This window comes from Silene latifolia, chromosome 6 (genome assembly GCF_048544455.1).
Source record: "Silene latifolia isolate original U9 population chromosome 6, ASM4854445v1, whole genome shotgun sequence".
In the NCBI taxonomy this organism is placed as follows: Eukaryota; Viridiplantae; Streptophyta; class Magnoliopsida; order Caryophyllales; family Caryophyllaceae; genus Silene; species Silene latifolia.
In genome coordinates, this window is record NC_133531.1 from 3,226,964 (window position 1) to 3,298,525 (window position 71,562).

Consider the following 71,562-nt stretch of genomic DNA (forward strand, 5'->3'; position numbering starts at 1 on the left):
ATATGAATGATAGCATTATGAACCTCAATGTTGAGAAGTTGACTCCTCCACCTTGGTAGAATTGTTAAGGTGTAAATCCATGTCCCACATTGGTAGAATAAAGATGGAAGATCATCTTTATAAGTGTCTACAAAATATAATAGTACGAGGCCTTTTGGGAAGGAGCCCAATAGTAAATCCGTGAGGGTTTGGCCCAAAGCGGATAATATCGTACTATTATGGGTTGTGGACACAAATGCAGCAGAGGCCCAACACGGGATATTCACGCTTCCGCACAACAGGAGTTTTATTGATAAACTATTCTCATTTGTATATAGTTTGTATTAAAATGGCACAAACTAATTAATATAATAAACATAATCTAAAAATTACTTTGGTAACAATGGACGTTGAAATACGTTTACAGTAAATAAATACAATAACTTTTTGTAAATGGGTTTCAAATGTAAAATAAATAATTCATAGGTGATGTCACTATTAAATCATCTATATAATGACATGACTTCATTAGGATTGAGTAACTGTTTTTGTATTAATAGAATGAAGATATTAATTAGGTTGAGCAAGTTTAGGTCCGGAGCGGAAAAATGGACCAGACTCGAACATTTTGTCTATCTGGACCAAATTCATTTAGGTATGGTCCATGATACGTGCATTTTATATAGTCTTTATAAGCCTCTTATGCACGTATTTATCTTGATATTATGAGGAGTATGTTTTTGGTTGAGTGAGTTGTTATGCCGATTCAAGGGCATTTTGTTCAAATTTTGAGATGGTTTAGAAGCGGATGCAGTTTTATTTGGTTGTGTTAGGTTACTAGTTTGGCTCATTACCTCCACATTCCCAAAACATTTTGCCCCTTCTTACTCATTACCTCACTTTCCCATATTTTTGTAAGCCCTCAGCTATGATAGACCTTGATTGGTTGGAATGTATGTGTACGGTAGTTAGAATTGTCTATTATATTAGCTGCATGCATGTTTATGTGGGTCGTAGTTTAGGTGAGCGACTATTTTTTTCTTCCTCTCTTACAATTAACTGCTTACCCTTCTCTTCGTGATAGAAGAGTGACCCGTGAGAGTCCATTATCAAAGGTCTTGCAAGGTCGACGGTTCATCTTTATTATAGGCATCTTACAACTCGTTTGCATTTGACAATTTCTGCTATAAGTATTAGTGTGCTTGCATTAGTTTAAGTGGGCATTTGTAGCCAGCTCTGAGCTTTCTTTTCCGTTCCATTAGTTTGCATATAGTTTGCTTGGGGACAAGCAAAGATTTAGTTTGTGGAGATTTAATACGTGCATTTTATATAGTCTTTATAAGCCTCTTATGCACGTATTTCTATGCGATTCTCGTAGTTTTAGGCTACGAAATGCCCCGAATATTCTACTTTGGTTCGTTTGGCTTTATTTGCAGGAATGGACCTGAAAGAAGCAGAATTGAGCTTGGAACTGTCCCTTTAGCTTGCATTTAGGAGATGAGTGAATTTGGAGCGGAAATGTTGCTGCCTTGGGATGCGTGAAGTCGTCTCGGAAGCAATCCAACGTTCAAATGAGTGGCTAAGCTGGAAGATGATCGAAGACTTTTTTGCGACCTAGTCTATTCGATCGAGCAGTTTGGCTATTAAGAAGACCTCGATTTAATGCTTCTTATGTTCGATCGAGAGGTGCTATTTTGGAATTCCTCGATCGAGTACTTTTGTCCCTCGATCGAGAGGTTTTTGCAGGAAGTTGCTCTATCGAGTGGTTCTAATATGCTCGATCGAGTAATTACTTGTTAGACGTGAGTTTTTAATATCTTAGGTTGAATAAAATATCTCTCCTATAAATAGGAGAGACGTGATTAGTGTGGACAGCGGGCCGCCCACGGGGGCGCTTGGTGAGAAGCGAAACAAGCGTTTGCATTTTGTATGGAGTCGCCACCAATTTTTATGGGAAATTGGAACCGTTCGAATACCTCATGTCATGTCAAGACATAAAGTAGTGACATGAACACTAAGCAATCGTTACCCTTAGCATTCTATGTCTAGAATGACTCTCGTGGATGTCAATGAACACGGGTGCTCACAGATATCTGGAGTAAGGGGTGAGGGTACGTATTAGGAAGCTCTTTTGATCGAACACCTAATCCCGCCCGCCTCGATAGCGGCCTCTACTAATGATTAGGGAAGTTATTCGTACTTGATATATCGTCGGCTATATGCATGCAATGCAACATCCAAGTTTTAATCCTAACATGTGAAAATTAGACTAAGTCGGTGAACAATTAATTTAGCATGCAATTAATGTCAAAGTAGGAATTTAATGCTCATTACATGTGAAAACATACAAGAAATAGGATAAATACAATAAAAGAAAATTACAATAATGAAAATTACAATGATTACATTTGATTAGGCGATTTATGTCGAAAATACCTTTAAAACGGATAATTTGAGAAAAAGAAATAAAAGAATAAAAATAAATAAACGAAAAGGAATTATCGTGATAATACGGATAATAGTTAGTTAATTACGTAAGCTAATTAAACTACGTCAAGGCAGAAACAGAGTTCAGAGACAGAACTCAGCCAGGAACAGGCGCAGCAGAGCTGCGTCCTTTGGAATAGGCGCAGCAGACGCTGCGTCTGTTCCGTGGCTCAGTTCTGGCTGTGAAGCCGTATTTGCAAGCCGTTAATGTTAATTGGTGATTTTAGAGATTGATTAAATTATTTACTCGGATAAAAGTGATGAATGTCATTTACATGTGATTAAGGGTCATGAAAGCAATGAAATATGAATGAGACGGATGCAAACGAATTAATTACAGGAGTGAACAATATTAACAAACTACACAAATTGATTGGATGAAACTAAACATGATGAATGAACATATCAATGACGAACATGTGAATAAACGGATGAAAAATATATCAAAAACGAATTCCAGAAACTCAATATTGAACAAATCGAATCTCTACAACCCGGAATTGAATTTAATGACGAAAACCCGCAAATATTGGATTACTTGGGATCTAAGTCGGATTATGACGAATTAAACATGCGAATGAATGATGAATAATATACATATGAATTATTGATGATGATTATGTGAATGAATTAAAGAGAAACATACGAAAACAAATAAGAAAGACGAATTACAGAGGACGAGGGAAGAAGAAAAGAAGCAGGAACTGCGGCAGTCTCACGAAGAGGCGCAGCAGGAACTGCGCTCCTTCGAAGAGGCGCAGCAGTTGCTGCGTCTTTTCTCGACTGTCAGTCTTCTGAAAATCCGTAAAAAGAGGTTTTAAAGACGGTTTTAGAAATCGGTTTTAATCGGTATTTTCGACGTAAATCTTACAATAATGATACGATAAGTAAAATACAATAAATAAATAAGGATTATACACCCTCAGACTTACATGTTGACGAAACGAGAAGAACTAAGATATCGATTAGTGATGCTCGACGCGAATGCAAAGAAAGTGCCCTCGTAAGAGGAAAACGATTGATTAATTAAGTTGATTATTGGTGTAGTTGGTCAAATTGGTCGGTCATGCAACGGAGAGGCTGGTACCCGGAAGGATCCGAGCTTACGTGGTCGAATGTTCAAGCACGTAGGCGCCAATTAGTAAGAACGAAGTCTAGAATGCAAAGGGAGAAGAGAAGGGCGGACACTCGCGTGAGAAATATGAGGAGCGAAGGCTCCTATTTATACTAATCACGTGACGGAATTAGGGTTTCAGAGACTCTTTGGAAGTGAATCTCGGAAAGATATGAAAAAGATACGTGAAACACGCAGAGAAGGGCCTAGGAAGAGGCGCAGCAGCCACTGCGTCTCTTGGAAGAGGCGCAGCACCTGCTGCGTCTATTCCCAGGAGGTTTCCTCCTGCTGAAGAAAGATTTCCGCGTTTGAGTTATGGTAGGACGGAAATAATCCGATCTTCCTTAATATTTAATATGAATATTACGGGATATTATTTGCCAAAAGATAAAACTTGTGAAATATGGAATAGAAATATCCGGAACATTCCAGAACATTCCGACTCGGGATTTAACAGTTATCAGAAAATGGAGACGGTTTTTGACCCGGACTCCGAATGTACTCTAATTACTGCCAAAACGACCGTATCAGGACGTAGATGACAACTGTGAGGTCGACATTAATATTTGAGCAATCACTTGACGATAATCTTACGAACTGTCGCAAATCGTTCCGCGTACCAAACATGCGGCCCAATCATCACTGGGTGGTTTGCGGGAGGTGCAGAAACGAGGTATCTACAATTAGGTTTAGAAAATCAATTCTTTTCACCAGAAAACTCTTCCCTGTTCAACGTTACTTTGTTCCTCTATTTTCTCCGGATCTCGTTTTTATGTAATCTTTCTCTTACTCACCTTCTATTTAATCTATTTCTCTTTTGCACATCTCTTTCTATTATGTTTGTTCTTGCTATATCCTTTGTTATTGTTTTATTAGTTATTATGCGTAACTAATCCCTTAATGCTAGGATTAGGGGAGCCATGGTAGTATAGCGATGATGCTCTAATTGGTTTAGGAGGTTTTATTGTAAGAATTGTTTGATAGCAATATAACTTTAATTGTTAGGTCGAATGCATGCAACTGAATCAATTAATCCGGTTAAATTCAGACCTAGATGACGATGTCGAACTACCAAGTGCATCATTGTACAAACACGTGTTTAGAGTTTGGATGCGAACTTTCGTCCTACTAAGTCAAAGTCTTTCTCCAAGTACTGAACTCTAGCGAATTTGCATCACTTAAATGACGATGTCGTAGCTTTCACGTTGGTCATACAGTCTTATCGCGGGACCAGCAAAATTGTTAAATCACCCCGCGTGTTCGGGTACCGTGTATAGGAAGTTGTATAGATCAAATAAACGGCTAGTATTGCTATAGACGGATATATTCGTCTATAGCTAAAGACGGGTCAATTAGTTTGAAAGTGGTGACATTTTTTGCCCCCACTACCCCACTTGTTACTTGTCCTATTAGGAATGTGGTATTATATTTGGCCGGTCTTTAGTTATAGACGGATATGTGTCGTCTATAATGAGATTTTGTGTCAAATAAATGACAGTGTCGAGCAATTTAGACAATCGTTATTAGAGTTACAAAAATATAGTACAGAGGGGGGAGTTGACGACTTTATGTGGCACATGAGTAATGTTGTGACATGGGCTAGTACCGCGCTCACTGACCAAACTGAATGTGCTTCGGCATTTTCAGGTAGTGGGCGCGGGAAAAGCCTAAGAAATGTGATTAAAGCGAAGGTGAATGATGTTTCTCATGTTACTAGTAACGCTTTGGCTTTGATTAATCGATTTGTTACTAGGCGTCGGTTCGCGCATAGATCCATACACAAGCCTTAAGATGAAGATCAAGAAGGTGTATGAATGTCTTGAAAATTAATCAATCTTGTTTTTTTTTTTTTTTGTTTAGGTCTATATGTTGTTTGTTCATGAAGTGTTGATCTAAACATTTATGTAGTATATTAGTAGCATAATTAGTGAAATTTTGTTGTATTGAAGCAATATTAATGTGTACCCATATGGCCATATGCAGATGTACAAAACAAAAATGTTTAAATATGTAAATTGATCGATATTACAAAATGGTCGCTCTTTAATTGTTCTACTCCATGTTAAGAATTTTTTGAATAATCAGGGTTATTTAGCAATTAATTAGGAATTTAGGGTTCATTTCAAAATTATTTGGGGTCAATGGGTCCACGTCATCACTTTCATTTTTTTTTTTCCAATTTTTGGGTAAAGCCGTTAAGGTCTCTAGCGGCTTATATCTGTAACATTTTCAAGTTGGTGCAATGCGTATTTGCAACTTTTTGGTACTGAAATAGTAAAGTCGATAAGGTCTCTAACGGCTTATCCTTTTACTGAGCTTAAATTATCATTTCTTTAATTGGTGTAATGTCAAAGCATGCAAATTGCTAAGAATATAGGCGGCTTCATGCATTCTTTTTTTTTTTTTTTTAAACTTAACAGTAGCATTTGGAAAGTGGTACCCATATGGCCATATGATATATGCAGATGTAAAAAACAAAAATGTTTACATATTACAAATTGATAGATAGTACAACTGATGAAAATTATTTGAATGGAAGAGTACGAATTATTCAAAATCGGGTACTTGAAGTATTGTCAAACGTAGCCTTAAACAATTTATAGACTATACATCTGAGTTAGTACCTCTTATTGTTTATTTTATGAGTTTTATTTTAAAGTTTTTGAGTTCTGTTTTAGTATAAAGTTTTTGAGCACATTTACTAAAACATTACACTAAAAAAATATAATATTGTTCAAAAACTATATTTATAAATGGTAATACGCTCAGAAAAAATGTGTATATGCTCAAAAATTACAAGATCTGAAGTACTATCTCATATCCGTAATCTTTTTTCTCAGCCTTAAACTATACTCAATTGAAAATGTGAATTCGATTTCCAAATCTAACTTGGAAGTCAAATTCAATGCTGGCCAAGCCAAAAATATTTGGATTTTAAATAGGCCCAATCCAAATTAGTTTTCAACAAACTAGTTTTAAACCCGTGAAATTTATGAGTCTGCTTTTAAAAGTCTAGATCAAAATAGTTAATCATAACATAATTAAGATGTAATTTTTAATTTATTTCAAATTATTAACCATATATACGGATTAGTGATCATTCTTAAGTCTTAACCATTAAGAAGGTCTTACCCTTACAAATGATAACAAAACTATACGTTCAACTCTTACACATATAATAGGTACTACCTCCCCTCATTCATCATATTCTTTACATTTGTTTTTGGTGGAATTTTTTAGGACTTTACATGCATGTGACTTTTAAAGAGTACTTTTGTTGTTTTAAACATTAATTTAGGCCCCAAAAAAAGCGTAAAGAAATTTGTTAGATATATCAAAAAAAGAAAAATGTAGAAAATCTGGTGAATAGGAGGGACAAAAGTTAACCTAAAACACTTGACTTTTAACCCGATCTCGAGCAGAAAAACTTGCAAGCGACATCTTTCACTATATTATTGAAAACCATACTTTCGTACCCTTTTATGCGTTTTATATCCTTTAAATTATTTTTGATCATGACTTACCTAACTTGCAAGACCATCTATTAGAAGACTTTACTCACTACAAAAATGGGTTTAAAATTTAAAATTCATTTTTTTACTAAAGATTTGCGTACGTCAAAAATATATAACGGAATATATAAGATATGCTCCCCATGATGTAACAGTTGAAATTCAATCTTCCCTAATATTATAGTTTCAATTTCACTTTTATTGTTTTATTTTTATTTTGGAAAGAATTTAAGAAATAAAGGTAAATTACTATTGTACCATTAATTAAAGAAAATGGGAGTAATATCATCATGATGGAAGGAGTATTAACAAATCTAATAGATAACAATAAAAAAGAAAATAAATTAAGAAAGACGAACGTGCAATAAAAACTAAAAGACACTACACACATTGATGTAAATCCAAAAACAAAACCAAGAAAAAAAAAACTAATGTAACAAACTTAGCCATAATTTTCATGATTTTAGCATTTCAGCATGTAACACTGTAAATGTTGGAAAAAAATCTCAATAATCCCCTATATACTAAATGAATAGGCGAATTCTATTATTTTCCCGCCCAAAAGCATATTCTTAAAAAAGGAAACTAATGATATAATTATATTCATTCACTAAATAAGGAAACTAACAATGACAATTTAATTAATCTATTATATTTTCATTAAAATTAATATTTTCATCAAATTATATTATTTTCATTAAACTCTAAACTATATTATTTTAATTAAAAAAAAAATTGATATAAAAGTATAAATTGCTAAATCTTTTATTATTCCTATTATTAGATGATGAATTGACCCATATTCTGTATAAAACGATCGCTGTTATTACTTTCGTGACAAAGAAAATTGAAAAAAAAATATAAATTGAAACTCATTAGTTTTATGCTATACAAATATTTTTATTAGAATATATTTTAACTCATAACTCAATTCTCTCAATTAATTTTCAGTTCTAACTTTTATTTATCCAAGCAAAATATAATGATGACAAATGTAAACAATTATAAAGTATCAATATTATATAAATAATTTTATAAAAATATTAAAACTTTAAATATCGTGCATATAATGCACGGGGTCTAAACTAGTTCATAATCAAATCAAATTTCAAAAAGCGCAATTTTCCTGGGAAAAAAACGATCTTATCTTATTCATTCGGTTGCAATTGTCAATATACAACTAGTATTGGTGCCCGGCTTCGCCCGGGCTACCTCTACTTACCATTAAATTTTCTTTTCATTAAATAAAATTACTTAAAGTTGCATAACCCATAAATTTATCATTAATATATTTTTGTATGACATATCCTAAAATTACGATTAAATAAATTTTGAGACAAATTCACTACTCCCGCTATTAATATTTTACTCTTATTAATGGAACAATAGTAATAACATTTCACTACTTGCCCGTAATCATTGTTACTTTCACTACTCCCGCCGTAAATTATTGTTGTCTCTACCTCGCCGCATTAATATTGATAATTTCACTACTCCCGACTTTCACTATCACGGATTAATATTGATTATTTCACAATTCCCGTTGTTGTTTCTACCACTTTCACTAATCTCGCTGATAAAATTGTTAATTTTACTATTCAAATGAGTGATTACTATCATATAATTATGTCCAATGTTACTACAATTCTTTTCTTTACTGACGAAATTACTTTTACTACTTAGGCATGCAATTTTAAGAGAATTATATATTTATATAAATATATTACATATATGCATTCAATCAAATCGAAAGAATTATGCAATAATATATTTTTGTATGTTAAATAATTAACATTTCTATACATATAATAAACTATAAAATTTAATAAAATTGCATAGATTTTAAATTTAATATATAATTTTATGATGATAATAATTAATACCATAAGTGTACATGCTTATACTAATTAATTATTTTATTTTTAGGAAATTGACCATCTTCTAGTTTTATAAATATTTAGGAAAGTTACCAAGCATCTTTTTTCTTTCCTTGAAATCGACCATCTTAATTAATTATTTTATTTTAAGGAATATGACTATGATTTAGTCTCTTACAAATGTTTAGGAAAATTACCAAGCTTCTATATAATTTAGTTTTAACCCAAACTATATAATATTTGCATTGAGATCCCTTAATCGGGTCCATCACACGGTGCTAGTGATTTAAAACTATATAGTATAATTAATTTGTATAACTTTCTTTAATTACATTGAAGTCCCTTGGTTTCTGGAATTAATATATAGTATTGATATGAAAATGGAATATTCTACATCTTTCTTCCGTTTTTTCCTCAAATAGATTATTCTATTTCTTATTTTAAATAGGCCCAATCCAAAGTAGTTTTCAACAAATAGTAGTCCATACAAGCCTAATCCCACCCATAAGCATATATCGTTTCCAAATTAATTTCACCGTCTATTTTAATTCTCCTCACACTCTGATTAAAAACGAGTTGTTCTTGTGTAAAACGGTTTTACACTATTAAATTAGTGTAAGACAAATTACACAATCTATCAAAGACTAATATACCCTTCTCAAAACATGGGTAGTTAATAAGAGAATCATGGGAGGGTGTTTAGGTAAAATTGTAAGGTGGTTTTACACTAATTTAGACATTGTTATTTTCGGCTTAATTTCAGTTCTCAATCAGCTCAACTCAGCTTATTTCAGCAAATTTCAGTTACATCCGTTCCTTTCAACTCATTTAAGTTTAGTTCAACCCAACTCACTTTAGTTCAAGCCAGTTTCATTTAACCCAAACGAACAGGACCTCCGTAAATCCGTTTACACTATTTGGTAATTAGGGCAGAGCAAAAAATCCGATTATCCGAATCGATCCTAGATCGATCTCGAATCGATCCGAATGTTTGGATATCGATCCGAAAGTTAAGTTTGGTTTGGATATCTGATCCGAAATCTTTGGTTTTGGTTTGGATATGGATATTAGAATTAAAACATTTGGATATCCGATCCGATTCGAAACTATAGTTTTCTAGTATAATTTCAAGAAAATAAAATTTTATTTGATACAACAACTTAATTAATATTTAAAATATTAGAGAAATATCTAGGTGGTACTTAAGTTTTATGTCGAGAACATTGGAATAATAATACTAAAGAAAATCATCATGTAAGACTATGAATAAAATCGTGTTTCAAACGTAATTTTAAAGTAAATTCTAAAGTATGGATATCCGATGGATATCCGCATCCGATCCGATTATTTTGGATACCCGAACATTGGATATCCGAAACATTTGGTTTGGATATTGGATATCTAACTTCAAAATTTTTAATATGGATATCCGATCCGAACTAGCACTTTGGATTAAATACCTGATCCGTACTCTGCCCTAGAAGTAGTAGCACAAAGAAGCACTAAAAGTGGAGAAGAAGAGCAGTTAATCATTCAGATTATTTTCAGATATCATAGTTAGGCATTGTTGACAAAGTGAGAGTAATGGTTATGCGTTTGACCTATTTAATTCTAAACAAACAATCTGCTTTCATTTGAGTGGGCTTTAAGTGTTAATAGATCCATCTTATACTATAAGACGATCTGATGGGGCATATTCTGCACCCACTGACTTGGTCAACATATTGAACGAGGTCAAAGATATCCACAGCAAGCCAATGACTTAGGCATCCCAGCCGATGCATCCTTTCGGCCTGCCAGCCTGGGTATCGGCATGGCAACCTGCCAGCCGGGGCACATACCCGCGTACTCATATCCAAGAACCCTCGGCATGGAGTCAACCAGGCTCGCCGGCCTGCCATAGGTCCCTCGGCCGAGGGTAGATCGGTCTTTCCACCTGCTACGCCACTTGGCCCACTTGGCCACTACGTGACAAAAGGTGAAAGTCTATAAATACTCCTCAATCCTCATTGAGGAAGGGATCCAGAATCTAACCTAAGAACCACTTAAATTGGTATTATCTCTCTCATCTCTCTACAATACACGTCATCAAGCAACATTCTACTTAACCACAATAGGTTCACTGACTTGAGCGTCGGAGTGAGTACGCTTGGCACAAAGCCAAGCCCTCAGTTTGTCCATTGTTGCAGGAGAGGCCGAGGAGAGCAGTCAAGGCTAGAAGAGGCATTATTCGACAAAGCTAGCGTGGTAAACAAACTTACTTCGGAATTCATACCCGGAACAATTGGCGCCGTCTGTGGGGATACAGATACTAGAAGCTAGTCATTCCCAAACAAAAAAAAAAAAAAGAAACCCACCCAAAAAAGCTAAGAAGATGTCAAAAGAACAAGAGGTGTTCGTAACCGAAGAGCCCCTCCACCCAGAGGATACCGTCCACAATTCTGGAGTTGTGCAGCCCTCCACCAGCCGGATAATTCAACCGGAGTTCGGGATGCCGATAATGCCGATACGCCACGCCCGCCGACTGTGTCACTATCATGGGGCGTGTGGTTGATGCAAAGAAAGCCGGGCGCCTCCCGGACCGATTGTCGCCGTGCCGGCTCACACTGTCACACCGACAAGAGCGGCGGGACCCGTCCAGGAAGCTAGGGCCCAAAAGGTGACTCCGAGAAACCTGAACGAAGCACTAGGAGAGGCTGAGCCTACCAAGACGCGGGGAGCCAGAGTGTCGTGGTAGAACTAAGCCCTTCCCGCACTCGCGGAAGGACGATGTCGCCGCGACGCCCAGGCGAGGCAGCCCCGACGAGCGAAAGGAGTCCGACTCACCGAGTCGGAGAAGGAGTCCGACTCACCGAGTCGAAGAAGGAGTCCGACTCACCGCAGTCGAAGAAGGAGTCCGACTCACCGAGTCGGAGAAGAAGCCCTTCCCGCCCGGGGAGAGGGGCCGGACTAGGGATGCGAGGAGCCGATCGCCGCGTGTCATTAGACACGTGGTCGACTGACCCCTCGGTGCCTACGTCCTAGAGACCTGTGTGCCGCCAAAGCTAAAGCTACCGTCTATATCATACAAAGGAGAGGGCGACCCAACCGATCATGCCGAGGCTTTCGAGTCTCACATGTCGGTGTGGGAGCAACCTGACGAGGTCTGGTGCCGAGTTTTCCCAACGACCTTGGTTGGAATGGCGCAAAGCTGGTACAAGGGGCTACCCGATGGGTCGGTATACTCCTATTCCGACCTAAGAGACGCGTTTTTGGCCCAGTACTCTACCAATAAAAGGAGAGCCGTCGAGACGTCGGATCTCCTGACCATCAGGCAGGAGGGAGGCGAGTCACTCCGAAGCTATGTGAAAAGGTTCGATGCCGTGGTTCGCAGATTAGGAGCCGAACAACGAGCTAGCGGCCTTCGACCGATGAAAGGCCTCCCCGGAGGACTTGAAAACGAGCTCATCAAGTGCGGTGGCCCGAGCCTTGAGTCCGCCAGAAATTGGCGACGACTGTGCCATTAAGGTCGAAGACTATCACAAAATATGGATAGGCCACGCGCTAAGCCGGCACTCGTAAAGAAAGAGCCACCGGGAGGACAAGCCGGATGAAGGGCGCCGTGACAATAATAGGTCGCGGACCGACAGCCCGCCAGAAGCGAGAACCCAGCGGACGCCGGGGAGTTCAGTCCGTACTACCATAAGAAGTACAAAGATCACACCCCCCGGGTCGTATCGGCCGCCGAGGTCTTCTCCCCGAGCGTAAACGAGGGGCGAAGTGGGAAAGGCCCCCAAACCTAGGGGGACGGTGACACGAGCCCGCATCGCGTGAGTACCACGGCCACACCGGTCACTTAACCAACGATCACGCATTTGAAGAATGCCATTCAAGAGCCGATCGAAAAGGAGCCTCGGCAAGTATATTGCCGGAGGCCAAAAGACTAACACCGGTGGCTCAGATAAAAAATCCGTCTTTCAACGGATAGGAACAATTCATGTTGTCATCGGGGGAAACGAGAACGGCGGATCCGCTCACGGGCACAAAAGGCACATGAACGAATCAGATCAAAGCCGTCAACTTCGTGCCCACTACGGCGCCCGCGCTTCCAACATCCCGAACATAACTATTGGGAAGAAGGACTACGAAGGAGTCATCGCCCCACATAGCGACCCACTCGTAGTCCACTTAGACATAGCTAACCACCTGGTCATGAGATGCCTGATTGACACGGGTGCTTACACGAACATCATGTTCGGGAGTGCTTTCGGGGCTCGGCACGAAAATTGCGGACCTTAGCCCATGCACCAACCCATTGTACAGCCTTCTCCGGCAGGCTTGGTCCCCCGGGGACTATCAAGTTACCAAAGTGATGTTCGACCGGTCCGACGCGGCCAAGAATGTGATGTCCGAGTTCGTGGTCATCGACGACTCATCCGCATACAACGTCCTCATCGGCCGTGTCACCCGAGTGAGGTCGATCTTTGTAATGTCCATCCGGGCCCCGACACCGATGTATGTCTCGGATCGCGGGAGGTTCATAAACTCGTCTCAAAGAACGAAAAAGACGAGGTGGTCAACGTCCAAATAGCGGCCAGAGGATGCAACATGCAATCCTTCAAAGTGGCAAAGAAAGAGGAAAAAGGGAAGAACCCATCCTTAAGACAGGAGGACGAACCGATGAGCACCAACCACGTCGCCATGGTCGAAGGGGCGGAGACCGAACAGAGATAGAGATTGATCCAGACGCACCGTGATCGCTTTCGGTGTCGCCCGGAACCAAAATTCAGGGCCGATCTCCTAGACCGCCGAGAAGGAACAAAGATGTCTTTGCATACTCGGCCGCCGAGATGCCAGGTGTAAGCCGGGAGGTCATCGTCCACAAGCTGAACGTACTCCCCCCGCCGCTCCCCGTGAAGAGAGGGTGAGAAACTCCTCGGCCGAAAAGGAAGATGCCATCAAGGCCGAGGTCGATAAGTTGTTAGATGCAGGCTTTATCATCCCTTGTACATACCCCGAATGGCTAGCTAATGTTGTAATGGTTAAAAAGTCATCAGGGGGGTGGAGGATGTGTGTTGATTTTACGCAACTTAATAAAGCATGCCCGAAAGATTGCTACCCCTTGCCTCGGATAGATAGCTTAATAGACGCAACGGCAGGCTACACAATGCTGAGCCTGCTCGACGCCTTTTCAGGATACCATCAGGTATTCATGGCAGAGGAAGACATGCCTAAATGCGCATTCATCACCATACACGGCACCTACATGTACAAGATGATGCCGTTTGGTTTGAAAAAAACGCCTGCGCGACTTACACAAGACTCGGTGGACAAAGTGTTCCAAAATCAAAAGGGCGAAACATTGAGGCTTACGTCGACGATGCTATTGTCAAGAGCAAGTCCGACGGCGAGCACCTAGCCGATTTACAAGAGACATTTTGTTCACTAAGGAAATACAAGATGAAGCTTAACCCTACAAAGTGCAACTTCGGTGAACCGGCGGAAATTCCTCGGCGTGCTTGTTAGCGCCAGGGGAATTGATGCCAATCCAGAGAAAGTGCGAGCAATTCTAGACCTGCCGGAGCCGAGGAATCGCAAAGAGGTCATGATACTGACCGGGAGGATGGCGGCCCTTGCCCGTTTTATCTCTCGGTCAGCCGACAAGAGCACCCCATTCTTCAAAGTGCTAAAGGGGAATAAGGACTTCTGCTGGGGGGAGGAACAGAGCACGGCTTTCAAACAACTGAAGGCCCATCTGCAAACTCTCCCGACCCCGCCTGCATCGACGGGGGAAACGCTATATCTATATCTAGCAAGAACCTCGGCCACGGTCGCCGTCGTAATCGTCGTGAGAAGAAAACAAGCAAAGAAGACCCAATCTACTTTATCAGCCATACACTGTTGCCTGCCGAGAGAAACTACCCGCTGATTGAAAAAGCAGCCTTTGCCGTGGTTGTTGCCGCAAGGAAGTTGAAACCCTACTTCGACGCACATCCCATGACGGTCTTAACCGACCAGCCGTTGGAAAAAGCATTGAAAAATTGAACAATCAGCGAGACTTATCAAATGGGCGAGAGCTATCCGGCTTCGCATTCAATACAAACCGAGGCCTTCGATAAAGGGGCAAAGCGCGGCAGACTTCTTGGCCGAATGCACGTATCGGGAAGAATCGTGTCCCGGCATGTGGGAGGTATATACCGATGGATCCTCCACAACGAACGGCTCGGGAGCCGGCATCCTTATCATCCCCAAACGGGACGAGTTCGAGTACGCTTTGAAGTTTACCTTCTCAACCTCAAACAACGAATCCGAATATGAGGCAGTGATAACCGGAGTTGAGTTAGCCTTGAGCCACGGCGTAACACATCATTTTGAAAACAGACTCTCTCTTGGTGACTAACCAATACGAAGGAGAGTACGAAGCTCGGGACGATGGGATGGTAAGATACCTGGAAAAGGTAAAAGCCGAGACCTCAAAATTGAAGTCATTCAAAATGCGACACATCCCTGTGTCCGAGAACAACCGGCCGACGCTCTCTCAAAGCTGGCAGTTCAACCATAAAGAATATCACCAACCGTGCTAGTGGACATCGTGAACGCTAAAAGCATTGACGAAACAATCGGCATGGTGTGCGACGTGGAAGCCGAGACGACATGGATGATCGCGATAAAAAGGTATAAACCGTCAAATGAATTACTGGGGACCGCAACCTCTCACAAAAGATAAAGAGGATCGCAAAGAAGGTACTTGGTATTCGAAGGAGAGTTATACAGAGGTCCGTGACAAGGCCACTCCTAAAATGTGTCGGTCCGGCCCACCGATGCAGAGCTAATCTTGTAAATACACGAAGGCATCTGTGGACATCACATGGGGGCAAGAACACTAGCCCACAAAGCTCTCCGAGCCGGCTACTTCTGGCCCACCATGCTTGAAGATTCCAGAAACAAAACCAGAAAATGCAACAACTGTCAGATGCACGCTCCGGTGATACACGCACCTTCCGAGACCCGCAACAGTGCTTAATCCCCTTCCCTTTGCACAGTGGGGAATGGATCTACTAGGGCCATTTCCAACGGCATCCGGAGGAAGAAAGTTCCTAATCGTCGCCGTCGACTACTTCACCAAACGGGTTGAGGCGTGGCGTGCTGGCAAAACCGCGCGGCCGTAAGAAAGGTGATCCGGGAAAATGTCATAACTCGTTTTGGGTTACCCCAAGTCATGGTGTTCGACCATGGCCGAGAATTTTGGAGTGACACAATAATGAGCTGGTTGGAAGAACTCGGCATCAAATTTGTATACTCCTCCGTCCGCCACCCCGCAGCAACGGACAAAGTGAGGCACCAATAAAACAATCCTCAACGGCTTGAAGAAGACAGTTGAAGACCTCAAGGGAAGATGGGCCGATGAGCTACCCGGCGTTCTGTGGTCCCTCCGGACCACGGAGAAAGAAGCAACGGGGTACAGTCCTTTTCACCTAGTCTAAGGGTCCGGCGATCCCGCCGAGATTGAAGCAACGGTGCCAACATTCGTAACGGCCACTTTTAACCGGATGAAAACGAGGAAGGCCTAAGAACCTCCCCGGACCTGGTCGAAGAAAGCCGAGATATGGCACGCCTCAACTTAGCAAAGATATCGAGCCGAATGAAAAGGGCCTACAACCGAAGAGTCCACAAAAGGGACTTAAAAGTAGGAGATCTGGTCCTAAGGAAGTCAGCCGCCACCAACAAAGGAAACATCCATGGCAAGTTGACGCCAATCGGGAGGGTCCCTACAAGGTAGTTGAAGAAATGAGGCCGGGTACATACCGGCCGACGGACATGGGAGATGTACCTTTGATGAGCCATTGGAACACCGACAACCTCAGAAAATACTTTGTATAACAGCGGAGTTGCCCAAAACAATTGTTGGCACCCCAATGCATATTCATATCTAATGAGGAGTCATCCAAGTTTTTCATCAAAGTGTTAATCCACCCCAATCAGAAGGCATACTAACATATGTACACAGCAGACAGAGCCAAAACCTCGTCTCATCCCGGCCTTTAACGGAGTGACGGGGACGAGCCGATATGCTAACATATGTTCAACGGCGTGTCAAAACGCAAACTCCGTTGCCCGTGAATCGGCCGGGAAGAGACGAGTGAAACGCGATCGCCTTTGCAAATTAAGACCGAGCTTAAAGACGTTAAACACGGTTGAGATACGCATTCTAACCGCTCGCCAAGCCGAAGGTAAAACGAAAAAGCGCTCAATTAATTAACGCAATCGCCTCGGCAAATTAAGACCGAGCTTAAAGACGTTAAACACCGTTGAGATACGCATTCTAACCGCTCGCCAAGCCGAAAGTAAAAACGAAAAAGCGCTCAATTAATTAACGAATCGCCTCTCGGCAAATTAAGACCGAGCTTAAAGACGTTAAACACAGTTGAGATACGCATCCTAAATCGCTCGGCTAAAGCCGAAGGTAGAAACGAAAAAGCGCTCAATTAATTAACGCAAGAAGACAAGTGAAGGAATAAATCAAAGGCCTCGGCCAAGCCAGAGGCAAAACAAGCGAGTTCTCATTAAAGAAAAAGATAACAAAGTTACAAGAAGGAGAAATACAGACGACGGCCGTCCCCTTTGGGATAAGCCAAGACTCTACCTACCAAGGTTTTACAAAATACAAGGAAAAGTAAAGCAAAAGGTTACGGACTGGTTCTTTGAAGCGCCAAAAGGATGGCGGGGAGAAAAAGCTTAATAGTTGGCCCCGAATAGCTGGCTATCCGAGACGCCGGTGAGCCCGGTGACGACCGCCCGTCTCCCTATGCCCGTTCTTTCGCTTGCCCTTACCGCCATCGCAGCGTTACCCTCGGTGAGCGTCTTAGATGCGCTCCGGGCGCCTTAGCATCCTCGGCTTTCTTAGCGACCTTAGCATCCTCAGTGCCTTTCGCCCAGCGAGACTCCTCCCGGCCGCCCTCGTCTTCTCTCGCAAGGGCCGCCTTTGCGGCGGCCGCCTCCTCCTCCTTCTTGGCCCTCGCATCCTCGGCAGCCTTATCCGCCGCAGCCTTCTCTTTAGCCTCGAGCCTATCGTCGAACAGCTCGTCAAATTTCGTCCATAGAAAGGAGCCATCCGGATAGACCTCATCTACCACCTCTCTGAAAACTTCTTCGGTCAGGTCCCTATACTGAGCACACATGCGAGGGAGAATCGTGCTTTGAAGTGTCTCAATATCCTTCTCCCTTTGGGCAAGGATAGCACTAGTCTCCCTATGCGACTCACTTGAGCCGATACGCCCTTTTCGACTCCTCCCTTTGGGCGACAACAACGTCGTAGCCGCCCTTGTACCGGTCCCGTTCCTCCTTCAACTTGGCGGCGGCAGAATCGCAGCCTCTACCTTGGCCTTCTCGGCCGACAAGCAGCTTCTCAATTTCCTCGACCCGCGCAGGCAGCAAGGAGGTCAAGCTTAGCCTTCCCGGCCACCCCATGCGGCAACAACATCGAGCCTCATTTGCTTCTATCAACGGCCCCGATCGGCCAAGGCCTTTTCTTGCTCCCTAATACGAGAGCCGACCAGATCGGACCAAATCCCAACCTTCTTGCTCAGCTTTGTACCCTCCGCTATGAGCCGGTCGTTGGATATCGACGCGAGTACGGAGTCGGCATTTTTTCCCGCCGTCCCGCATAGGCCTCTTCTCAACTCGCCGCTCGCAATTGGGGACAGATCGCGCCGGTTGATCTACAAAAATTCAACCAAAGAGTCCACGTCAACGTTCATGGACATACCAGAGAGCGGTCATCGTATATCTAATGAGCCGCAACCGAGCCGCAAGTTAGACTGCACGGAGGGCTTGCTCTTCTTGGCCGATTGATCCGTTTCTCGGCTACCGGCATTAACATGAGCGACGGAAGCGAAGCATCGGTGGCCGGGTAGATCTTTTCCTCTTACGCCTAAGCGGAGATCCCAAAGATCGGAATCCTCTCCATCGACAATGTCAACGACCTCCACCACGGTGGAGGCGAACAGGTTGACACCGTCGCCGCCGTAGACTTGGCTTTTCGGACCCGGCGAGGAATGGCAAGCAGACTACCTTGGCCTCGGGCCGCCGTATCGTCCAAGCCCTTCAGAGGTCGAGGCGACGGACGGCGGTCATGCACATCGACCTTCGGATTCTTCTCCTTAACGTTTCCGTCTTTGTCCAGCCCCATCTTCTCGAGGAGTTGCTCGACGATTCGGGACCAAAGTGCTCGTAAAAGAAACAAAGCAAAACTTAGACAAAGGGACATGTCAAGAAACAAACAACGAAAAACATTAAAGCAGAAATGGGCCTCACACCGACCCCACTCACCCCGTGCTAGGGCCGGTATGAGGCCGACGTGGCAAAGCGGCTCATCCATCTGGATGACTTGCGTCGGGGGCAACCAAACCTTCGGCGCCCCATCATCATCGACCTCGAAAAGCTTCAGTGCCTGCTTCTCGTCCTCATTAAGATAGACATTCCCGGCGTCCATCTTATTCTTGCCCTTGGGGATCATCTTCTCACGCTCCCCTTTGCTCTCGCACCGCAAGTTAACATGGTGCTCAAAAGACCGAGGCAACGGATAATCATCTGGGACCTCGACATACACCCACCGTTCCTTCCAGCCCTTGCAAGAGGTGAGCTTAGGCACGGTGAGATAGCCGGCTCACCGGGACGCTATACCACCCCGGCCACCTTGAACATTCATTCGAAGAAAATGAATTCGGCGGAATAAGTTTACCGTTGGGATCACCCCCGACGCACACACGACCCACACGAAGCCGACTATAGTCCTAACGGCCAAAGGGTGAAGCCGCGCCGCCGCAACGTTCATCGCCCGAATTATAGAAGAGACGTACATATTGAGAGGAAACCGGAGACCATACTCCAGGTGCCTCATATATACGCCGATGTGACCCGGGGGAGGGCAACAGACGGCCTGACCCTCCCCAGGGATGACAATGTTGTACCCCTTGCCAAAAAAGAAGTGCTCTTGAAAATTCAGAGCGAGCAAGCGGACCAACTTATCGATAAAACCACGATCGGCGCGGTAGTACGGGCATCGTAATGATGCAAGACTGTCGCCCTCTCCGCCCGGAAGGATTCCTTTCCTCATCATCATCACCGTCATCCACATCGTCATCATCTTCCCACTCCTCCGTAACTCTGCGGTCAACTTAGGGAAGGAGACCTAGGGCCCTCGACCTTAACGGAATTGCGGCTACCACCTCCTCCTCATCAAAACGCGACGGGGAACCCCGGCGCACGGCATCTTGGGACCGGCATCGAGAAGACATGGTTCACAACAATTACTTAAAACAAAACAAAAAGTTGAAAAGGTTTTTCGGTTTACCTTGAAGAAAAGTGCTACGCCGACGTAAAAATTCAAGATCGGAAAAGAGGGAAAGACTTGGAATTTTGGAAAGAAGAAATTTTTTAGAATGAATGAAATTGTTAACCAATTTCACTTCGTAAAACTGGTATTTATAGCAAAAGCCCATAAAGGAGGACCAATCAAAAACGCCCATGAAGCGTCGCCCAATCAACGAAGAGACACATGTCGCATGCGTACACGGAATGTCAATCGACGCAACAGTTGAATGTCAATCAAAGCAACAAGAACAAGCGTCTTCAACACGCCCTTCATATCCCTTCGCCTTTTCATCTTCCTCAAGAAAATCCTAAAGTATCTGTTCCCCGCCGGCAACATGACTAACCAAGCTAGGTAGCACCGTACGGGGCAATCAAAAGTACACCGCACTCTCAACCTGGGTCCGCCGCCAAGAAGATCTTCTCTTCCACATTTGATGTCCATTACCCATCCATGTGGAGGGGGATATGGTACTACTGTATGTAAGTAAGCCGAGGGAGAAGAAGCGGGCGAGCGTAAAATTTTCACTTGCGCAGAATATACGATCAACATACATCGGAGCCCATACCACACGGCAGACTACGCTGGGGGCAAATTGATGGGGCATATTCTCGCACCCACCGACTTGGTCAACATATTGAACGAGGTCAAAGATATCCACAAAGAAGTTCAATGACTTAGGCATCCCACCGATGCATCCTTTCGGCTGCCCGCCACTGGGGTATCGGCATGGCAACTCGCCAAATGGGCACATACCGCGTACTCATATCCAAGAACCCTCGGCATGGAGTCAACCAGGCTCGCCGGCCTGCCATAGGTCCCTCGGCCGAGGGTAGATCGGTCTTTCCACCTGCTACGCCACTTGGCCCACTTGGCCACTACGTGACAAAAGGTGAAAGTCTATAAATACTCCTCAATCCTCATTGAGGAAGGGATCCAGAATCTAACCTAAGAACCACTTAAATTGGTATTATCTCTCTCATCTCTCTACAATACACGTCATCAAGCAACATTCTACTTAACCACAATAGGTTCACTGACTTGAGCGTCGGAGTGAGTACGCTTGGCACAAAGCCAAGCCCTCAGTTTGTCCATTGTTGCAGGAGAGGCCGAGGAGAGCAGTCAAGGCTAGAAGAGGCATTATTCGACAAAGCTAGCGTGGTAAACAAACTTACTTCGGAATTCATACCCGGAACACGATCCCTTTTAACAATTTGTGTTATATATATTAGGGTAGAGCAAAAAATCCGATTATCCAAACTGATCCGATATTCGATCCGAATCTGATCCGAATGTTTGGATATCTGATCCGAAAGTTAAGTTTGGTTTGGATATCTGATCCGAAATCTTTGGTTTTGGTTTGGATATGGATATTAGAATTAAAACATTTGGATATCCGATCCGATCCGAAACTATAGTTTTCTAGTATAATTTCGAGAAAATAAAATTTTATTTGATACAACAACTTAATTAATGTTTAAAATATTAGAGAAATATCTAGGTGGTACTTAAATTTTATGTCGAGAACATTGGAATAAGAATACTAAAGAAAATCATCATGTAAGACTATGAATATAATCGTGTTTCAAACTTAATTTTAAAGTAAATTCTAAAGTATGGATATCCGATGGATATCCGCATCCGATCCGATTATTTTGGATACCCGAACATTGGATATCCGAAACATTTGGTTTAGATATTGGATATCTAACTTCAGGATTTTTAATATGGATATCCGATCCGAACTAGCACTTTGGATTAAATACCCGATCCATATTCTGCCCTAATTTGGATGGACTTTTTTTAAACCGACCCGGATACAAAAGTCACACTCCCCATGTCCGATTAGCGATTACCCATACGGGCATGATACGGCCACACTGCCATTGCTGGCGGGAAGTGAGAAAAAGTAAAAACAAATCAAGAAAAAAAAATCGACTAAATGAACAATAATTAAAAAAAAAAAAAAAAAAGGAAAAGGAAGCCATTGAAGGCGAAGCTCCGAGAACTCAAAGAAACACGAAAATGGCGGCGAAGAAGGAAGACAATATAGCGAACAATTCAACGGAACAAGTTCAAGAAGAAGAAGAAGATGATGATGAACATGATTGCTGCAGCAAAGTTCTGCAGAAATACTTCTTGATTGAATGGAACACTGTCAAATCTATCCTCGACGACATCGTTTCAGCAGGAAGAGTTTCCGATTTCTCTTCCGTGTACAAGATCCGCACTATTGTATACTCCCTTTTCTCTCTTTGAAAACCTAATTTTCTTAATTGTTTTATGATCTATGATTTTGCGATGTTATTTATTAGTATGATTTTTGAATGTGTATGAGTTATGTTGCGAATTGATTGTTGTATGATGGATCCATTGCGGTTATTTTGATTTTTTAGTGATGATTTGACCTGATATTTAGTAGAAGTATATTTTGAATTGTTAGTATTACATTTGTTGAGCTGACTTTTACTGGCCGGCGTTTTGCGCAATGTCGTTTACATGTATCAATTCTCGAAATATACGTAATGGTGTTTGTTGTTTAGTTTTGGAGAAAGAAACTAGGTTGATCCTCTAGGATATGATCGACATATATGTGCTTTTGTATGAGCGAGGAAGGTGAATGCCAGTGACTATGGACTGACCTCAAATAGATGATTAGTTGGCATGCTATCGGGAAACATTATGATGAAGTGTTTAGTAAGAATCAGTCTTGAGTTGTTAGTATAACATTTGTTGAGCTGATGTTTACTGGCCGGCATTTTGCGCAATGTCGTTAACATAGATCACTTCTCCTAATGTACGTAATGGTGTTTGTTGTTTAGATACGGAAAAAGTAATTAGGTTGATACTCTAGGATATTATCGACATATCTATGCTTTTGGACGAGTGAGAAATGTGAAAGCCAGTGACTGTGAAGTGACCCCAAGTGGTATTTGGATGATATTTTAGCCTGCTATTTGGAAACTTTATGATGAAGTGTTTAGTAGAAGTTAGTTTTGAATTGTCAGTAGTACATTGGTTGAGCTAAATTTTACTGGCCGGCGTTTTGTGCACTGTTGTTAGCATGGATCACTTCTAGAAATGTACGTAATGGTGTGTTGTTTAGTTACGGAAAAAGAAACTAGGTTGATACTCTAGGATATGATCGACATATCTATGCTTTTGGATCTGTGAGGAAGGTGAAAGCTAGTGACTATGAACTGAACTCAAGTGGTAGGATGAATGTTTGAGATTGGTCATGAAGTTGGCTACTTTGTTAGCCTCGTGATAACAGTGAGCATGTGGCACTTCCATGAAGTAGAAATCCAATAATAATAGGAATAGTTGTTGAATCATACAACTTTGCTACTTATGTACATTAATCATTTATAGTGGGTGGTATTAGTAGCCCGATAATTTAGTTTAGCAGAAGTAATGAATGGTAGAGAAATTAATAGAGGACAAAAAAAGGCTTTATAAACTTTGTGAGTACGAAATTATACAAAATGGAACATGGAGTGTTTGTGTGAAACTGATTTTTGGGGGTACGTGAATGTGTAGAGAATGTCATACTTTTCTAGCTTATGCTGTCTCTCTGAGAAAGTTTCTTGATTAGGTACCTTAGTTAATACCTTAGGTACCCTTTTCATGTGTCAGCGATTTACGAAGTACAGTGTCTGAACTAAGATGACTGTGTATTACTTCCCATTTTGATGATAGAACTCCCTTGTTTCATGTAAGTTTTTTAGGGACTTCTTTTGCCAAGTGATGAATTATCTTTCAGAAACAGAACAAATTATGTTCATATGTTGTAATTTTATTTGGACTTGATCAGTCTTCTTACCTGAGGAGATTTTGAGGCATTGCGGTGATGAACCATTTTTCTTGTGCCTGGGAAATAGTTTACTAGAATGAAATTTATTGATCAGATCCATCTGAATACAATCTACAAAAAGTGAATGATGCTGATTGCTGAATACAATCTAGAAATGAAGATGATTGGACTTTGGGTCTCTTGTACAGTTATACCATCTTGTCATCCTACAGCCACTTTATGGAGTTCTGGTTAATTTTGTTACGAAGGTTTCTTGTTTATTTTTTATGCTAGTATCTATTAAGTTCACTGAGTGTTAAAGCTTGTTTGAATCTTTCTGTACAGCTCGACAAGTATCAACAGGAAGGGCAACTATTGGAACCTTACCTTGAAAGCATAGTTTCTCCTTTGATGTTCATCATCCGTACTACAACACTTAATTTGGGAGACAAATCTGATGATATTCTTGAAGTAGTCAAGCCTATTTCTGTTATTATTTATACATTAGTAACGGTTTGTGGGTACAAGGCTGTTATTAAGTTCTTCCCGCATCAGGTTTCTGACTTGGAACTTGCAGTGTCTCTCTTGGAGAAATGCCACACCAAAAATTCTACATCATCCCTGCGCCAAGAGAGCACTGGAGAAATGGAAGCACAATGTGTTGTATTGCTGTGGCTATCTATACTTGTTCTGGTTCCGTTTGATATTTCTTCTGTTGACACTAGTATCGGACAAGGTAACAATCTGACAGGAGATGAGCCCCCGCCTTTGGTATTAAGGATATTAACATTCTGCAAGGACTATCTTTCAAGTGCTGGCCCCATGCGCACTATTTCTGGCTTGCTTCTTTCTAAACTTTTGACTCGCCCGGATATGTCAAAGGCCTTCACCAGGTTTCTCTTACAGATCTCTTTTATGTTTTTTAAACAGACCGAAGTTAGTAACAAGAAATGCATTCGTTGCATCTGTATATACATATTATGGCTTCCGAAATGATAGGCAATCATCACTGCATTAGAAAGTATATAATCCATCATCTCTTCGTATATGTTTTAAACAAGTAAGCCAGTCTGGTACTTAGCTTATCTTTTGTGAAGTTCTTTTGATTATTTGAGCAATTGTAAACCGCTTGAGTAGTGGAGCAGTTGGAGGGCTGATAATATTTTAATTGGGTGTTCTCTTATGATGAGCCTGGCATTATATTCCTAACCCGGTCACCTATTGCACTGTTTTAGTGCATTTTCTGGACACAATAATCAATGAGCCTGGCCTCAAAGAGTGGTTGAAGACTTGAAGCTGTGGTAAATTGGCAATATAGTAACTGTCCTAGTTTGTATAGACGCTTTTGACTCACATCTTGAGCTAATAGATCTTCTGTGTTAATATCTAGCCTAGACAAATTCTTTGTTACAAATTAGGAGAATATCAACATTTCTGCTTAACGCAATTTATTTGATATCATTTCAGTTTTATTGAATGGACGCATGAAGTGTTCTCTTCTTCATCTGATAATGTCCTGGATCAGTTCCGTTTACTTGGTGCTGTGGAAGCCTTAGCTGCCATTTTCAAGGTTTGTATCTGTTAACTTGTGCTTATTAAGTCCGCCTTCCTCCACTTGCTCTTATATTCAGTTTTATTGGTTTCAAGGCTGAATTATTTTAGAAGCTGCAACACTCCTTTCATTTGCAACTTTTTCCCTCTTTGTCAAGTTCGTTGATGTTTGCTTCTCACCAGTATGTCTCATGCAGGCTGGTAGTAGAAAAATCCTTATCGACGTGGTTCCTATTATCTGGAGTGACGTATCAGCATTAATGAAGTCCAATGCGTCTGGTCGTAGCCCTTTGCTTCGCAAGTATCTTGTGAAGCTTAGTCAGCGGATAGGGCTGGTTTGCCTTCCCCACCGTTCTCCATCTTGGGCTTACAAGGTTCGGCAGTTGACTTTCGGTACTTCTGTTTCTGCTTGTTTAACTCACATGCTTATCAGTTTCTCCCCCATGCGGGAGATTACCTTTTCAGCCATTTGATTTGTGATGCCAAGAGTAAATTTTTATGGATTGTTTAGAACTTGTCAGCAACCATTCATCTGGTAAAAGGAACATTCCAATTCGCGAAAATCGAATGTCCGCCTCTTCCTTCTACGTATCGGGTAAACCTGTTTTAACATTAGTACTTGGGACTTTTTAGAGTTGGGTTTTCAGACACCTTCTAAACTTTACAATCTAGTTGAAAATTCTGACTTCTTATGTGGACTAGTTTTATGCACAAGTTTATTTTTTGAAAATGAAAGTTGAATATAAAATACAAAGTATCAAAAAGTATTAGTTTCAGAGATGATCTTTTGTATGGACTTGAAATTCTCGCCATTACCTCTCTCCGTAACCTGATTAAGGGCTGAGATATTATTTGGAGAAAGTGGAGGGCCAAAAGTGAAACTGGCATCTGAGGTAATTGTTATAAAACGTGTCAATTCATTTTCTCCAAACAGAATTACTACCCTTAGTAGTTACAGTAGTAGATAAGGGAGAGGTATAATGAAGAGAAGTAAACAGAGAGGATCTCGACTCTTTTGTATGTTTAATTATAGAGCTTGAATTACTTTTGCAGGGGAATACTCTTCCAACGCTTTGAAGAGTACATGTGTAGTATAATTGTCCATGTGATTACCAAGTGTTTGCCATAAATGAAACAGCTATCTTGATAGAACTGACTACTGCAGAAGAGTAATTTTTGCTTTCATGGAGGCTTGAAGAATACTCATAGTTTTACACTACTTTTACTCGTGAACCAAGCCAATATTTACCTTGAATAAAACACGTGTGATAATAAAATGGATACAGAGTTGTGAACTAGGAAATTTCTAGCAATAATGTGTGTGTCTTTACAGGGGTGAACGTATGGAGATCTGACAATTTGATATTTTATGATTTCCTACATCTGTACCATTGTACTTCTTATACTCAGTAACTTCCCTGCAGGGTAAAGTCCCATCTCTGGGGCAGAGTATTTCTAGTGAAGCTACTGGAGGTCCCAGCCACTGCAGTCCCAGTACTAGTATGAGTTTCTCCGACATAGACCAAAGTAATAATGAACAAGATGAAGATATGGATGTTCCCGAAACTGTAGAAGAGATTATTGAAGTGCTGTTGACTGGATTGAAAGATACGGTATGTTCTATGGTTCATGAATGGAAATGATACTGTCTGTAATTTATATTGACAGAGTTGGATTCATTCACAACTTTCCATGGGGTTTCTTAAGTGATAATTTAGCGAGATGCATGCCCACTACATGTTCGCCAGTGGCATACGTTCATGAGTCATACCAACTATGCTTCCATTTCCATTTCTCTAACAAAGACGTGTATGGTATTGCTTTAATTTATCTGTAGCTGCATGAGTTTTTGGCCAGATCTCCTTTTCCAATACATTTCAGCTTCCTAGTTTATGACCATATCTAGCTTAGATTCCTTTTTCTTATCGAGTTTAGCCTAAATCTTATAGTCATGCAACATCATCTCGTGTGTTGACTTCAAAAGTTGAGGCGGACTTTTGATATTCTTGAACTTTGTGCAAATTTGTTTGTTATAATTTTGCAGGACACTGTTGTCCGCTGGTCTGCAGCTAAAGGAATCGGCCGCGTGACCTCACGTCTGACATTTTCCCTCTCAGATGAAGTCCTCTCTTCTGTGTTGGAGTTATTTTCACCCCGAGAGGTATAGTCATGCCATTTGCAGCTGTCTTTGTTTATGCTTGTTGATACTTGGTAACATAAGAACATTGAATGTTTTAGGAGTTTTTCTCACTATTACATTAGTGTTTGTTAAAGCGTGTCTGTCACAAAACATACAATCACAGAAGATTTGTAAACCTGTCGAGTATGACAGGACCTCAAGTCCCTTTTGGCTGTCTATGGATGCATTTTTGCATACTATTTGGTTTTATGAGGCTTTCACAGTTATGTTGTTTATTGTAAATCGTCATATTCTATACTCGTGCTATGAATGCTAAAATCTAATAGGCTTCACCTTTTTTTTTTTTTTTTTTTTTTTTTAAATTCTAGGGTGATGGTTCATGGCATGGAGGTTGCCTAGCCTTGGCTGAGCTTGCTCGTAGGGGATTACTGCTACCAATTAGTCTCCCAAAAGTTGTACACGTTGTTGCTAAGGTTAGATAATCTTGTATGAGATCATCATTGACACTTACTATTTGGTTTGAGAATTTTGTATTTACCGCTGTTGATATCTGTAGTATGGGCATGTGGTGTCCATGAAGTCGGTACTTCTCTTTGTTTTGGAGCGTCTTGCTCAATTCTTGTGTTCCCCTTCTGAACATGTTTTTACCTTGTAACATTACCAAAAAGACCGTACGAAACCATGTCCAAGTGGGCCCCTTTAAAAATATGGGAAAGTTTTGTACATTTGTTTCATACCTTGGACTTCGTGCATAAAGCAAATGTAAAGAATTCACTAGGACAGAGGGCATAAGTAGAAGAGATAATGGCTGGGAAGTAAAGTCGATGAATTTGTACATTTGTTTCATACCTTGGACTTCGTGCATACCTTTTGTGGAGCCCACCTGCCATGTTTTCTGTCTATTTGAAAATCAATTTCTCACGAGGGTTACATGTAAAAACGTTTCTTCTACGTAAATATCTATTTTCACTGTTATTTGAGATATATGATTATTACCAGCCATTTTATCATTCACTGACACAGCTCAAGACTGCTTAAATGTCCCCTTCTACAACAACCATGGCGTTACCCATGTGCCTCCTCAGAGGCCTCCCATCTATGGCGAAGTGAGGGCGGTTAGGTGTATGCAACCTACATTTGTATTGAAAATAGATAGAGGCTGGTCTTCTATGACTCATAGTGAAAACTGTGTCGATCGGGAATTGCATATTGGCTGCTTTGATTCCCCCTTCCTGTTCCCAATAAAAATGCAGAAAGTCTAAATGGAAGTCATTCATGTTTAACTAAATTCATTAATTACCAAAATATTATAGACAAATATTAATAAATAAGTAATTTTGATCTTGAATTATATATGTTTTTACCAAATAAAAAATTATATTTAGAGAGTTTAAAGGATCTTCTGACGATTTCATCCTACCGCCTCCATCGATTCGAAGCAGAATCCCTATCCTTACAACATTTCTCCAGACATCTCTTTTTCTGTTGACATCTCATTTTTGTACTAACGAATAAGTTCGTACTTTAAAAACTAAGAATTCTTGTGGACAACACAACTGCAGATTTAGCAGTTCAAAATCTCTGTTCTCAGTTTCATATATTCCCTTGCGCTCCTCTGCCATATTTTTAATTGGTTTTTGTCATCAATATGTTTTCTAGCTATGTTTTTCATAAATTAATCTAATGGGACTATTTTTGGAGAATTTTCAGTAGTTGAGCTCTCAACGAATAATAGTAGCCTAGTAGGTGTATAGTCAGGCTTCTCTTAGCACTTTGTTTGTACTCAGGATTTTAAAAGGGTGCCTTTAATAAATTTTTTTGTAAATCCTTCTGTGTAATCTCCATTTTATTCATACCCTCATATTTCGCCCATGTCAAGCAAACGGTTTAGGGTTCTTACATCCATATATGGAGCACTACCTAGTTCACTCGGACACAGCAGAGGTATCAAGCATGGGTGCACGAACTCGACTGTTCTATGAAAGACAGTTATTTTTTGCCTGAAGCTGAAGTGTAAGTGGCATACACTTATATCTATGTCCAAGTGCTGATTGTGGGGTACACAAGGCTATATGAAGTGTCAGAGTAACTAAAGAGCAGAGAACATACACTAAATCTATGAAATCTAGCTAGTGTTAGGTAGCCTCTGAATTCCCTCATATTCAGCTGTGTTAGGCACGTACTGTTCATGAATGAATATTGGATGGGTTTTAACCTTAATCTCATAACAGTGCTGATGATGATTATTATGCAAAAATGTCCTTGCAGGCATTACATTATGATATTCGAAGAGGTCCACATAGTGTTGGGGCTCATGTACGTGATGCTGCTGCTTATGTTTGCTGGGCTTTTGGGCGTGCGTATTATCACACAGACATGAGAAGCATACTGGAGCAACTCGCTCCTCATTTGCTGACTGTTGCTTGTTATGATCGTGAAGTGCGTATGATTTGTCTTTGTTTTCATTATTTTGAGTTGTAAAATACTGATCCAAGGTTCATGTATTTGTTCTAATGCCTGCCAAACTCTTTGATGAATGTAATTATCAGGTAAACTGTAGAAGAGCAGCTGCAGCTGCATTTCAAGAAAATGTAGGAAGACAAGGAAATTACCCCCATGGTATTGACATTGTGAACACTGCAGATTACTTCGCTCTTTCGTCACGTACAACTTCATATCTTAATGTTGCTGTCTCCATTGCTCAATATGAGGGATATCTTTATCCTTTTGTGGATGAGCTGCTGAGTAGCAAAATGTGTCACTGGGTATGACTATTGTTAAACTTGTCACTATATTCCTTGTTTGTCTCTGTGAAGCACTTTGGACAATAGTATGGACTGCTAGTTTTATGTAATTTGATGAGCGTTGCATAATTTCATGCCGTTGAGTAGTGGTTTCACCGTTGCATGCAGTTTTTCTTGATTCCTTTTTGGGTTTTTATCAAAACGACATGTTTGTACCCCTGATTGGTTTAGATATCTTGTGAGTTATGACATGCATTAAATTATATATCTCGTTTGGGCCATTTATGTGCTGACATTGAATAGATCTGTTTTGCTTATTTAGTATTTACATTCACTCTGGCAAAATTACAGAAGGCGGCATTTTTTATTAGTTTTTTTTTTTTCCTTGTTAATGTATTTACAACATAGTAGTATTAAGCCTCAATTGAGACTTAATCTGGGAATTGGTCATCGTGGCATGATCTTTGTTGTTGCGTCATAAATGCAGTCAATACCGTCTTAAAATGGGGTTTCTCTTACCTTCAAACCCGGATAAATTTGTTTGTGAAATGGTGTCGCTGCCAAGATTAGATACTATGATTTACAATTAACTTCTGGCAGCCAATATTTATTTTAATTTTTGCTTTCTGTAGATAAAATTATTCATCATGAAAATAATGTAACAGGATAAAGGCCTACGAGAACTTTCTGCTAAAGCTCTCTCTGCTCTTGTGAAATATGATCCTGAATATTTTGCAAACTCTGCTCTGGAGAAAATTATGCCAAGCACTCTTTCAACTGATCTGTGCATGCGTCATGGTGCAACTTTAGCAGCTGGAGAAGTAGTTTTAGGCCTGCATATCTGCGGTTATACTCTTTCTGCTGGTGAGCCTGTTTCTCGAACGACAATTTATGGCTTTTTTTTTTTTTTACAAAAAAATCTCAAATACAAATCATCTGTTGTGTACTTCTGTATGGATATCTCTTCAGCAATTCCACTTGAAACAAATTGCATATTTTCCTTTGGCCATTCATATAAATCTACTGCATGAAAACGTCCCTGTGTATATATATTTCTATACATCCTTTCTTAATATTAACTCCTATTGTAAGTTGACAGATTGATCATTGATGTATATGAATAGGAATCTTGGGTTCTATTGTCCCACATCTTTAACCTTTCCGTTCTCATAGCCACACCTCCTTAGATATCACATTATACTATCGTTTAGGGCATCACTTGTGACTCACCTGGACCCTAGTTCTTAATGACTACCCTTTCAATAAAGTCGTCTAATAAAAGTTAAATCAAAGTTCTGAAGTGAATAAATTGAATGCTAATATGATTTAATAAATAAATCATATTTGGACCATACCTCACCATGAGTCCCTTTTACCCATTGTAGATTCAAGCCATTGGCTGAGGGCCTGAGGCTTCTGTGCAAATGTGTTTTCTGAGTTGACTGACTGGTATTATATATCTCCATTTTTGTTTGCCTAATAATGTTGAAGGCATAATATCTTCATTGTGTCCTACTACAGTTTGCTAACACTGAGCAATTGCTGAAATCTTGAGCTGTCAAGTGATGTGGGAACTAAGTTTAGTAGCATATAAATGGGGCTACTTCAGTCATACCCTTTTATCCATCCTTAGAACTGAAAAGTGTATGCAACGAATGAATAAAAGCTATGCAAGTGCTTCTCTCCTTGTAAAAGATCAAATGTCTAAATACCTGGTAAAATTATTGGGAGTAGTGATCAAATGTAACAGAAACGGTGAATTATTATCGCCTCAAGAAAAAGAAATAAAATCCAAATTTACCATGGAGCCAATGGGAACAAGTATTGTTTTCAATGCAGCTTCTAAGTGGTCAATTTTGCAATTTCAGTTCAATCAAAATATAAAGCTTTTGAAAGTATTCTCTATTATTTAGTCTCTTTCAAGTATCTCCTCTAGTATTGTGGTTGAAACTTGATTCTATTATGCCGTTCTCCTCAGATATGTTTTAATTTGTAAAACTTTTGCACAAAAATCACTAATGTCGTCGATTACATGCAATTGCAGATAAGCAGAAGCAAGTTGCAGGAATTGTCCCTGCTATAGAAAAAGCACGTCTTTATCGCGGTAAGGGTGGAGAAATAATGCGTGCAGCTGTCTCGCGGTTCATTCAGTGCATCTCCTTAGCTCATATATCAGTACCAGATAAGATAAGACGAAGTTTGCTTGACACACTTACTGAAAACTTGAGGCATCCAAACTCTCAAATTCAGGTTGGTCTTGTTCCCTAAGTGTGCTCTTGGCCTCTTGGGTACAGTTTATACTCATAAAATTGATATGAATTGTTGCTTGATTATTCAATCTTTTAATGTGTGATCAGGTGGCTGCTGTTGATGCCCTTAAATACTTTGTTCCTGCATACCTTCAATCAATGGACGTTAAAGTTGCCTGTGCTATAACAAAAAAGTATACGGAACAGCTGAGTGATCCCAATGTGGCCATTAGACGAGGCTCTGCGTTAGCACTTGGTATCTTGCCTTATGAGTTTCTTGCCAAAAGTTGGAAAGATGTGCTCTCAAAGCTTTCTAAGGCCTGTGAAGTAGAGGTATGGAGGCACAGCTAATCCCTTTCCTTATTTATATCAAAAAATTTTTTTTTTTTTTGGACGGGGCGTGAGGTAATGGAGGAAGGACCAAGGACCAGTGAACCTGATAGCATTCTAAAAGGATTTTCTCTAAGTATTTATTTTAAATTTTAAATTGTATTAATTTATTTGATTCATATTTTAGGATAATCCTGAAGACCGGGATGCTGAAGCGCGAGTGAATGCTGTCAAAAGTCTAGTTGCTGTATGTGAAATTTTGACCGCCTCAAAAACTAAGACGTCTTTGCACGTTGAAGATGATGACATAGCTCTATTTCTTTTTATCAAGAACGATGTGATAAAGACTTTGTTTAAAGCCCTTGATGATTATTCTGTGGATAATAGAGGTGATGTTGGATCCTGGGTCCGTGAAGCTGCAATGGATGCCCTGGAAAGATGTACCTATATTCTCTGTTCAAGAGATGCCATGGATCCTCAAAGTAAACTGGAGGGCTGTCCAGAAGATTTAGAAGATGATATGATCAACAAAGGGCAGAAGAACTCATTATTTGATGCAGAACTTGCTACCACTTTGGTTGGAGGAATTCTTAAGCAGGCTGTAGAAAAAATGGACAAGCTTAGAGAAGCGGCTGCCAGGGTTCTTCAAAGAATTTTACACAGCAAAACTGTTTTTGTACCCTTCATATCTTACAGGGAAAAGCTAGAGGAACTTATACCAGATGATGAAACTCTAAAGTGGGGTGTAAGTTTATTTTTTGTTTTCTCCTGATTCCTCCGTGTTTATTCCGAGACTGAGTTGATTACTGACAAAAATTGCACAATATTGCAGGTACCCAGTTTTTCTTATCCTCGTTTTGTACAACTACTTGAACTTAGTTGTTACAGTAGATTTTTACTCTCTGGACTGGCTATAGCAGTTGGTGGGTTGCAAGAGTCTCTGAGAAAAGCATCAGTTGTAGCTTTGTTAGATTATCTCCTAATCACAAAAAATGAAGACCTTCCTAAGAGGGCCGTGAGGGAGCACAAATTATCTGAAGATACTCTTTGGATTCTCCAGCAACACAAAAAATGTGACAGAGTGATCACACCTACTTTGAAGGTAATCTCCTTAAAAACTATGGCTGCCTGAATTTAGTTAGGTATATGAACAATTAATCTTAATCTTCTTATGTGGCTGACCTGAAAGAAAATGAAAAAGATGTATTGTACATTTCCTTCTATTTGTAGTTTTACACTAAATTTACAAGTGTGATGGAACTATGGTTACCGTTGAATGACATCATAACCATGGCTACTGTTACTATCACCTTTTGGCTGTCTTTGAGCCTTTGACAAATGTTTGTCTTGTACCTTGTAGAGGCATGGTTTTAATGTTTTATTTTATTAGGTTCTTTTGGATGCATTCATTTAGTTGTGCTTTGCAGGAGTTTGCGCAATCTACTTTGGTTTAATTATGGTCAATCAAACTTTGTTCCAATTTGAATTTTGTTATGCATTATAAGTTTATAACTTAAAGAGTTATGATGCTTCCGTAAACTATAAAATTTGAATAGCGAGGCTGGGCCGCTGGGGTACATGGGAGGCAGAATATGTGCCATTTCTCATGTATCTACTTACAGCAAGGACTAAATGAATTGTAATAACTTCTGTTCTCCTCCTGAGCTCCCTTCGTATCACTTGCACTTCACACTTTTAGGTTGATATATTCTTGATGATGGGGTGCTAATGACTTTTAGCATTTTGAGCTTAATCTCTGATTTTATCTATATGCTTTTTCTGAGTGTTTAGTAAGCCATGTTACACTGTTACTTCTTTTTGTCCCCCGGACTCCAGTGGCCAGTGGGTATTTATTTGTGGAACGTAAGAATTTTTTTACTCATCATGCTGCATAGTTGTTTAATTGGCTTGTAATTGGTTTATTGAGTCTGATATTTGCTTTTATGTTTCAGACCATTGAGATTCTATTCAGTAACAAAGTGTTCCTAAACATGGAGGTATATCCCTGTTTTATTTAATACCGTTTTACTCTTTCTTTCTTTGTTTATTGTCATGCTTTGGGACATCGGAGCGAGTGACTGTGTGTGTGTCATATATTTGCTATTTGATAAATCCTATATCACACTTCAGAATGGAGGGATTTTGGAGGGAAATTGTTAGTCCATTGTATTCTGGAAGAACTCATTTCTCGCTCACTATGTGAACTCATTTCTCGCTCACTAGGCATGACCACATGAGTATTTCAGTTATAGATTTGCATGAGTTCTTTTTATCACTGATGTTCGTCTTGATTGATTATTAGTTTTGCTCATCGTTTCAGGCCCAAACTGCAGTCTTTTGTGCAGAGGTTTTGGATTCTATCAAAACAGAGCTAAGAGGGTCCAAGGATTTCTCCAAGCTGTATTCGGGAATTGCCCTGCTTGGTTATATTGCTTCTATTGATGACCCGATCAGTATGCAAGCCTTTGCTCATCTACTTTTTTTCCTAGGGCATCGATATCCCAAGGTTCGCAAACTTTTAACTTTCTCATCATCCTATAAATTACTCTTTGTATGTTATTAATTTGACTGTGCTGGCATGTCCAACTCGGACCTTCCTGATATGAGAGGAAAGACATACCACATTTAATATTATTCAAAAAACTAAGCACGCACTTGACGAGTTTCACGTCTTAGTGTACTGAGAAACTGAGAGTGTAAACCGTGAGTAGTAAGATTACAAACTGATCATTCATGGTTGCGATTGCTCAAATTTGACCAGATCCGAAAAGCTTCAGCTGAACAAGTGTATCTTACCCTCCTTCAAAATGAGTTGTTGGTGGCAGAGAGCAATATGGAGAAAGCTCTCGAAATTATATCTGAAACGTGCTGGGAAGGTGACATTGAGGAAGCTAAACACCAACGATTACAATTATATGACCTAGCTGGGCTTGATCCCGGCCCACTTCGCAAAAGCAGCTCCGGCATATCAAATAGGGAAGGTGAGCGGAACAAGTCAGTTACAGATGAAAATGCTCAATACTCTTCTTTGGTTGAATCATCAGGATTTTAGATTTATTCTCAAATTCAGTTTTCGGTATGGTATGTATTAGCCCTTTAGTTTAGAAGCGAATGAGCCACCTCAGATTGTATTTAAACTCGGCGCTTAGAATGCATGTAATGTATGCTTTCTATGGCTTGGATATTGCACAAAAGTAGCAGCTTGGTAGTACATGCTCATACAAAGTGTCGATTGCATGAAGAAACATTAATCATCTGGGAACATATTACAAAATTCGTTGTATACAGAGTATTTTGAATATACATCTCGAATATCCTATAAAACAAGTGGCCGTCTAAAATTAATAAATAATTTTCTACAAAGAATTTACATTACAATTTACAATATTAAAAACCAGTACTTGATTAGTCCTAGAATTCAGAATATAACTAAGCATAAATTCTATGAGTTTGAGCATCATGGACCTGGAGAACTCGTGCAACAAGGCACTAGAGATGAGACGGATTATGTGCAATTGTCAGGCATTCTATGATCGCTTCATAATAATATAACTACTACTATCACAGTATGGTATACACCAAATGCGCGAAAATGGCTTAAAAACAAATTGCCGACTTTCAGTCTCAGTCATCAGTAAGGGTTATGCTCATTCATGTACATGATTTACTCAATCATGGACATAAATGACAATTATACCCTTGTCATTTGTCCACCCTCATTTTCCATTTTGCATAATCCTCTTAAATTACAATCAAATTCCGTCAAACAACCGGGCTTCCCAACCGCCGCCTCTCCTCCCCGCATCGACTATATTATCAGATCCTTGCACTGGATTGCCTGCACCGGACCAGCTACATCGGAAAAACCATTTTGGCAAAAATTCAAGCTTGATACTGCCGTGCAATTTGATATCTCAACTGCAATTTTTCGTGGCAACTCCCTAAAATTAGTCAACTAGCTTAATACTTTTTGGACTATTTCCTGTCAAATGGTTTTTGCTCAAGCCAAGTTGTTCCAAAAGTTGCAGTTGTCCAGTTTTTGAAGGAATTTCACCAAGAAACTTTTCATTGACAATTATTTCTAAACCCTAATTTCATTAATTCAAATTAATTTAATCTCCCTAATTTGGTATAACATAGTTAATAAAGTAAATAAATTAGAATGATTACTTGATTGACATGAGAACTAGCGTTCATGCTTTAGTAATTTGACGGATTTGGTTAATTTTGTGAGGAAGAGAATTAGAGAGTATTTGTCTTTTTTGTTTTTTGGGGGAAGGGCAAGGTATGGAAAAATAATGGCAAAAAGTCCAGAAAAGAGTAATGTTTGTCCATGAAAGAGCAACTACGATCAGTAATACCTGAGCTGCGCTCTGCTGATCCGGGAAAATGTACATTCTGAAGCCGAATCTCCTCAGTTAAAGCAAAGAGTCACAATTAGCTTTAAGCAAAGGGTAACTGGACCCTAGTTAACCTTAGTGTAGGTGGTCGCGAACTACCACGTGTACCCTGGGATTTCAATCTGTCATACGACAAAGATAACTGCTGGTGTTTCCACAAGTCAGTCTGCCCGGTCTTCATATGGATGAGGTACTCGAAAGCTCAACCTCCTTTCGTACAATCTTCTTCGTCTTCATTTTATCTGAAAGTCGCCCAACATTGCAAATCAATGAATTCCCCGTTACCCAAAAAGTTATGTTAGCTGGCAGCAGCTGACGCATCTTCATCCATGCCAACCTCATCTAATTCTAACCCCTTCATACTCATTTCCGAACAGATTATCTCAGCCTCATTTAGCATCCCCTCGCTTTTAATCCCGCTAACGAGCTCTTTACATAGATTCACATTCAAGAGAAATCCCATGTCAACCATTTCTCTGTACCAAGCATATGCCTCATTAAAGTCTTTCAGTTTGCAGTTTCCTTCGACCAGTATCGTGTAAGTATCCGCTTTCAGAAGAATTCCTCTCGTCTTCATATCGTTCACGAGATCCACTATTTTTGGATGGCCTCCCACCTTAAATTGACCCATAATCAAGCTGTTATATGTCACCTTGTCAGGCCCAATTCCCTTGTTTGTCATCTCATCGAACAAAGATAATGATTTTCCGATGTCTCCATGCTCAGCGTACGAATGAATAAGGGCATTATATACAACTCTATCTGGACTTAGATCAAACTCTAACATCTCTTTGTACATTCTATCTACAATCGACAGCCCTTCTTTGCCACCTCCCATAATTAGCAAATGATATGTAATTAAAGTCGGTTTAATGCCTGCTGTCTTCATCCTTTCATACAATTCTAAGCATTTTGATATCTTCCCTGCACCATAAAATCCGTGTATCAGAGAATTATACGTGATTACGTCAGGAATAAGGCCTCTATCGATAATTTGCTGAAGATAATCTTCAGCTTCTTCTAATTTTCCCTTCTTGCAGAGTCCATTAATCAGAGAATTATAAGTCACTATTGTCGGAACAACATTGTTTTTCAACATCTCATCAAATACACCAAAAGCAGCCGGTAATTTTCCCTTCTTGCATAGGCCAGTAATGAGCATGTTATACGTTGGTGCGTTTGGTGTAATTCCTCTTTCGATCATGTCACCGAAAATAACCCCAGCTTCAAGAAGGTTCCCATCTTTACAGAGATTATTAATGAGACCGCCATAAGTTACCACAGTTGGCTTCAAGCCACTGTTCTCAACAAGTTCCAAAATCTCGAAACATCTCTGAAACATATGATTTCTTCCATAACCGTCAATGAGGATATTGTACGTCTCCACAGAGGGAGAAACACCCTTTTCTCTCATCTTCATTACCCAATTCTCTGCCTCGTCCATGTTTCCAGACTCGCAGACCTTAGTGATTACAGAATTAAACGAGACGCAATTTGGACTCAACCCAGCACTCTCCATCTGTTTCAAAACAGAAAACACTTTCTCCGTATTATCAGCTGCACAATACGCTTTCAAAATCGTGTTATACGCTACCTCACTCGCAACCCCATTCTCTACAAGCTTACTCAAAAACCTCTCAGCTGTTTCCACAGCCCCTCCCTTGCACAAACCATTCAACAAAACCGCGGCAGTATACTGATTCATTTTAATCCCTTTACCACTCATTTCCTCAATAACACCCATCATTGAACCCGCATCCCCCGCCCTTGAATACCCATCAATCAAAATACTATAAGTAAACGAATCAGGAACAAAACCGTGTCCCTTCATCTCCTCCACCAATCGCCCGGCATCCTCCATCCTCGAAACCCTACACAACCCATTAAGCAACGAATTAAACGTAACATTACAAGGCAAAACCCTCTCCACCTTCATCCTCTCCTTCAACCCAAACGCCGCGTCCAAATCCCCAACCTTACAATACCCATCAATCAATGTATTATACGTAACCTGACTCGGCGCCAATTCCCTCACAGACATTTCATCGAACAGTTGACGTGCATCCTTAACTCTCCTCACTTTACACAACCCACTGATCAAAACATTATATACAAACACACTAACACCAATCTTTCGCTTCCGCATCGTCTCCAACAAACTTAAACCCTTCTCTAAATCCCCCATTTTTACAGCACATTGTACAGCTTTCCCATAACTATACTTATCAACCCGAATCCCGGAACCCGAAACCTCCTCAAACAAACTAAGACCTCTACCAAACTGTTTAACAGAAACCAAACAATCAAGTAACTTATTAAAAGCTTCTAAATTAGGAAATGTACCATCTTTTCTAATTAAATTTAACAATTTCATACCTTCATCTGCAAGTTTTGCATCTGCACAAGCAGAAATAACAAGATTATAGAAGGTTCTAGAAAGGGTAGGATTGGAATTTTCGAATTCATGGCAAAGTTCTGAGGAAGAACTGAAAAGGGTATTTGATAGAATTAATGGTTTGACGAGTTTAATTGCTGAATCGAACCGGGATTGTTGGAGTAGAACTCGGATTTTTCGGAGAATTTCTTGTTTTTCAAGGGTGATATTGTTGGTTGAAGTGGAGAAATTGAAGGATGATTGAAGGAATGAAGTGGGTTTTAATGGGGTTTTGAGGAAGAGACGCCATTGATTCACCATTGTTGTAGTTGAGGTTGAGGTTTGGTTGATTTGGGGGGGAAATTAAGGGTTTAAGGAGGGTTTAGACTTTAGACTTTAGACTTTAGATAGGTTTAGACTTTAGATGGGTTGAGCACTTGAGCCGTTGAGGTTGAGGTTTGGCTCGGCTCGTATTTAGCCAAGCTCGACCGATCCAATTTTGAGGGTTCGACGAGTCCGTGCAGATTATTTACAGTCCTAATTAGTTTAATTGTAGATTCCTTAAAATATAACGTTGTTTGGTTGTAAATTCTTCTTTGATACGGGCATCAGGGCATGTGATAGTAATTTGTAAGTAGACGTGACAAAATTGACCTGATCTGAACCGACACTTGAAATCAAAACCCAATCTTGATCGGAACCCGGATTGACCTAACCCAGTGTAACTCGACCCGAATTTTCATTGTTGAGAAGTGATTATTATCCACAGATAACTTGGTATTAGCTGAATAACCCGACCTGATCCGAAGTTTGCAGACCCGACCCGAACCGGTTGACCATTTTGTCAGGTCTACTTATAAGTGAAGCAGTTCTAAAACTATATATGTGTTGAGTTAGTATTGAGAATTAAATAACGAATTAAATAACGGTAAAGATTTGCTTTTAGGTTTATTTCACGGTTACAACGATCTTAACCGGGAATTTCATTGAACTATGACTCTATGAGCGGTTCGAATTCTCTACATTATTTAAAATGAAATGAACACCTATTACTTTTAAATGGTGCAAATTAAGCTCTATGAGTAGGGGTGGGCAAAATCCGGTCCGGACCGGAAAAAAATTAAAAAGAAATGAACACCTATTACTTTTAAATGGTGCAAATTAAGCTCTATGAGTAGGGGTGGGCAAAATCCGGTCCGGACCGGAAAAAATGGACCGGAAAAATGGACCGGTCCAGACCGGAATCTAGTGGACCGGAACCGGAATTAAAAATTCCAGTCCGGTCTCTGGTCCACCATTTTCCAAGATTCCGGTCCGGACCGGTTTGGACCGGAATGCCCGGATTTTTTTGTTATTTGCATTTTTGTTCAATAAAATTGTATTTTTATTCCGGTCCAATGGACCGGAATTTGAAAAGGTGGGTAATTCCGGTCCAACCGGTCCGGAATTTTTGTAATTCGGTCCGATCCCGGTCCATGAATTTTGTCGATTCCAGTCCGGTCCGGTTTTGGACCGGTGCCCAGCCGACTATGAGTATATCAATATCCAAAAAATTGTGAAAATTTAAGGATGATAAGGACACTGGGCCTTTGAATGAGCCATGTGATTGAAAAAGAAATCCATAGTGGTTGTTCTCACTTTTCAATCGTCAAGGTTCGTCCCCACCTATTTTCTCTCTTATATTAGTCCATCTGTCTTATGTTTTGATGCTATCATAATGTACCCACCTGTCATGCACAAATTCTCATTTGTGACGGCGATATCCGTCACAAATTTATGACGGATACCATTTCCTCTCACAAATGACCCATAGAAAGGAGAGTGGGAAGACACGTGGGTCCCTTGTTCCTCTCCTTTTTGTGAGAAGTGTCACATGCTAATGACGGGATTAGCGTCAAAGCAAAAGACTAGCGGTCTATCATGATATACCTATATATTTCCATTTCTATTTCCATCTACAAAACATGTTTTAATTTTTTGCAAAAACTAACCAGTAAAAAAAATTAATTCCTCCTATTCTATATGATCTTCCACGTATGTTTTGGTAAAATATTTAGTAGAGTAGTAATATGTGGAGGAAAATGAAAGTAGGAGGAAGAATGTGGAGTTACATGTTATATTAACCACAAAATATAGACAAATAAGGAAAGTGGAAGATCTTTGTGAATTTTCCGCTTTAGGAAATCTGGAAGATCTTAGTGAATAGGAGGAGTACAATCTTATCCATATGGCTACTTATCCCTGCTTTTTTCCGACTTAAGTCAGTCCATTTCAATCCAGCTTTCAATTTCATTTCATTTTAGTTAAGCTCTACTAAAACTTAAATTTTCTTCAACTTCATTTAATTCAGCCCAATTTCATTCAACTCAGTTTAGTTTGGTTTAGTTTAGCTCTTAGGACGTTATATAAAGTCATGAAAAACATGGCGTTAGAAAAGAACAAGGCGATGGATTTGTGTAATCTTAAACAGAACAACCGTTTTTCACAAACAAAAATTTTTAAATTTAATACGGATATGTGTAATAATTTCAACATAAACCCAAATTTAATACGAATATGCCTAATGATTTCAATTTAAAACAAATACTTCATCGTAAATACTCCCTCCTATTCACCATTTTCTTCCCTATTTCCTTTTACGGATTATTCACGTTTTCTTCCCTATTTCCTTTTTTGGGTTGATTTGTCTGGTCCAAATTCAATAGCATGTGGGGTAGTGTGTTTTATGTGGTCCAAATTCAATTTCTTATTTCTTGTGCAAAAGGAAAAGGGGAAGAAAATAGTGAATAAGAGGGACTAAGAATTTGTATGAAACGGATACGTCCGGTTTAAACCAGAAGCGGTGCTATAAAAACAATAGTTAAGGGAGCTCAAAACTCACTCCACTCAACCAGTCCACCAACCTTTGCTTCACTGCAGACTGCAATTCCAAATTCCAACAACAAATTCATCTTTTATTCATCGCCGCGCCATTTCTCTCTCTAATATTCTTCCTCCGCCATTGTTAACCATGTATATCTCTCTCTATACTTCTTAATCTTTTATTATTTGAATGATTTTACTCGTATTATTTGATTTTATATGTTTGTTTTCGTCGTCCTCCCGTTCGAGACTTCGAGCCGATTTTATACGTTTGTTTAATATATGTGAGGCGTATTTTAATTAACCGTATGAAATTAGCGTGAACCTCCTGATTTCGTGTTACCATACGCTAGTTGTGGCGGTTGTTATGCTGAATTAGTTAATTACTCCCTCCGCCCTATCATTTGTTTACATTTGATTAAAATACTCGTCGCAAAGAATTTAGAAAGATAAACAAATGACCGAGATAAAGTGCGTATTTGTTATTATTCTGCAGTTTCAGTGTTAATTGTGTATTTTTAGCTTTAATTTTAGTTTAGGTTAATTGATTAACGATTAACGCTTTGTCTCTCGGTGTTTTATTTGCTTTTTATATTCTTTGTAAGGAGTATTTTATTCAAACGTAAACAAATGATTCAGACGGAGGGAGATATTGTTAATTTTGCTTCTGTTTCTGAAATTATAATTAATTGGTTAATTATTTGTTGAACGTCTGTAATTTCAGTGTTAATTGCTTATTTTTAGCTTTATTTGTGTTTTTTTGTTATAATAAAAAAATGATAAATGATTGAAAACAATTTATTCCGAGCGCAATTCCGTCTTGGTCAATTCTGTACGTTTGCTTTTGGCACAAAGGCTATAGAAAGAAGAGATATATGCTTTATGATTATATCTATAACGAAAATGTAAGGAAATGGCTGAGATTAGGGAGAGCCTGGGACAACTAAGGAAAACGTAAAGAGTTGACTGGGACAGATTGCACTGAAAATTTTACCGGTTTATTCAAAGTGTTATTCTTAATAAATTGTTACTCTGAATAAACTAATTTAATCATCTCTTATAGTTGATAAATGAGTTTCTGTGATTATTGAGTATCAATTTTACCGAGTTTTGCTTTAGAAGAGTAAAAAATTACCAATGAAAGCCTGATTGTAATTTTCTTGTGAGATAAAAGATTTTAGATTTTTGTAAGCTGGGTAAAATTTTGATTTGTTTATCTGAATATATTATTTTACTTTGTGTAGGGTTGGAATTTGTTTGGGAGAAATGAGGCGTGCAGCCACAAGAGGAATTCATTACCTACACAAGCTGAATGCGCCAAATGTTCCAGCTGATATAATTCAAAAGGGCCAAGAGCGGGTAATCGAGGCCTCTCTCACGCTCATTAGGGAGAGAGCTAAGCTAAAGGTAGTTATTGATTCTTAAATACCATCTTGGTTATCTATTCCATGCACATGTTAGTTTATGAAGTATTGAATTTAAGTTATCTAAATTGAGACAATGATTTAGATTGTTCATTGTTATTGATTGGAGATTGTAAAAGGTGAATGTGAGATGTCTATTTGTAACTATTGTTGTTCTGGTTCAAACATTTTCAAGAATGTTAAATGGTTGAGCCATTGTGGTGCTTGGTTCGGGATCAAACCATCAAGAATTATCGATATTATGAGTGATGTTTTCTGAGTTAGTTTGCTTCATTTTGGTGTTGGCGGGTTTATAACTGATGCTTTGTCAATTATATCCGATTTTAGTTGCCCGAAGGCATCGAAGCTGTAGGCAATCTGAAGTGAACATGTTTTCTGTGTAGTTTAATACGGAGTAGCTTTTTGTTTGATTAGGTGATCTTGATCCTCTGTTCAGTTGCTTAGCCAAGGTTGAATCAGTGTCCTGTAGTTAAGGATGGGTACAAGTATACAAAAGTACGCTTAAATGTAGCGTAGTGAAAATTATCCGAATCCTCTGAGAAAACTATATCAGCGTAACTTTTAGAGGGTATTTGCTGGGAATCTACCTTGTTCATTGTTATCTCCAGATCGAGTAACAAAGCATGTGAGATATTGAATTGAATAGCTTATATCATCTATTTGACAAATTTGTGCGAAACACAGTGTACAGAATCTACATCATTCTTCATTAGCTCTTTTTGAACTTTTGGATTTCGAATTAAATCGAAATTCTTACAAGCTTGAATATATTTTATTTTGTTTCAGGGCGAGCTTGTGCGTGCTATAGGAGGTGCCAAAGCATCAACATCACTCCTTGGAGTGCCTTTAGGGCATAATTCTTCGTTTCTGCAGGGACCTGCATTTGCACCTCCACGGATACGTGAAGCAATCTGGTGCGGCAGCACAAATTCAACAACAGAAGAAGGTAATTCCATGTTCGATTTTAGGTTGACTTTTGAGTGTCATTGCCGTTTGGTTCATGAGCTTGTGGTGTCAGCATAACAGCTATGCGGGATAGCATTCTAAACCCATACCTCGTGTCTGTTTTGATTATTTTTTTTTTTTTTTTTTTTGTTTAATTTCAAACCGGTGGGATATGTGTTTTTGATAACCTTGGGGGAGGTGAGTATGGCTCATTTTTAACCCCTTGGTATCAAAATACGTATTGAAAAATAAAAAAAGTTACATACTTTGCTGTTAACCACATTTCAGACCCTTAAGTGTTACTTCTATGTTATGTTTTCCGTATGATGTAAGGGATAAAACTCTCACTATGATTGGGGTTTTCTCATTATATTTTATGATATTCGGTATCCACGTGAAAGTGGATTTCATAGCAATCCTGCACAAGTTGGTGCGAGAATGTCTGAAATATTTTGCACATTGTCGAATTAAGTGCAGTGAATTCAGTGACTGCCGAACTCATTAAACAGTGTCATCTTGCAGGCAAAGAGCTAAAGGATCCACGAGTCCTCACAGATGTTGGCGATGTTCCTATTCAAGAGATAAGAGATTGTGGAGTTGAGGATGAAAGATTGATGAACATTATATGTGAGTCTGTCAAGTTAGTAATGGCCGAAGTAAGTCATCTATCCAGGCCAGTGACACCATACTTTCCGCGTTCTTAATGTTAAGTTCTGCTGCACAGTGATAAATGTTTCAACGTTCATTTTCTTATATAGTGCTCTTATGTCTCACATTCATTATGACAACTGCTTGAAAATTTGCAATACTCTAAATTGGGCATTCTCTAAGGGTGTGTTTGGATTGAGGGATTTTGAGGGAAAAGAAAGGGAGGGAGAGTAGGGGATTTAAAACCCCTTGTTTGGATAGCAAATAAGGGTTGAGGGAAATGAAGGGGGAAAGATTTGGAGGAATCCATTTTCCCTCCTTCAAAGCAAATCAAAATCTCTTCACAATAGGCAAGATTTGGAGAGAAATTGTATCCAAACACCCCCTCCCCTACCCTTCCCTCCCTTTCTCTTCCCTCCTTCCCCCTCCCCTTCCTTTCCCTCCACTTTTGTTATCCAAACACACCCTAAGGGTGTGTTTGGAATTTGGATAGCGAAAGTGGAGGGAAGAGAAAGGGAGGTAAGGGAAGGGGAGGGCAAATGGGGAGTGGGTGTTTGGATACAATTTCCTTCCAAATCTCTCCTATTGTGGAGAGATTTTGATTTGCCTTGGAGGAGGGAAAATGGATCCCCCCAAATCCCCCCCCCCCCCCCCTCCATTTCCCTCTACTCTTATTTGCTATCCAAACAAGGGATTTTAAATCCCCTACTCTCCCTCCCTTTATTTTCCCTCCAAATCACTCAATCCAAACACACCCTAAGGGTGTGTTCGGATAGGAAAAATGGAGGGAAAGGGAGGGGAGGGGGAAGGAGGGAAGAGAAAGGGAGGGAAGGGTAGGGGAGGGGAAATGGGGTGTGGGTGTTTGGATACAATTTCCCTCCAAATCTTGCCTATTGTGGAGAGATTTTAATTTGCCTTGGAGGAGGGAAAATGAATCCCTCCAAATCTTTTCTCCTTCATTTCCCTCCACCCTTATTTGCTATCCAAACAAATAATTTTAAATCCCCTACTCTCCCTCCCTTTCTTTTCTCTACAAATCTTTCAATCCAAACACACCCTAAAGGTAGTAGTGAGTTCATGAACTGAAAAGAATAGGAGACGGCTTTTGCCTTTTGCATCTTCCTAGCTTTACGTTCATTATTTCCACAAAGCGCTATACTTTTGACTTTGTTAGTAATTAGCATGTTTTTTTGTTGGGATTACTGTACCTTCTTTCATTTTCCAAACTATAATTAAGTAAAGTTTCTTATTATGACCATTGCTTTGGCAGGAACCTTTACGCCCTTTAGTTTTAGGTGGTGACCATTCTATATCATACCCTGTAGTACGAGCTGTATCTGAAAAGCTAGGGGGACCTGTAGATATTCTACATCTTGATGCGCATCCAGATATTTACGATGCCTTTGAAGGGAACAAGTATTCTCATGCGTCTTCATTTGCTCGTATAATGGAGGGTGGTTTTGCACGAAGGCTTTTGCAGGTAATGACTTATCTTCTTCTGCCTCCGCTAGCTTCTACTATGCCAGCCTATGTTGAATACTCCCGAGATTTATTCTGGCACTATTGCTAATATAGCCCGCATGTTTCACGTTTTATTCTCGTCTACTGGATTTCTTCAATTCAAGGTGCTACTCCATAATGTTTAATGTTAGTGCTATAATCAGTGTCTGATCTATAGGTACACCATAGATCATAAATTCATAATGTTGCCCAATACTTGCAGCAGCTAACAAACATCAAAAGAGTGCTTTGCTATGCCACTTGCATAAACAGGGAAAGCAGGCATTGCAAATCATTTTGGGACTAAGACTTCATCTTTGGGAAAAAGGGCACTATAGATTTCTAGTTACCTTCCCGATCTAAGTATTTTGTCAGTCAACTCAAATTTTTAGTCGGTTGGATTATTGAGTAAGGGTACGGGGTTCCAGGACATCATATAACAATGATTTTTCGTGCGCTTTTGGCCAATTTTAGTATTGAAAAAAAAAATTAAAATCTGAAATTTTCATATTATGCTCCGTATTCACTTAGAAATTAATCAGGATTTCCTGGTTCCGGAATTTCAATAAACTTTTATTCCTGTTTAAAGATACTAAGAAGAATAATGTAAATCCTGAGCTTTTGTTTTTTTAATGGGTCATGTTCATAATTTTTTCGTCTTTCTTAGAAACAAATGATGTACCTTGGTACATATTGTTGAATTGCTGTTGGCAACTAATAGCGTTCTAACTTTTCAGGTAGGTATAAGATCTATTAACAAAGAAGGCCGCGAGCAAGGACAGAAGTTTGGAGTGGAGCAATTTGAAATGCGAACATATTCAAAAGACCGTGATTTCCTGGAAAACTTGGTATATGCCTCTTATCATGTCTTTTGTTCTTCTGCTATGCGTCTGATTTATAGGGGACTATTTGTGCTGTTAACAATTTCTTAAGCACCACTTTAACCAATGTCTTATTGTCCTCGTACCATAGAAACTGGGTGAAGGCGTGAAAGGTGTGTACATATCGATAGATGTGGATTGTCTCGATCCTGCATTCTCACCCGGTGTCTCTCACATTGAGCCTGGAGGTCTGTCTTTCCGAGATGTTCTCAACATACTCCATAATCTTCAAGGTGATATAGTGGCAGCAGACGTGGTTGAGTTCAATCCACAACGTGACACTGTTGACGGTATGACAGCCATGGTTGCGGCTAAGTTGGTGCGTGAACTCGCTGCTAAAATGTCCAAGTAAGAAGCGCCTTCTATGGAAAAGTTCAGTTCTCGAGATCATAAATTCACTTGTATTTGTAGAATTGTAGTACACGAGCAAGAATAATGACTAGTATAACTCTTCGAAGCTCTGTTTCCGAGTTAAATAGTGTTTTACATCAAACTGTTCTTCGAAGCTCTGTTTCCGAGCTACTGGAAGATTATGTATGTTAACTTACAGTTTTGGTGAAAAATAAGACTTGGTCATTTCTGAAATTCTGATATTCAAAATGTTGCGGTTTTCCAGATAATAGAAGAAACTGTTATTTTAGACTGTAAATTCAATCTGTAAGTAAATGTTTTATAATTTAACTCGTAAATCAGGCCAACCGGTTTCCGGTACCCATGATTTAAACTCGTCTGCATCATTTACGCTTCTGTTTACATGCGTCGATAAGAAGCGAGAAAAACTAACCTAATGATAATCAAAAATTCTTTAAATATGCTCAAATAGCAAGAATAATGACTATAACTCTTTTACTGTAGGAAAAAGGTAGTAAAAAAACTCGAGTCGAGACCGATTATCATGAAGTGTTTTTTGAACTATTTTCTTGCCAAAAGTTCACAAGATCTATTCAAAGTCCTTGACTCTGTTTTCTTTTTAATTTGGTACAAATTCTGTAGCATCAAAGGCTGACTGACAAATTCGTCTGAGCTTACGGCAAAACTTCCATTTCTCTATCCGAATCTCGTTTCTCCAACGAGATACACTTATACCTCCTCGCGCAGAAAATGTAGAACCCTAGATTAAGGGTAGTTAAACCCGCGGAGAGGAAGAAAAACCGCTCCAAATGCCCTTCATTCAAGTTCGGAGGAACCCAACCCGGTTGCCCATTCTTTGTCGTAAAATGCATCACAACACTCAAAATCGCGCTACATAAGTAACTTCCCATTGCAGTCGAGGACATAGGTAACCCAAGCCCGATACTCTTCAACCCGTCTGGCGTTTGAGACGAGAAGAATTCCCATTGAGCAACATAGACAAAAGCTTCCGCCACCCCAACCAGAACATATTGCGGAGTTTGCCAAAAGATGCTCAAAGGACTAATATCAAACCCACTAATTATCGCGTATTTTCTTCTTAGTATTTCCACTAACCCGGCTATAATCATCGCTAATACAGCGATCCCTAAGCCGATTCCTATCCGTTGTAGCTCACTAGGAGGCTTAGGCTTAGTTTTCGTGATTTTAACATAAATTGGGAGAATGAGCTTGTCATAGAAGATGATGAAAAGCGAGGTGCTTATAATATCAAAGGCGGTCATGCTGGCCGGGGGAAAGTGGAATGCTCCGATTGATGTGTTCATTGCAGCGCCTTGCTCGATAAAAAGAGAAAGCATTTGGATGAAGATGACCGAGGATAGAATCGTGCATAGCCAAATTGGTAGAAGCCTTAAGATGCATTTTACTTCTTCAACTTGAGTTACAGTGCATAGATGCCAAGGGTTTGTCGTTGTTGTTTTCTCCGGTAAGAAAGGCGCGTCTGCTGGCGTGATGATCGCTGCTCGGTCCAAAAATCTGTTGTACAGAAATGCATGAAGGTTGTTCAGTGACAAATTTTGATCAATGACTAGAACTAGACCTGTCAAACGAGTCGGGCGGGTCGGGTCTCGGGTCGGGTTGGGATATGGGTCGGGTCGAATATGGGTCAGGTCATATAGGGGTCATGGGTCGGATTAGGGTTAGAATACGGGTCAAGAAATAATTTTTAACGTCTTTTTTAAACGATTTTTTTAATTAAAAAATATTTTTTTAAAAAGTAAAACATATTTAAAATTAATATTTTAATCATATTCAACGTTTACATTAATTATCTTGACATAATTATTAAAATAAAGTTTTTTTTAATAATTATTTTATTATTAAATATAATAAAGTAATATAAAATTGACATTTTAGTTGTGTTTATAATTTTAAGTAATAAAAAAATATATTTTTTAACTATTTTTTCAAATATAATATACAAACATTACTATTTTTTCAAATATAATAACGGGTTATTTCGGGTTTGGGTCAAACAGGTCGCGGTTCGAAAAAACTAAGTTTATAACCCTAAAAATGGGTCGGGCAGGTCAGGTCTTGGGTCGGGTCGAGTTTTGACAGTCAAAGTCTAGAACGATAAAAAGATGCCTCATGCCCGACAAGCGATAGGACACGGAACATTAGTGAACAAAATCCGACCCAACCCGTTCTTCCTAGTCCTGAAACCGACTCAAGATAACCAATGATCCGATTATGAGTTTACGACTCGACTTCATTTAGACAACATGGTGACAACAATTAGAAGAGTTCACTTACTTCAAACCATCAGAATGCAACAGCCTCCTAGCACCATTCTTCTCCTCATCCTTTCCTTGAATTTCATACAACCCTTCACCACGTTGCGGAACCTCGTGACTTAATTTCCTGAACGAAGCGACAATCACCTGAAAAAATCTCGAAATGGGATTGCCACCAGGCTTAAAATGTCGGTACCTTAGCGTCCCACTAAACAGCAAAATCACAGCTGCGACACCACAACCGGTAGATATCCAAAACCCGAGTACCCAATCTCCCATTGTTTCGATGTAAACCAAAATCGTCTCCCCGATTAAGGAACCCAAATTTAAGGCCACATAAAAGTAACTGAAAAATGATGTCTTTGCTTGGCATTCTTCAGGATCTTCCTCGTCGAATTGGTCTGCTCCAAAGGTAGCGAGTGCAGGTTCTGCAGCTCCGTTGCCTAGGGCAACAAGATATATCGATAGAAAGAATATCGACACCTCGAATTGCGAGTGAGGATCACATTGTTGCTCTATTGTTCCACAACCAACTGGGTTTAGTAGGAACCTTTGTGTTATTAAAGAACATGCCACTAGACCCTGCATAGTTACCGTAATCAGAATAATATCAATATTATTATATTTACTATTATTAAGAGATATTATTATTATGTTTAGGTCGTTAGGAGTATTATAAATACGGAGCTATTGTAATGGTTGGAAATACGAACAATTATCAATAATACGACAATTACTCTTATGAAATTCTCCCCTCTCAATTTCTAATAGATAGTGAACCAAATTAAACCGGTTATTGTACTTTCGATATTATGCTAAATATGAGTTTGTACATCAATTTTTCATGATTTATTCTCAACAATCTTTCTTTAATCGGAAATTTCCCATGGTACCCTCGAACTTTGGTAGATTACACATAGTACCCCTTATTTTAAGTTTCTACATATGGTATCCTTGTGTTTAGGTTTTTCATTATTTCCCAAAATACCCTTTGACAAACTTCCGTCATAACGTCGTTATTCCTATGAGTATTTAATTAGATGACTAATTGAGCATGTGATGTTATTTGTGTTTTGTTACCTAGGTAATTAAATGTTAGTTTATTAGATATACTGTATAAAATAAGGATTTAGGTATTAGATAATGAAGTTTTAGTGTATTAGATAACAAAAAAAAGGTGTTATAGGTCATCGGAGTTACGACGTTATGAAGTAAGTTTGGCAAAGGGTATTCTGGGAAAGAAAAAGGTAAACAAAGACCATATGTAGAAATTTAAAATGAGGGATAACATATGTGATCTGCCAAAATTCGAGGGTACCATGGAAAATTTTCATTCTTTAATTAGCATATTAACGTGTGGCCTTAGGGCAAACGTTAGAAAAACCGTAGGGAACTTACAATGGTAAGGAGAGCTTGAAAGATTAAGCAAGTGAGATATCTTCCTAAGTAGGAATCACTAAGAAAGGCTCCTATCAAAGAGCATAGATACACAGCTCCCATCCACATACTGAAAGTGTTTGCTGCCTCTGCATTGGTTTGCCTCAACACGGATTTCGAGAACAACACTAGGTTTACTTCCACTCCGACGAAGGCGAGTGTCGCCAATACTTCGTTCCCTATGTTCACCAACAATGGGAAAATCAACATCATTTGTACAATCTATTAATTCATCAAATTAAAGGACATACATTTGGAATTAAGTGAAATAAGGACGATTTTAAGGATCGAGTCCAAAAATGTCCTGACCCGAATTTGACATGTGAATTGACCGATGTAGTTACTCTATTGTCTTAGTTTACGTTATTATTAAAAGTGTATTTGATCAAATGAGTCAAATGTCATCTGTATAAGACCTTTTTTTACGGTTGCAAAAAAAAAAAAAAAAAACTACAACCTGATTTCCTCGAGTCCTAATACAAACCCGTCCCATTGTACCTCTATCTCGATTCCTAACCCGGTAACTGGATGACCCGATAAAAAATTCGACCATGATTTAGCTTATTAGTAATCTTTTAACTGAGATTCATGTGTTCCTTAACCTTATAAATAAACTTAAGATATAATATTTTGATTTAGTAATAGTTCAACATGAAATTATCGACCTAATATTGAAGTAACTAAATATATTGATCAATAATGATTCGATCCTATAAACGTCCACAACTAAATTTAACTCGATTTTACAATAATTCATAATGTCACATAGAATAGCTGACCTGAATCAAACTGAACTTGACTCAAAAGGTAGTCATAACATATTATGAACCCGACATGCACAAATACTTGGTCAAGCTAGTCTACCTTAATTTAAAGCGACACTCACAACCGATTTAAAATAAGGATAAACTAAAAGAAGAGTTGTCGGGTTTAACTTAAGAGTTAAGATGGTCTAAAACAAAACTTATTGTCTGATATGACCGACTAATCCCATTGCCAATTTTACTTTAACATGAACAAAGATAACCAATAAAAAAGTGATTTTAAATTTCTACAACAATTTCATTGTTTCTTGACAAAAGTTACATTTTCCCGCATGATAATTTAAAATACAAAAGTAATAGTCTAAGCCATTCACACTAGAGGTGCTTATATCAAATCAATCATGAATAAATTGAACATAAAAAGTATTTGTCTACATACCACTAACAAAGCATGATAAATTAATAATATTATTGTGGGCGAAAAATAACAAAATAATTAAACAAATTCATAATAACGCATGTTAAAATTATGATGATTTATTGACAACAAAAAATGATACAAATAAAGGGTCCCCTAGACAAAATAAAAAGGTATTGTCACAACACAAGTACAAAAATTCACATAATTATAATTATTATTTGATCCTAAAAGTATAAAAGATCTTATACCATATCAAATTATGATTTATATAAAAGATTAGTAAAGTATAATGCCTTTTTCTTTTTCTTTAATCTTGAATAATGGACAAACTAATCATTTTTGGTTGTACTTATTGTATCGTGGATTAATATATCTTTCGGTGACATCCTAAGTTCATAGAGTTTATTATTACTCCGACTCGGTGGAGCGAGGGGCTGGCATGGGCGCTTGCTCCCGTTAAAAAATGAAAATTCGAGGTTTTAGTTAAACTCTCGAGAAAATTTCAAGTTTATCTTATGACATTACTCGTTTTTCACCCCTGCTATAATTTTTTTGCCCCTTAACCAAAAATCCTGATTCCGACTCTACGAGTATGGTATTTAATGTGGTTGCGATTTACTTCATAACAATTTTAAATATGTTATGTCGATTGATAAATGACAATTAGATGAAATTATTTTTTTACGTGTTATCGGTCATAAGGAGAAGAGTTTTACCTAGGAGTAACATGCCGGATTTCCAACCGCCGGTCCGTCCTTTGGTCGCCGGTCTTCCATGGCGGTCGAGAGATCCGTCCTTGGTGTAAGTGTTCCACTTACCCGTGGCACTTCGACCGCTACCATTATCATCATCCTGTGGTTGATTATTAAGCTTAATTAGCTCTTCACTTGATGGCAACATTTATTTGCATCAAATGAAATGTTTCAATAAAATGATCATTTTGTTGCAAAAGGATAAAAGAATATATAAATACGGTGTTTCCGACGTGTGTCATAAAAGCACACACTAAAAACCTGAATGTCACTAGCAATCGTTGGTTGGCGCAGTGGTAGCATGAGGCTACGCTTGGTAGGGAGGTCTGCGGATCGATCCCCCACAACTGCGATTGGGAGGGGTTTAAATACCGTAATCCTTGGACACGCCCCGAAATCCGGATTAGTCGGCCCAATGTGGTTCGGATTACCGGATGGTTTAGACCAAAAAAAAAAAAAACTGAATGTCACTTGGTAAGATTGTTCAAATAAAAAAGGAATGAAAGTTAGTGAAGTTTATATTAATCCCTATATACCCTTTTACTAAATTCATGGAAATGCATTAAATTCTAGGATAGTTTGTTTAAAATAAATGTTAAACTTTGACCTAAGAAGGATAAAGAGAAGTATTAATTTTTTTTTTTTTTTTTTTTTTTTTGTGCTGATTAGGAGTATCCCCTACCGACAGCTGGGGTAATCTTCTTCGGGGTACTGAAGGCAATTTAATGAAGACCTCTTTCAAATTTGGCTTTTTTATTCACAAAAGTTATGAATCGAACCCTGACCACTTATTTAAGAGATGAGAGCCTTTACCGCTCATATCAACCAACTTTAATAAGAGAAGTATTAATGATGAAGGTAGATTTTGTCATTCACACTTGAAATTGGGAACAACTAGGATTATGTTTTTAGACAAACTTTTTGTGAAAGTGTAATGTGTAAGATTATAACTTTTATATTGTGAAAAGGACAAAGTATTAATACCCTTTCACTCTAAGTATTTATTTGCAAGTTGATTTGATAATTACTTCTTTCAAATTTACAAATATTAACTAACTTAATTAGTCAAGTCATGTATGAGTTTCTTTACCCGAGCTAGAATTCCGTCAATATGTTAAGGTGATTCACGTTACACCAAAAAATAAAAAAATGAACTTATATCAAACCAACATAGTTTTTGCTATTGAACATCGATACTTGATATTTAAAATAGTTATCGATCATCACATTACTATAAGAATTTGTGCAAGACATTAACCTAAGCATCTTATTACTAATCATCAAATATCGAATTTATTAGGATCAACTAAATAAGATTAAGATGTTACCTTGGCCTTTACTTCTTTTTTTAGGGGAATATAAGGGCGATTATGATGCTGACTAGACTTGAACCTAGGTTATGAGCATCATCTCATGACTTTACCAATTAAGCTAGTTTACAGCTGTGCCTTTACTTAAAATGTACTTAGAAGATAATTAAATGTTTGTTGGTGGATTTGGAAACTAATTAATCAAAATTTTCTTAATTATATGAAGTAGATTTGTTTAGTCCTTTTTAATTGATGATCCATGCTTTTGTCATGTCACTCCTTGTACACACTTTTGGACTTTTGGTGTTTTGCTAATTATAAAATCCAAATGCCCCCACCACAAAATTGCAACATTATTATAAATTGTTGAATTATATGGTGTACGTTATACTAGACATTATTTCCAACAAATGTCAAGTAAATATGATTGCGGGTAAATATGTGCTTGAGAGTAAAAATAACGCTAGACTCGTTATGATAACTTTGTGGTTCTAAGTTGAAAAGTACTAGCGAGAAGGCCGACTGGCCGACTCATCATTTGTAAAACCGTCTTACTATAATGTATCGGCACAGTTATTGCCAGGTTAATTCGAGCACATATTCGCGTAATTAATTAGTAGAAATCAAATATCTATAAAAATTTAAGCTGGATCACTAATTAGTTATCATCAACTAGTGATTTGCCCCAATCCCAACAAATGTCAACCCTAATTGTAATAAAAGGATGACGGTATGGCGCGACTTGTTAGTGTACTATATTGAGTAAGATTGATGTATGGCACATAATTAATTCATTTACTTTTTGGTGTTGATCACAATCATCAGGAGTATTACCTACCGATAGCTAGGCAATCTCCTTCGCAATACTGAACCAACTTAATAGATTGACCCCTCCCAAGTTTGTTTTTTTGATTCGCAAGAGTCAGAAATGTATGAAATTCTCACATTTTCAAACACTTGCACGTCTTTTTGTGTCTCAAACTCTCAATAGATATGAACAAATATTATGAAATACATAATCTATTAAAATATATTTTAATGACAAACTTATTTATGTAGTTTTCATAACTTTTTTTTCTCAACAATATTCCCGCAAAATTGGAAGTCAAAACCTTATTGATATACTCTAATTTAATGACATAAGATATACTCTTACATATATAAAACAAAAACATTATTATTGTTAAATGAGGGGTATAACACAAATAGGATTATACATTCAGTAGTATATAAACATTGTACAACCAAAGTATAAGTATTTGAGCTTATGTGTATTTTTCTTGAGTTAATTCAAAGTTCATATTTTTAATATGTAAATGGATGAGATCAGATACTTTTTAATAAAGCTCATATTTTTTTAAAATGAAACTGATACAACTGGTGTCTGGTGATATAGTCCATAAATTAGGTGTATAATATAAAATGTGTTAGATAAAATACTGTATTATATTTGTGTATTTATGACTTTGTTATTTCCAATACCATACATCCTCGTTAACTTTTAGAACTACTTTTGCGCTACTTTGCTCAAATCTTCCTCATTGGTCTTCAAACGAGCGTAGTAACAATAAACATGACGTGTATGTTTTCGAAAAATAGAGTAAAAGAGTAATGTTATAAGGTAAATTTGAAAAAAAATTCGAAAATTTAATTAACCCCATCGCTTCACGGCTGGTTTCACCCTAGTTAGTGTGCAACTATCCATTAAAGACATACACAGAAAATAGAGTAAGTTTCATACTCTCGTGTAAATTAAAACGGTTTTACATATCACATAGTGAAACCATATAACGAAAGACCTTAATGCCCTAATTATGCAAAGTCGTGATTGATGGAAGTTATTTTACTAAAGAGTTTTAGATAAATAATCATTTGATTTTCCAATGTTTATGTAAAACGGTTTTATATAAGAATTGTTGCAGAAAATAATAGGGATAGAAAAAAAATTCCTTTGCAAATGGCAAATACACAATAATCACTAAAAAAACTACTACCTACATTCCAGTAAATAATTTGCACTTGTTTTATTTCCCCTCATAAAACAAAATAAGTGTAAACTATTCATTGGACAGATGGAATATAGTTTAGTTGTAATAAACAAAGCAAAATAACATGGAAAAAACAATAATTCTAGAGTCAAATATTACCTGGGGCTGGGATGCACTGCCAACAATAGTAGATTCATTAGCAAGCTTTTTTGTCACCATTTTATATGTTCTCTTTGCCCTTTCTCAATAGCCAATAAATACACAAATTGAGTTACTAGAAAATTAATTTATTTTATATAATTAAAAAAGAACTTTTCAGTGAAAAAGATAGAGGAATTTAATTTGTGAATATTTTTTATTTTTTATTTTGTAAAAATGGTGGGAAATAAGAAGTTTAAATAGGTTGACAAAGAGTAAGAGAGATGTGTCAAAGATTAATGAAACAGATGGCAAAAAATAGATTGTTGCATGTAAGGAAGAAAAAGAAGTTATTAAGGAGAGTCAGTGATTAGTTGTTCCATGCAGTCTACTTGTTTTTATAGCCATAAAGTTCATTCATTCACAATTTTTATGTGTGTTACACTCTCAAAATTTGACTCAAATTAATAATTAAACTTGAATTGGTTGGGGATAAAATGATGGCATATGTTATCACAATTTTAAGCACTTTTGATAATAAAGTTGTTAGATGGCTAGCTATCATAATTTTAGGTCATTATTAAAGTTGTTATTTGGTTTTGTCTCGAATAATCAGATAAATACTATGAATTCTGTTTTGTGTGTTTTTTCCCCGAATAATGTTTGATAAATTAAAGTGAGGAATATTTTAAATTTAAATCTACCACGTAAAATAGAAAAATAGTTTCAATTTATCAATTTTATTATGGATATACCTTTTTATCTAATAAGTAATGTGCAATCGTATTATCCATGAATTTAGATCTGTTGGTTAAGGTCGATTAAGATGAAAGTAATACTTAGATTACAAGTTACAAGCTCCAATTGTTATCCCCTTTATATATTGTCATGGTTTTGTGCCGTGGTGGAGTTTGGAGAAGAGGATGTGATTTTCAAAATTCTTAGTTAAAATCTACGAATTTTCTCATGTTTTTCTTATACCATTATTTATCATAACTCCGCCACTGATTTTATGTATTCTCTTTCGAAAATTGTAACCTATCTAGAGAAAATAACCCTACCTAGGCTTTATATAGTTGATAGTAGTTCTAACTCCTAGATTGAGGATTTGCTACCATTAAGTTAGCATGTCAAGTGTGACTTCTCAAAAAGTAGCAATAATATTTACTGATTATCACATTCAATTTGATTTACTATATGCCCAAATCATGATAACAATAAGATATGATGATTTTAATTCAACTTATTCATTCAATTTAATTCTTTTATTAGTCATCCTTTATTTATACAAGTAGGTCACATCTAAGTAGGATTTTATCATGTGGACTACTTTTAACCCTACACCATTAGTACACATGCTAAATGTGTCTCATGATCATCTGCCCAAATTTAGCATTTCGTATTCACATAATCTATTTGTAGGGCTACCTCTTGTTTCTTCTTGTATGGTTTACTTGCTTTGTTGTCTTTGTTTGATCTTTGGGTTGTTATCTTTAGGTATGTTAGGCCAAATACATAACAAATTGTTGACATTAGACCTAGCAAACAGATCGGGTTATGTCGGATTTGTGTCTGTTTCACCTGTAAACGGGTTGTAAACCCTTCAACCCAATGTCCCAAACCCGACCCAATTGAGTCTCTTAGTCGTGTATGTTCATGTCAACTTACTTACATGTATTAATGAGACATTAAGCCTCAACCCAAACCCACTAATAACTTCATGTCGGTTTCGTGTCATGTCAATGTTTGGAATGCTTAGATATATATGTTTATGTGATGGAGAATTAAGAAAACTTAGGATTAATTTAGTTAATAGGTCATTTGTGTCGTGTTCGTGTTTAGAGAATTCAACTCCAAACCCCGCCCAATTAATCTTGTGTCATGTTTGTGTCAACCCACTTACATATATAAATGCGTCATTAAGCCTCAACCAAAACCTGTTAATATGGTGTCGGGTTGATCAATTGATCGATATGTATTTTTTTAGAGTGTAAAGGGCGCTATAAGAGAAATCTGTTATTGATAAAATTTGAACTTAGCTTATAAACATTACCTTTCATAACTTTACAAGTTAAGCTAGCTGACATATCCTGAGGATGGATTAGAGTGGTGTGTAGGTATCTTTGAGGTGGATAATGTGTAGAGAAGGTGGTAGGAATAGTTGGTGGACATCATACATATTGATACTCAATAAGGTAGTGAGAGAGCTCTCTCGTCTACAACTTTGAATACATGATAGATAGATTGATACATGATCCCCAAAAGCCTGGCTTAAGTATCACGTCTAAAAAGGGGTCGAACTTTCTTTCTACTTTCGATTTGATTGGGTTGTATACTCTTGTATTCTTGGTGACAAGTTATTAGGGGAGGGAGTATAATACTACTTTATAAAAGAACTTTACAAAAGTATATATTAACTAAAATACTGAAAATGAATAATGATAAATTATTGATAATTATGAGTACTAATTTAATTTATGGGGCATACGAAAACAACTTATACGATTTGTTAGGACGACGGTGATGATAACATCCGCTTGGTTAACACATGAATAACCGGCAATGGTAAATTACTCGACAGTAGCCATGGCAAACGAGTTAGTTTGGCCGTTTGGGTAAGGTTAGTTCATGTCATATCATTTCTGGTTTTGAGTTTGTTTTGGATATGTTACCATGACAGGTTATTTTCGTGTCAATGATTAAGAAAAAAAAATGTATTTTCGATACTACCTACTTATAATTATTTTCGAAAATTGATTATTTATTTTAATGTAGATAATACTAAGGGCATCAACAATAGAGGTTTGTCAACAAAGGTTTGTGTACTTTTTTGAGGTTTGTTGACAAACCTCTCTATTGTTGGGAATGGGGGTTGAGGTTCATAGATGAGAATGATTACAATTTTGTATACAGGTTTGTGTTTTTGGTTGAGTGATAGTGGACCTCATGTAGTATACTTTTATGAAGTTTGTCTATATTTAAGAGGTTTATCTATTGTTGTATTGAGGTCTATTGTTAGAGAGGTTTGTGTGTTGAGTGATGTGACATTAGACAAACCTATTGTTAATGCCCTAAATATGATTTCAGTTTATTATATCAATTCATTTAAGGCAATTCAAGTTAGTTGTATTCGTTCATCAATTTCAGGTCAGGAAAGTTGTAGGTCAACAAAACTCTTGTTAAATTCAACTTGGGTTGGGTCAACTTGGATTTCTAATCACATTTACGTTTTACAATTCAAGTTAATTTTGGGCTTTTGGTTAACTTTTTCATATCGAGTTAGTTTTGTTAGGTCTACGTAAAATCCCGAGAGTTGCAAACCGGCAATGATGTTATGAGCCTCATTCTTCAATATATGGTTAACTGAACTAATAAGATGTGAACTGAATTTATAAAATCAGAACTGGTCTTATAAAATCTTAACTAAACTCAAATTAAGTGACTTCAAGTCCAAAAGATCAAACTTTAATAACTACGACAATGACCTAGGGTATCATAATTCATAAGTAGGCGGATTAGCGGTTCCAGAACTACACCTGACAAAGTTGACCTGACATAAATAACCCTACTTGAAAAACCTCACTCGACACCTGATCTGATGACTTGAACATGACCCGTCGGCCGCCATCCAAATTATCCGAACAAATTTGAGCAGTCCCAAATATTTATTATTACAAATTAATTATTATCTTTAAAAAGCTTGATAATAACAAATCCTACCCAATCCAATTTTTATTGCAAATTCCCGACCCGATTGACCAGTTCCATTTGGATCGGGTAAGTGAGAGTTAAGAAGGTAGTCCATAAAAGAGCAAAACCCAACCAAGAACCCAACACTATGCACCAGCTTGAACCTTAGCCACAGTCTCATCTCCCGAGCAACACAGTCCCATAAAAATGGCGGGTATGGCGGGAACACTTTCTACCACACTATCTCGTTTCAAATTTCTAATCCCTCATCCTTCTTTTCGCCGAAATTTAACAACTTTCTCTAATTTTCACCAATTATATAAACACAAAAACCCCTCTTTTCGTCTAATTTGGGCCACGAATTGCACCCAACTGAATCATTTTTCTTCAGAAATTCCAACTACCCAATTCAATTCACACAAAACCCAGTTCGCAAAAGTGGATAATCAAGATGATTTGGTTATTTTGGGAATTGAAACAAGTTGTGATGATACTTGTGCTGCTGTAGTAAGTCTCAATTATTTTTGAAAAAATGTTGTTATTAGGGTTTGTGTTTTCTGGGTTTTGATGTTTGTTGGTTGATTTGAAATGGGTTTTGTTTAAATTTGTGTTTTGGTTAATGATTTTGGGTTGTTTTTGTGTTTCAGGTGAGAGGGAATGGTGAAATTCTCAGCCAAGTTGTGTCATCTCAGGTACAATTGTTTATTTTGGTTAACTTATGCACTCCCTCCGTCCCGTCCATTCGTTTAACTTTGGTTTTGGCACAAAGACGAAGAGAAAAGAAGGGGAACAATTGTAGTTATTGTGAATGATCAAATTACATATAAAAAAACAATCCCAAAATAGAAAGTTTAGCAAATGATCGAGACACCTAAATTGGAATATGTAAGCAAATGACCGGGAGGGAGGGAGGGAGGGAGGGAGGGAGGGGGTATACATTTATGAATTACAGTGCTTTGGCTTGGAGTTCTTTCTGTATTTATTTCAGCACAATGGAGGATTCTATGGTTGCTTTTGATGTTTATATTATGACTTTAATTATTAATGGGAAATATAAGTGCTGATTTAAGTTTATCATAATCTTAAGTTTATGCGTTTAATTATGTAAACAAAGCATGAAAAAATTCGCCTTCGTGTATGGACACGGTTTCTGTGCATCTTTCTTCCTTTTAGCTAGTTACCAGGTTGTTAGAACCACCTTTAACCTGCTTGCTTATGGTTAATTGGTTATAGACCCTATTGTTATTTTTGAAGTGCACTTTGATTTTGACGTGGTGTGAGTTCTGCTACATAGATATATCCTGTGAAAATATATAATCCAATCAAACTATTAGTATGTCTTACACAACAAGCCTAATTGTAACTTCTAACTTGTGCTGATCAAGGCAGATCTGCTTGCCCTGTATGGAGGAGTTGCTCCCAAGATGGCCGAAGAAGCTCATTCAAGAGCCATCGACCAGGTATACATTCGTGTTACTTGCAATTTGATGTTGATGTTTAGTCTTGTTATAAATTTTTGCCTACGGGTTTATCCTCAACAACATCACAGTTTTACAGGAGTCTAATACATCATATACCTCACTAGTTGGATGTGATTGTAGTTGTTGTAGCCTGTTATCAGTTATCACATATGAACCAAGAAAACGAGGGCGAGAGTATCCCAATTGGGTTTGTTGCTGTCAATCCGATGTCTTTTATAAACATTTGTAAGGTATCACATTCCAAAAGTGTCAAAATATTTTAAATGCATATGTTGGTCTTGGACTCTTGGTTGATGTGTAGCCACTTTGTATTATTTTTGTTGAACCGTTTGATATCCATTGGACATCCTGTCCATTCAATTAAGCTAGAGCGAAAACTGAGTGAACGGAGAAGAAGAATATCCAACTGAACTGGTTACATATGTGCCTTCTATCCAAGCTCTCTACTCTTTATAATCCTTAGTATTTTGAAAATGCTATTGTTTTCATCGTTGAGTAAGTCTCTGGACCACTTTTAATCCATCCACGACAAAAACTGTGGCAAACTGGCAATTACAATCTGGAAACTAGTTGGAAAATATAATTGTTATTTTGCTATTGGGGGAGATATGTAATCGCTGCTTGTAGCATATGGAGGTCAGAACCAGTTTGAAAAAATCCAGATGCTAGATCAATTGCTGTGGTAGTTGTAATCTGAGAATGATTTTATTATTATGATTTTTTTGGTAGTAATTCTTACAAATCCTACACTCTAATCAGTGGGTTTAAGAGGGCTTTTTGCATCTGCTGCTATGCATGTTTAGGATGTCATATTGTAATAGGCTTTTGGCCCTCTATATATATATTTGAAATTGCCGAGACGCAGTTAAACCCACTAGTGATGGCTTTTCGGTAAGGTGGTATGTTTCTTCCAGAAGTCAGGAAAGAGTGGAAAACAAATGAGCTAAAAAATGTTTTCATCTCAAGTCTTGAAAGTATAAATATTTTTTCTGTACTTTCTTTCTTTTTCTCCGTATAAAGCTGGAAGTGTTGCTTGGGGGTACCATTGAATTAATTAAACGTGAGCTGAGTTATCTTATAGTGTTTATGCTTTAATTTGATTCCATTTTACAGGTAACCCAATCAGCCCTTGATCAAGCAAATGTAGCTGCAAATGATTTATCGGCTGTTGCAGTTACCATTGGCCCTGGATTAAGTCTTTGCTTACGTGGTATGTTATGTTTCCTTTCTGTTTTGTGTCAAATGTGCCACTAGGGTAGATACGTATTATTATGCTGAGAAGTACATATCTGAAAAGTGGTTTTTCAAAGCCGGGATTCATAAAGGCACTTAGAATTGGGACAACAGTTATTATGTTTAAGATGGATAGTAAGCTGGTTTCATGATCCAACTTCTTATGCAATTATTATCCATTTAAGTGATTGACTGTATGATGATCCAACTTCTTCAATGTTTAGATTTGATAGCTTGATATGAAATGAGGTGTAGGCTGTCTGACAGATTGACAGGTGTCAGCATATACTCATATATAGGTGTTTTTCGCTTGATGTGGAGTCATTTTGATGAGCTGTTCATATGGGTCTTCCCTAACTTAAATTAAGTTGCAAAAGTGTGGTTTCTATCTGTTATGTGTATTATTTCAAGTTGATGTCATCTTCGAATGATCCTTAGCAAGTATCTGTCATATAGATTCTCAAATGCATGTTCAGTGAGGCCGTCTCAAAGGCAATAACTAATGTAATTAAACTTAGGGTCATTTGCTTTAAGAAGATACTGTTACTTTTTCCAATGTCACAACTCATAACTGAAGATATCTTGAGAAAGAACCTTATGCTAATATCGTATGTATGATAACATTACTACATTGAATGAAGTTCCTTTACTAGACTTAGCTTAGACAATTATTATGGGAGGGGAGTGAGGATGGAAGAGTAGAGAATTTTGCATGTATACTTAGCCTTCTGTTTTGAAAGATTTTAAGGATCTAAACAATACTAAAATTTTAGACAAGGGTTTTTGTTGACTTGGTACTCATCTTATTGTAGTTGGTGTCCGAAAAGCTCGAGAAATCGCCAGTAACTTTCAACTGCCTATAGTTGGTGTACATCACATGGAAGCTCATACTTTGGTTGCAAGGTATGGATATCATTTTAATCAAAAGGAAAACACCACAAACACTAGTGTACCTAGAATCAAGCTCAAGCCTCAAGGACGATAAATTTTGATTGAGTTGCGCTGTTAGGCAAGTGGTGATAATGTGATATAGGCCCCATAGTTGAATGTGCGAGTATACACGATTTTATGCTATCTTTCTTTTCAGTAAACAGGCTTTCACATTGTTAGTTTGGAAGGATAATTCCGTGTGCACTTTATATTGAGTCTGCTGTTTTAATGCTGCATTTAACGTTTCTTTGTTTTTCCTTTTTTTCCTGCAGGTTGTCTGATAAAGATTTGCAGTTTCCTTTCATGGCATTGCTAATTTCAGGTAGTGACTATTTATTTTCTTTATTTGAGATTTTTCTGTCAATACCATGCATGCATAGTTTTACTGTGAAAATTGCATGACAACTCACGAATATCAATTCAGTTGCCATCTTGTGCAGTAGAACTATTGGTGAAAGACTATTCATGGCCACACGCCTTCATTAGCCAATGCATGAACCTTGTTATTGAATTTTTTTATGAAGCAACAATATCATACAAGCCTACTAGGCAGAACTTAATAAATTCCAACTGCCTTAATAACTAGGGGACTCGTCTATAAGTTCTTGTCATCCTTAAAATCTGTCAGTTTTTTCTTCTTTAGACAAAGCTGTCCAAGCTCCCTATTATCAGTAGTTGACCTTTTAGATTCTTCACTTGTGATCTACTAGTATAATAGTTCATTGTTTTTAAATTTCTTCAGTGTCAAATCTTCAGATATCTATGAGGGCTTTATAGTGTGAGTTTTTCCAGTTATACTTCGATCACTTACAATATCTAATATGGTTTTAGGAGGGCACAATCTTATAATTCTCGCGCGTGACCTTGGACATTACATACAACTCGGAACGACGATAGATGATGCAATTGGTGAAGCATACGACAAGACAGCAAAATGGCTTGGCCTAGATTTGAGAAAAAGTGGGGGTCCAGCTATAGAGGAACTTGCTAAAGAGGGTGATCCTAAGTCTATAAGACTCAAAGTACGGTTGGCTGTGGTATTCTGGTACTGATAGTCCCATTATTTAGATATCATGCTTTAGGCTTGACGGGAACATATTGGTGAACTCCTCAAGCAAATTGTTCATCAACTTTTTTTTTTTACTGTTTCAATTATATTAGGTTCCGATGCAACAGTACAAGGATTGTAACTTCTCCTATGCTGGTCTGAAGACTCAAGTGAGGTTGGCAATTGGATCCAAAGACATGTAAGCATGTGCTCCTGTGTTGCCTAATCCGTCATTTATGTCGACTTCCAATCACATTCAATACTGTGGCAATCACTCTGGTTTACGATCTTGGTGTATTCATCCTTAATGGTTAATATTTAAGTCTTCTACATTCAATCTATTGAAGGCATCTTCAGTAATTCATTTCTGTGGCTCCTCTTTTATACTTAAAGCAAGTGGAAAACTTGTATAGGATGGTGTAGAGGTAGTAAACTAGTAATCTATTGAAAGCGTCATCAGTGTGATATTTCCGTGGCTCCTTTTTTATACTTGTAGCAAGTCAAAAACCTGTAGGGGGTGTGCATAGTAAACTAGTAATTGAGCTTTCCCTCCTTACATCCATTAAGAACATTTGCCACTTTATCTCGTTATTTGTCAATTCCGACTGTTGATTATTTGGCTAGTGTTGCTGTTTATCAATATTCCAGTATTTGCAGTGATGCAGGAATTCCAATTTCTGCTGCCAGTGCCGAAGACAGAAAGTCCAGGGCTGATGTTGCCGCGTCTTTCCAGGTTAGTTTTACGTGATCACAGCCTTTCTTATCCGCATCTAGTTGTTATTTGACAATGAAGGACGACCATGGTTTTAAATATTGGCTGTGAATTCGATACACGACCGAGTTATAGAGGTTCTAGAGCTCACCTCGACCAGGTTTTACCGCATTTTGAGGCAATAATGGCCATATTTAGCGAGATTAACCGCGGTAACCAATACCGAGATCGTAACCGAGGTTTAATACTATGAGAGTGACCCTTGATAAACACTTTTAAACTATCTGATCTCGGAGAATTTCATTGTAGCGAGTTGCAGTGCTGCATCTTGAGGAAAGATGTGAACGCGCCATTGAATGGGCATTGAAGATTGAACCATCAATTAAATATTTCGTAAGTATTCCGATTATTTATCTGCCACCCACTTCTCCTGTGTACTCCTTTGATTTTTCATGGAAGGTAATTTCCAGGTTGTCTCTGGGGGTGTTGCATCAAACCAATTTGTGAGAGCGAGACTCGGTCATGCGGTTACGAGCAAAGGTTTAGAACTTGTTTGTCCACCACCTAGCCTTTGTACCGACAATGGTATGTCATTCTCATATATGTTAAATCCTCTAGATTCTGAGTGTCTAGAAAACTTTCTGAATTATGGGGTTCTTTTTCTGGCAATCCCACGTATTCATTATGTGGACCATTACTCTAAATCTGGCTCTCTGTCCTCCCTTCATTGGTCCATACTCCTAGAGCCTAAAGGGCCGTTTCAATGTTTCAGAAAAAAACTTGGAAAAGTTGACACATATTACACATTAACATTTTTCTTCATGTTGCTTCAAAAGGTGTGATGGTTGCTTGGACTGGTATAGAACACTTTCGAGTGGGAAGATTTGATCCACCGCCTCCCGTTCATGAAGCAAAGAATACTTTGGTATGTCATATGCGTCCAGTTAAATGTTTCAATGTTCTTACTTGATTTGTGTCTCAGATTGCTCGTTTATTCTCTGTTTCACGCGCTTATTGCATGGTTGTACAGTATGATATCAGAGCACGATGGCCTCTTGGGGAGGAGTATGCTGAAGGGAGAAGTGAGGCTCGCTCCATGAAGACGGCCAGAGTTTATCCTTCTCTTACGTCTCTCATTCAAGGCTCATCTCAACCATCTTTGTAGTAGCCACTGTTATCTGTGTTCCTTATTCAAGATTTCAAGGTAAAGATTCATACTTGTATGACAGCAGAATTTTTCTTTCGAGTGTCTGTGAATCTGTTGTTTCTTTTATTTCTCTCAAATGAATGGTGCAAAAGACTGTGATTACGGATTAGTAGATGTTCATTCCCTTTACTGCAGATGACTAGTAAGACGTTGGTTTTCGCCTTCTAGGCGAAACAAGGTTAGTTGAACCCATATATCCAGACTAAATTACCCCTTTACCCTCTTGGTTTTCCTACATGTGCATTTTTGCAGGGTTTTCCCGAACTGTTTACTACTCCCTCCGGTTCTTAGGAATCACAATATTTTCCCTTTTTTTTTTTTGGCAAATTCAATAGATTTATAACATTTCATATATGGGGAAGATATGCTAAGTAGATGTTTTCAAGTGTGTAGGTATAATGTTTATAATAGTATTACATTACATTCATGGGTTGTGTTTTGCAGGTGATAGTTGTTCATTTTTGTACCGGAATGGCGATGGACATCACCATCGCGTCCATTATGTGCATTCAAATCCTGCCTTTCTAATTTCTATCCATCCTTCTGTTAGTCCTGTATACGTCCAACCTCCTTACCCTGCTACTACCGTTACCTTTGAGGTACCGGGATAGTTTTGTTATTTTTCGTCTTTAAACAGAATAATTTCGGGTTGTAGGGTCTTTGATTACTTTTGGCTGGCGTTCTTATTTTGTATAGGGGAAATATTTTCTTGGACAAAAGTCTTGAAATAAAAAGCAAAAAACTTCACCTACTTTTGTAGTTAACTTTTGCTATAGTTCATCACCAACCCTCTCATCCTAACTCTTCAACAACCCCCATATTAATATATTATGCATTTCTTTTGATAAATATTCTTTTTTGACTTTCTAATGCTTTTAACATGTGTCCTTTGAACACACATTAGAAAAACCGTTAAAACTTATCTTCACCAAATTTGTCACAATACTAGTACAAAGTAAAGACATGATCGTTGTCAAATTTGTCACAATACAGAAATAAAGTAATACTTTTTCTGTACCAATCATTTGTTTACTTTTTTTTAAAAAAAAAAAAAAATTGTGACGTGTGTTTTAATTAAAGATAAACAAATAATTAGGACAGAGAAATCTAATGACTTAAGATTTCAAGAGTATACTTCACATTTGGGAATTTCTAACTTATTTTTATACTCGGTTTTGATGTATATACATGCATTTAATTTACAACAGTCAAATTTATACTACACAATTCTAGTACGGAGTAGTAGTATAACAAATAAATTATATTTTAAATTTAATTCTCTTTTTTGTACTGTATTTTTATACATACATACCAAGTACTATGTATGATGACTAAAATAGATCACCAATTAGATTAATTTTTATATTATCTCTATACCTTTAGGGATCTTTGATGGGTGCTACTTGCTAATGAAATTGAATAAACTAATCAAAATTGCATAGCTAATGGCTTAGCTATGGAGGACTAATAATTAGAGGCATTGACCCACCCTTAACCCCAAAAGCCAACCCACTCTTATAGACTACTCCTAACCATCATTCATATTCCATACCCAAATTTGCCCCGATCTTATAGCCATTTTCACACTAATTAACTAATACTACTTCTAATACTAATACACTTCTTCCATCAACTTTGTAATAATACCAACAACAAATCACACTTCCACAACGGAGTATCCTATACCAAAGTTGGCTGGTGTGAGTGGTAAGGGCTCTCATCTCTTAAACAAGTGGTCAGGGGTTCGATTCCTGACTCTTGCGAATGAAAACGCCAAACTTGGGAGGGGTCAACCCATTAAATTGCCTTCAGTACCCCGAAAGAGATTGCCCCAGCTGTCGGTAGGGGATACTCCTGGTCAACACCAAAAAAACAACGGAGTATCCTATGAACCTAACATCTCATTACATGTACGGAGTACTACGTACTCGACTCTCGTCCAATTTATCTGTTTACCGTTCATATTCAATCACATGTAAGAAAATGATTGAAACTGGGAAATTAGTATACTACTAGTAGTACAATTTACAAATCAAATTATTCACCAAATCGTAATATTTAAGATTTTAAGGTAGGTCACAATAATTAATCACATACACCGAGTATAAAAGAGCGTAATTCTAGCATCCGAGTTTCCATAATCCGTAAGAATACTATAAAATTGTCGAAATAAAACTAAAATTTCCAGTAATTACTCGTCTTCCCGTTTTAGATAATTAGAATTGACATCCTCTATTCTTTCACAAAACCGTCTTCGTCTCCCGATTTCAGTTAATTAAAGTTAACATCCGCTAATCTCTAATAAAACCGTCTTATACAACAATCCGTGTTATCAAAAACCCGATCCGATCGAATAAACGGCTGTGATTTTAACAAACTTATAAATCCAACGGCCACCAACCCCCTCTCATATATAAACCTTCCCTCGCTCAAACAAACAATACATTTCCATATTTCCTTCAACTTTCTCTCTCTAAACTCCATTAATGGCGACCTCACTTTCTCTCTCTAAAACCCTCTCCACCCACCGCCCAACCCCCACCCCAACCTCCTCTCTCCGCCATGCAAACCACCACACCACCACCGTATCTCTCTCCTCCACGTCATCATCCCTCCTAAACCCCTCCCTAACCCTCAAATCCACACGCGCTACCCTACCCCCACGCGCAACCACTCGCGCCACCGTGATCTCTGCCGCTGTCGCCGCCGAAGCTGACGTCATCTCGGTCGTCGATAAGTCGGTCAACACGATTAGATTCTTAGCGATCGACGCAGTTGAAAAGGCGAATTCGGGTCATCCGGGTTTGCCCATGGGTTGTGCGCCCATGGGTCACATTTTATATGATGAGGTTATGCGGTTCAACCCGAAGAATCCGTATTGGTTTAACCGAGACCGGTTCGTTTTGTCAGCCGGTCATGGGTGTATGCTTCAGTATGCTCTTCTTCATCTTGCTGGTTATGATAGTGTCACGGTAATCATCCTTTTTTTTAGATTGATTTGATTTCGATGTTTTTGAGATGAGTTTTTGTTATTTTGTTGATTTTTTTTGTACTTTTATTTTGCATTTACAATTACGAAGGATTATTCGTGTTAGCCGACCCCAAATCATTTTGTGAATAAGGCCATGTTGTTGTATTATGAAAAAGTTTGACTTTTGATGGAAAGTAGCATGAATTTTGGCTGTTATTATGAGCTAATATGGTGGAGGGAATTGGGTTTTTGGAATTTTAATCTGGGTATTTGTTAATTTAGTTGGATTGATTGTGTTTTTAGTTTTTATTAATTAATATTGTGAAAAGAGTTGAATTTTGATGAAAGTTGCATGAGATTTGGTAGTTTTGTTGGGTTGAAATGGTGGTTGGAAATGGGTTTTTAGAGTTTTAATTTGGGGTATTGTTAATTTGATGGATTGATTGTTTTTTTTTTTTTTTTTGTTAATATTGTGAAAAAGTTAGATGTTTGATGAAAAGTTGCATGAACTTTGGTTGCTTTGTTGGGTCAAAGTGGTTGAGGGAGATGGATTGGTGTTTTTATTTATTGGAATTATTTGTGAATGTATGTAGATTGTAGATGTAGACACTTTGTTTGGTAGTAAGGCAGCTGATGCTTGTAATATGTTTGGTATCTTTGTGATGTTGAATA

At 38.3% G+C, this 71,562-nt stretch overlaps 6 protein-coding genes across 7 annotated transcripts in view; 4 read left to right on the top strand and 2 right to left on the bottom strand.

The window, feature by feature from the left end:
• The first annotated feature begins 22,166 nt into the window (after positions 1–22,166).
• On the top strand, positions 22,167–36,333 carry LOC141585988 (tubulin-folding cofactor D). Its single transcript, XM_074407076.1, has 17 exons — positions 22,167–22,554; positions 24,458–25,005; positions 25,580–25,682; positions 25,861–26,037; positions 27,088–27,276; positions 27,708–27,824; positions 28,172–28,276; positions 30,072–30,242; positions 30,353–30,568; positions 31,213–31,411; positions 32,592–32,797; positions 32,905–33,129; positions 33,314–33,871; positions 33,959–34,228; positions 35,079–35,123; positions 35,447–35,632; positions 35,888–36,333. Exons 1-17 carry the CDS (start codon positions 22,345–22,347, stop codon positions 36,176–36,178), a joined length of 3,816 nt encoding a protein of 1,271 aa, XP_074263177.1. The 5' UTR covers positions 22,167–22,344; the 3' UTR covers positions 36,179–36,333.
• A 1,406-nt stretch (positions 36,334–37,739) lies between these two features.
• Positions 37,740–40,300, bottom strand: LOC141585989 (uncharacterized). Its single transcript, XM_074407077.1, has one exon. The coding sequence runs from the start codon at positions 40,219–40,221 to the stop codon at positions 37,825–37,827; it is 2,397 nt and encodes a 798-aa protein (XP_074263178.1). The 5' UTR covers positions 40,222–40,300; the 3' UTR covers positions 37,740–37,824.
• Positions 40,301–42,634: 2,334 nt separating this feature from the next.
• LOC141585991 (arginase 1, mitochondrial) lies at positions 42,635–48,745 on the top strand. The gene is made up of 7 exons (XM_074407079.1): positions 42,635–42,912; positions 44,007–44,169; positions 44,973–45,132; positions 45,654–45,787; positions 47,050–47,259; positions 48,017–48,127; positions 48,252–48,745. Coding segments are annotated over exons 1-7 (1,041 nt in total). The 5' UTR covers positions 42,635–42,910; the 3' UTR covers positions 48,513–48,745.
• Positions 48,746–49,050: 305 nt separating this feature from the next.
• LOC141585990 (protein NRT1/ PTR FAMILY 7.3-like) lies at positions 49,051–57,990 on the bottom strand. Its single transcript, XM_074407078.1, has 5 exons — positions 57,640–57,990; positions 54,147–54,282; positions 52,207–52,424; positions 50,828–51,390; positions 49,051–50,047 (listed from the first exon to the last, which is right to left on the bottom strand). Exons 1-5 carry the CDS (start codon positions 57,697–57,699, stop codon positions 49,186–49,188), a joined length of 1,839 nt encoding a protein of 612 aa, XP_074263179.1. The 5' UTR covers positions 57,700–57,990; the 3' UTR covers positions 49,051–49,185.
• A 3,460-nt stretch (positions 57,991–61,450) lies between these two features.
• LOC141585993 (putative tRNA N6-adenosine threonylcarbamoyltransferase, mitochondrial) lies at positions 61,451–68,670 on the top strand. 2 transcript variants are annotated; one of them, XM_074407082.1, is made up of 14 exons: positions 61,451–61,815; positions 61,956–62,000; positions 62,698–62,768; positions 63,903–63,999; positions 64,835–64,925; positions 65,225–65,274; positions 65,784–65,974; positions 66,114–66,199; positions 66,658–66,733; positions 67,022–67,105; positions 67,183–67,297; positions 67,549–67,637; positions 67,743–67,916; positions 68,364–68,670. In XM_074407082.1, exons 3-13 carry the CDS (start codon positions 62,733–62,735, stop codon positions 67,875–67,877), a joined length of 1,050 nt encoding a protein of 349 aa, XP_074263183.1. In that variant the 5' UTR covers positions 61,451–61,815; positions 61,956–62,000; positions 62,698–62,732; the 3' UTR covers positions 67,878–67,916; positions 68,364–68,670. The 2 variants fall into 2 exon arrangements, with proteins under 2 accessions (XP_074263183.1, XP_074263182.1); XM_074407081.1 differs by having other exon boundaries at positions 61,456–61,815; positions 62,694–62,768.
• Positions 68,671–70,345: 1,675 nt separating this feature from the next.
• The window catches only part of LOC141585992 (transketolase, chloroplastic-like), a 5,067-nt gene continuing 3,850 nt past the window's right edge, over positions 70,346–71,562 (top strand). Inside the window, exon 1 of the mRNA XM_074407080.1 lies at positions 70,346–70,891. Within this exon, the coding sequence (XP_074263181.1) occupies positions 70,406–70,891 (486 nt within the window). The 5' untranslated portion in view covers positions 70,346–70,405. The remainder of the gene's footprint in view (positions 70,892–71,562) is intronic.

Excerpts from the sequence above, each read along its gene's own strand:
- LOC141585991 (XM_074407079.1), top strand. Across the intron at positions 44,170-44,972 it reads GGGAGAGAGCTAAGCTAAAG|GGCGAGCTTGTGCGTGCTAT; the intron begins GTAGTTATTGAT and ends ATTTTGTTTCAG. Across the intron at positions 45,788-47,049 it reads TCAAGTTAGTAATGGCCGAA|GAACCTTTACGCCCTTTAGT; the intron begins GTAAGTCATCTA and ends TTGCTTTGGCAG.
- LOC141585988 (XM_074407076.1), top strand. The coding sequence starts at position 22,345 with ATGGCGGCGAAGAAGGAAGACAATATAGCGAACAATTCAACGGAACAA. Across the intron at positions 27,277-27,707 it reads TGACTGGATTGAAAGATACG|GACACTGTTGTCCGCTGGTC; the intron begins GTATGTTCTATG and ends ATAATTTTGCAG. Across the intron at positions 31,412-32,591 it reads CGGTTATACTCTTTCTGCTG|ATAAGCAGAAGCAAGTTGCA; the intron begins GTGAGCCTGTTT and ends ATGCAATTGCAG.
- LOC141585990 (XM_074407078.1), bottom strand. The coding sequence starts at position 57,699 with ATGGTGACAAAAAAGCTTGCTAATGAATCTACTATTGTTGGCAGTGCA. Across the intron at positions 51,391-52,206 it reads TTCAAGCTCTCCTTACCATT|GGTCTAGTGGCATGTTCTTT; the intron begins GTAAGTTCCCTA and ends GTAACTATGCAG. Across the intron at positions 50,048-50,827 it reads TTGCATTCTGATGGTTTGAA|ATTTTTGGACCGAGCAGCGA; the intron begins GTAAGTGAACTC and ends TCTGTACAACAG.
- LOC141585993 (XM_074407081.1), top strand. The coding sequence starts at position 61,516 with ATGGCGGGTATGGCGGGAACACTTTCTACCACACTATCTCGTTTCAAA. Across the intron at positions 66,200-66,657 it reads GCAATTGGATCCAAAGACAT|TGATGCAGGAATTCCAATTT; the intron begins GTAAGCATGTGC and ends CAGTATTTGCAG. Across the intron at positions 67,298-67,548 it reads TAGCCTTTGTACCGACAATG|GTGTGATGGTTGCTTGGACT; the intron begins GTATGTCATTCT and ends TTGCTTCAAAAG.
- LOC141585989 (XM_074407077.1), bottom strand. The coding sequence starts at position 40,221 with ATGGTGAATCAATGGCGTCTCTTCCTCAAAACCCCATTAAAACCCACT.